The 72,089-nt window shown below is 37.7% G+C and overlaps 2 protein-coding genes, 2 long non-coding RNA genes and 5 other non-coding genes across 9 annotated transcripts in view; 6 read left to right on the forward strand and 3 right to left on the reverse strand.

Moving 5' to 3' along the window:
* Positions 1-20,932: 20,932 nt before the first annotated feature.
* Positions 20,933-34,218, forward strand: LOC149681280 (uncharacterized). The gene is made up of 7 exons (XM_089834457.1): positions 20,933-23,891; positions 23,954-28,656; positions 28,718-28,984; positions 29,422-29,553; positions 29,620-31,080; positions 31,149-31,280; positions 31,332-34,218. Exon 5 carries the CDS (start codon positions 29,842-29,844, stop codon positions 30,457-30,459), a length of 618 nt encoding a protein of 205 aa, XP_089690583.1. The 5' UTR covers positions 20,933-23,891; positions 23,954-28,656; positions 28,718-28,984; positions 29,422-29,553; positions 29,620-29,841; the 3' UTR covers positions 30,460-31,080; positions 31,149-31,280; positions 31,332-34,218.
* A 2,845-nt stretch (positions 34,219-37,063) lies between these two features.
* LOC149681281 (uncharacterized) lies at positions 37,064-40,583 on the forward strand. The gene is made up of 3 exons (XM_089834456.1): positions 37,064-39,557; positions 39,627-39,748; positions 39,808-40,583. Exon 1 carries the CDS (start codon positions 37,218-37,220, stop codon positions 38,121-38,123), a length of 906 nt encoding a protein of 301 aa, XP_089690582.1. The 5' UTR covers positions 37,064-37,217; the 3' UTR covers positions 38,124-39,557; positions 39,627-39,748; positions 39,808-40,583.
* Positions 39,829-39,950, reverse strand: TRNAL-CAA (transfer RNA leucine (anticodon CAA)). The gene is made up of 2 exons: positions 39,913-39,950; positions 39,829-39,874 (listed from the first exon to the last, which is right to left on the reverse strand). It is a non-coding gene; the product is annotated as a tRNA-Leu (tRNA).
* TRNAL-CAA (transfer RNA leucine (anticodon CAA)) lies at positions 40,017-40,138 on the reverse strand. Its single transcript has 2 exons — positions 40,101-40,138; positions 40,017-40,062 (listed from the first exon to the last, which is right to left on the reverse strand). It is a non-coding gene; the product is annotated as a tRNA-Leu (tRNA).
* On the reverse strand, positions 40,205-40,326 carry TRNAL-CAA (transfer RNA leucine (anticodon CAA)). The gene is made up of 2 exons: positions 40,289-40,326; positions 40,205-40,250 (listed from the first exon to the last, which is right to left on the reverse strand). It is a non-coding gene; the product is annotated as a tRNA-Leu (tRNA).
* A 10,285-nt stretch (positions 40,584-50,868) lies between the features above and the next one.
* TRNAV-CAC (transfer RNA valine (anticodon CAC)) lies at positions 50,869-50,941 on the forward strand. Its single transcript has one exon. It is a non-coding gene; the product is annotated as a tRNA-Val (tRNA).
* A 65-nt stretch (positions 50,942-51,006) lies between these two features.
* TRNAV-CAC (transfer RNA valine (anticodon CAC)) lies at positions 51,007-51,079 on the forward strand. Its single transcript has one exon. It is a non-coding gene; the product is annotated as a tRNA-Val (tRNA).
* A 1,488-nt stretch (positions 51,080-52,567) lies between these two features.
* LOC149681287 (uncharacterized) lies at positions 52,568-55,849 on the forward strand. Its single transcript, XR_016365578.1, has 5 exons — positions 52,568-53,124; positions 53,195-53,230; positions 54,107-54,277; positions 55,331-55,396; positions 55,496-55,849. It is a non-coding gene; the product is annotated as an uncharacterized LOC149681287 (long non-coding RNA).
* A 14,725-nt stretch (positions 55,850-70,574) lies between these two features.
* LOC149681288 (uncharacterized) overlaps positions 70,575-72,089 on the forward strand; it is a 2,646-nt gene continuing 1,131 nt past the window's right edge. The window contains exons 1-4 of the long non-coding RNA XR_016365547.1: positions 70,575-71,025; positions 71,177-71,342; positions 71,626-71,744; positions 71,814-72,089. The exon at positions 71,814-72,089 is cut by the window's right edge and continues 1,131 nt beyond it. This is a non-coding gene — a long non-coding RNA (uncharacterized LOC149681288). The remainder of the gene's footprint in view (positions 71,026-71,176; positions 71,343-71,625; positions 71,745-71,813) is intronic.

Genomic DNA, 72,089 nt, shown 5'->3' on the forward strand with positions numbered 1-72,089 from the left:
TTGAGCTGTACGAACGAAACTTTCTATCATATTGTCGCGAAGATGAATACCAAATATCATTGACTGGACTCGTTGAAATCTTCCATCCTCCGGTATGTCACTCCGCTTCTTCGCTATATTTTATTTGCCGGTCACATGCCTAAATCTCGATCTAAAGACTTTAGTTTTGCTCACACCCGGGGAGTGTGACGTCAATAACTACATAAATAAAAAAGTCAACGGTCCGCTGACTTCTCCCGCATACCCAAAGTAAAGCCGAGTTTAGTATCTTAGGTTGGCCGAATAATGGCCGTCCAAAACCTAGCCTCGTTCCCGACTTTTAAGTGCCGTATTAAAATCAGGTGTTTCAGACTTGATTCGCATAGGTTTGCAAACTAAGATGATTTTTTTCCCAAACACTTTACTTTTGAAAGGTGGTTGACCAGTTCTAAAATTAATATATTCTGTGTTTTATTGGATGTGTAAGGTAAGGTTAGGTTAGGTTAGGTTATAGTTTTTTTGTGTTAAGTCAATAGTTTAAGAATAAAGTAAAATAAAGACAATTTGGTTGCTGCTAATTGTATATTAAAGAAAAACGTTGGAACAAGAACGTCAAATGAAGTCAACGCTGTCCTACATAAATTTATCAGCTTAGAAATAAATGTATTTAATTACTTCCAATTATCAATTTAGAATAAGTATGAAGAAACAGTGTCTATATACGCAGTATTTTATTTTTCCCGTGAAGATACAAAAGCCTTCCCCACTTGCGGATGTGGAAGAGAAAGGCGGCTGTTTTCTTCGCTTTCTCATCTTCCTCCCCACCCCATGATTTTATTCAAAATCCAACTAAGACTGTGAGTTATTATGACTCTCTTTAGTTCGCCATATTTCTGTCTCAGCATCTAGCCACGTGATCAGACGCCACCTGATTGGGTAATTGTCTCATTAATCGAAGTTGATGTCGACAACATCAATATTGATCCTCAAATTCGCTGATAACAACGTAAAAACTGTCAATTTCGAAAATTGATACGTGATCGGTCAGCTTTGCATGCGCGTTTTAGCTAAATTCAACAGAGCACTAGGCTATGCGCTTTAAAAACATCGCGCAAACAAGAAAGAATATTACCATCACAAAAAGCCTATCGCTTGCTATTATGAAGGCAGTAAAAGATTTGGATACAAGTTGTAATTTCAGTCGGGAAGCAGTACTTTGGAAGAAGTTTCAGTAGGCTAAGCTGTGAATCAAGGCTGGCCCAATTATTTTATAAAGGCATTTAAACCTCGGCCACAAGGTCGGACAGCTAACAGTCGGCAGACGTATAAAAGGAAAGTCGGTCAATAAAATATTTTGCTTTCATATATGGATTCGGCAAACTAATAGAATTCCCATCGGCCACATGACAGTTAAGAGAAGTTTAAGTTCAGTTTTCGTTCAACAAAATGTAGTTGGCTGACTGACAATATGACGTCGCACCAACTAGCACAAGACTAAATTTATACTAGTCGTTGGAAAGTCGAGCAAATTGGCCGGCCCAACTCTGTTGTGCTACAAGGGATTAGTTACGGGCATGTCAGTTTTAAAATTGGTCAATCTTATGAAAAATGCTCATGTTTTCTGGCGGAAATAGTTTTTACTTCTAAACGAGTCTCCTGTTAACAATAATAATGAAACTAAATTTTAAACATCAAATATATTAATATAAGACAGTTCTGTTAAATATTATTAAAGCTGGAATAAAGATTTTTGTCTTGTGAAAAGGCTCAAGTATGAGACATCACGTATAAGACTTGCCTCGATAGTCGAATCAAGAATTTTTCAAGGCTGGAACTCGTCTCGAAACTGAAAAGTCTAGGCTTGCACACCCCTAGGCCACAAAGCTAACATATTTTTTTTTTTCATTTTAATAGGTTATTTTGACTTTATAGGTGTGGATTTTCATTGCGTTGTTCAATTACACACTTTGGAAACTGATTTTTGCCATTGCCAAACAATTCGTGCCGCAACTACCCCGGGTGTTCCTTGGTGTCTCTTATATTTTGAAGAAAAAATGCGAAACTGTCAAGAACTGTTTATTGGCAATCTATTTTTTGGGTTGTTTCTTTCTGCTAGAAAACTTTAAAGCCAACCTGTCGACCAAACTGACGGTGGACATTGATCGCAACATAAATAACTTAAACGATATCTTTAAATACCCTGACATGCCCATTCTTTTAGATAATATAGACATGGAAGTCTATTGGTTTATCATGGTAAATATTCTCTATTTGTTTTAAACCAATAGGGAAACACTTCTAAGTCTAGTTTAAAGTTGATTATATTATTGTTATGACTACAATTCAAACTCACCTTTTATCAGGGCACTAATGAAAGGCTTTTTGAAGAATACATTCGAAGATTAGAAAAGTTCCAGCTGAAAAGGGAAGATGATTCACGTACAGTTTTTAACAAAGGAAACGCGGTCTATATCGGCTTGCTTCCTAATTTGGAATTTTTTTGTCGTTGGTTCTACACTTCAGGAAAGCCATTACATTACGGAAAAGACGCTTTCACCGTCCTTTAATCATTTTTTGATGTCACCTAACGCAACAACTTTCATCAAAAACGTCATAAACATAAGGTAACGTATTCTGTTAGTTTAATATAGACAATGAGAACGTTTCATTTCGTTGGGCACTCCAAACCTTTCACTGTACTTGAAGCCAAAACGAAAACGAAAATATATTTATTTTTTTAAACTTGAAAGAGCTAGAACAATTGCTGTCATTTTGCATAGTAGTCACACTCTCGAAGGAACCAGGCTGTGGTTCGCCAGCCCCCTCAATTATTTATTATATACGTGTCTTTCCATGTGCCTAATGCATTAATGAGTGTTGGTTTAAATTCTGTTTGCAGAGTGATGAATTATTGGGAAACTGGACATCAAATCCGAAACAGTTACCTAGGGCAAGGGAATGCGTGCTCAAAGTATATGAAGCAAACACAAAGCATGCAATTCTCGAAGACGTCCTTCCATGATGTCAGTATCATGTTCATACTATTCGCGGCTTTGAACATGCTGTCCATATTGATCTTTTTCGTCGAAATCTGGTATGCGCGAAAGAATTCAAGGGTAGAGCAAGCTCTCAGAGATATGGAACTGGATATATACTTCAGTTAAATCACGGCCTTTGATATCCTTGAAACTGCGATGTATTTGTTCATATATTCACGTTAGAATATATTAAAACAGAGAGGCATGTTGATAACCTCTTCTCACACTTTGCATTCCTTACTAAATAGAAACAATGTTGAAGAAAAAGCGTAAATATTTCAAATATACGCGTGGGTAGCTTTTGAAATAAAAACTTTAAACACCGGTTACTGATAAATGACAATACGTTAGCATTATTTTTCAAATTTTAAAAGACTTATTATCTGTGCAATTATTGGGATTGTTTAACCGATTATTTATGATACCAACAAGGTCAAAATCATTAGTTCATTTCTTGATATTTTGACTTGAATGTGATCATTTTCGCGGAATTCATCGTAACTTAAAGAAAAGCATCGAAGCCATAACCCGATTACGATCATACCCTTTAACTTCCGCGAAATTGTTGTCGTCATGACAGTCTGTTCTATTAAAGAACCTAAACCCTTTTCATATCAATGTGGTTTTAACTTTCGGCCAACTCTGAACCGTTAATGTCGGAACTTGACGTCACGAACCAAAAATCGAGATAAAACCACAATAGAAATTTACTAATGAAAAACTAGATTAGTAGGAATATTTAACTGTAAAAAATGAGATGTTATTTTTTGTAACTTGTATATAACAAGCGGTGTAATACAGCGAAGTTTGGATTTTACGAGGAGTTCACGGAGAGAGTTAAGAGTTTATTTTGATTGTAAACTGATCTTGATTTTATTGCACAACGTGCAGTAGAAAAAATTACTGTTATTTTAATGTAAATGACGTCAAAAAAACCTCCGTTATTATGAAGTTGAGTTTAGTTGGTTTTCTTATTCAAGGTTTATTAGTTCGCGACAGTTAATGTCTCTACGTAGTCTTCATAGGGGACACGAAAAACAATATTCAAACTTATTGGTAAAGTCAAGGGTTCAGAGACATGCGAGTATAGATGTTGAATTTGTTGTCTATGCGGCCTAAACAAGACCGGTTGATGGTAGTGTTAGAATCCAATGATCATAGAATGGCATCCCTGTGGAATTCTAGAGTGCCGGTAGGCCCTTCTAGATAAGAACCTACACCCTCCCGTAATGTTAAAAGAAATACATTTCGTATTACTTTCAAATTGAAGTGTTACTATTCAAGGTGTGCCTTTTAAAAGTTTTATCAAAAACAATTAAGTCTAAATATGTTAATAAAATGAAAAATGGAAGTACCTCAAAAGATTTCTCTACAGCAGACGACGCTAATTTGCCATTTCACCGCCTTGAAACTTTAACTTGATATTATTTAATTAATGTAACACTTATTGATTAAAAACTTCACTGGCGGGTCAAATTTTCGTTTATTTAAGAGTATGAGGTTAAATTATTTACTTAAGATACCATTTAAATTTTTTTAGATGTTCGTTTCGACCAAGACTTAATTGCCTTTCTTAGACAAACCATTGAGTTTGTCTATGCCAAGGGCGACTGTAAAAGCAGAGGATTTCTTATTCATATGAGAAATTAGCTACAGAACCTCCAGTTTCATATAGTTAGTTAAACAGAGGCCCGAAATATACGGATTAGGCATAAACCAGGGATGGTGGTTAGGGATGGTGGTTAATATTCTACGACATTTGTCACAGGACGGTATGTTTTTGATTAGTTTTCGTGATAATGACGTTGCAACGGTTTAGGCCTACCGTTGCAGACGACAATGTACCGAAGCTTAAATTTTTAGACCTTTCGTTTAGGCTCAGTCCACATCTAGTTCTTTCCTGTTACCACCCTTCCCCCTTTTGCGGAAGAGAGTTAGCATCCGAAAGGGAGTTTATAAAAGGGGAATTTTCCATTTCTTCAACCAATTCACATTCACACGCAGTGAGAACAACCGCGCGGTTCAGGTCCACCTATGTTATAATTTTATGTTGATAAAAGTTCGATAAGTTTTTCATCTACCATTATCTCTTCTAATTTAAAATAGAGTAAAAGTTAGTTTCCAACCAACGCCTATGAGATAGCGGCACAACCAAAGTAGTAGAGACCACCTAGATACGCATGTATCCAAGATGGCCGCCGCCACCTAGACACGCATGTATCCAAGATGGCCGCCGCCACCTAGACACGCATGTATCCAAGATGGCCGCCGCCACCTAGACACGCATGTATCCAAGATGGCCGCCGCCACGATGGCGGCCATGCCATCAACCACCCAAAATGTTTTACCATTTTATGAAAATTTTACCTACCCTGCCTTTCAGCCTGCTATGTTGTCGTCTATGACTATTAAGGGGTTTGACCCATTTTTAATATCCCCAAACAAGCCCGGACTAGTCCTCGTAGTGAAGGGTGTGGTCCTTTTAATCCTTTAATGAACCCAAACCAGCCCAAACCATCCCGAACTTGTCAGGGTGTTATCCCGTAAGATTCCTGTTTGAATTTCCAGCCACTAAAAATAAACCTCTACATATTTCTAAGAAGAAAATACAAATATACGAATAAAGATTTATTAATAACAGTACCAAATAATATATACAATAAAATAATAAAGAATAAAAAAAATATATAAACAATAAAAAATATTTACATAAAAACAAACCCACCACCATTAAAAAAAGTGTCTGTGTGGCCTTTCTAATCTAATCTCTAACTAAAGATTTATGAAAAGACTAATTTCTAGCGCAACTTTGTAAGTACTGACTAGCGAATAGCATCTGGTGAGTCATTTTGGAAATAAACACAGAAATAATTGATCATTTAAGTGTAAAATGAACCATTAATGCGTTATAAAAATGTTTTGGTAATTTACCGCCGTTATTTACCAGTAAATTGCCGTTGTAAAATTACGGTAAGATATAAAACGGTAATTTACTCGGTATTTGGTAAATTACTGGTAATATACGGACGGCAAATTACCGACTCACATCTCTATGCGTTACACTTACTAGTTGCAATATTTCGATATTATAGTACTTCCATCTGATACGTACTATCTTGTTTAACCTTTTTTATGGTATTGTAGAATATAACTTTGTTTTTGGGTAGAAAAACTGATGGTTCGTCGATCGTGTTTTCATGGAAATTTTGGCATTTTTCTAAGGCGCTCATGCATGGGCTCATAATTACTAGAGATGGGCCGATACCAGTTTAAACCGATAGCGATATGATCCGATACTTGGGAAACCGATACGTACCGATACCGATATTTTACCCGATCCTTCGATTAAACCGATATCAAACCGATACCGATATGGTATCGGTATCGGCCCATCTCTATTGATGATTCTCGATCCAATTTCGGTACTTGAAACTATAAAACTGGCTTATCATACGAAAAACCCATTTTAGACACTAGTTACGTTATCCAAAAGTAGATGAAAAACTGTGCTGTCTCAGAGTTTAGGTCTTATGGCGTCAACTACTCTCAACATAAGTATTTATTTTCTTCAAAAAATATCAGGTAGAAATATCGGTTCATTTTTAACCGATACCGATATATCGGTTAAGGCCAAATATCGGTACCGATACCGATATGGCATCGGTATCGGCCCATCTCTAATAATTACAGCCAAGTTATAATTAAGAGTTATGTGAGTTGGATCGTATTTTAATAAAACCTAGTTATTAACTTGAAAAACTAGCCCTTAAGCTACCCTGCTCCAAATTTAGGTTTAGATTGAGGTTGTGATTAGATTAGCCGTTAATATTAACCCTGATGAGGTTTAGGTTAGAGCTTGCCTAAGATCTGATCACAAAATCTATTCAAACGATAGTATAGATTCTCGATGAACTCATGGGCGCAATGCTACTTTTTTGTCCGAAAAACTAGTGTAATTGCTTAGTCAAGAGGACCGAAATAAACCTAGACTAAAATTACAAGCCTTTAACACGTATAGATAACAGACAGATTAAGTAAAGGGCGAAAATACGTCTGTAAGCTCAAGCTCACTTTATGTAATTGTTGGTAACAGAGATATGATTTCGTATTCGTATCTTTATTACGTCAAGCGAGCTTAAGTTTATAGTGATGATAAATATCACGAATTAATGATCATGTGCGCCCGAACATAAAATTAGGAATCAAGCATCTTGCTTAACCTCTCTCTTTAAAGCATCCCTTTACCAGTATATGTGGCGTTTAAAGTGTAGGTGGAAAAGGGGTGAAACTCCCCAACTAAACGTCAGATCACAGCTTAAGCCAATCGAAAACCTTGCCTTAAGGCTCGTTTACATGTGCGCGAGAAATGAAAAAAGTCGAAGCGTAAAGCTGAGAGATGAGGCGTATGAGAACTTTTCAAGTCGAGCTTGTTGCTCATAGATGAAGCGGGTGTTCCGAATAAGCTCCGATCTGCCGTGGTAGATTTTTCAGCTCATGCTTGCTTGTCGCAAAGAGTCACGTGATTTTCCAAGCCGATAATATCCAAGGACCGAATATCGTTTGATATTTTTGCGTTCATCTCGCGAAATAGGCCTAGGCACCACCATCAAAGAGGGTAGAAAGAGGGGGAGTTGAAGCTAGCTGCTTTGGTAAGGCAATTTGGGTGTTCTCGCTTTTCTTTTTTATTTATTTAATATATTTTCCTCCTAATATCCGGTTCACCGTATTTTAACCTATAAGAGAGCAGAGATAGATGGGCGCGCACACCGGAACCTTAGAGGAAAACTTTCAAAACGAGGACACTCCTGCCAAGCCTTCTAGTCCCCCACTTTATACAACCTTTGCCACCATTGAGAAGATAAAATTTTTGAAATACGTGTAATCACATTGCCTCATCCTTTCAAGCTCGACAATTTAATCAAAATTATTCTCAAGCTCAAGTAGAGAAAATGTACGCATCTTGACAAATTATATCAAGTAACGTTCCAAAAGGCGAAAATAGCCTTCTTTGTTTCTATTTCTCCATATAGGATGTACCCCCCAACGACGTTCCGTTCTAATTTTCTGGTGTTTTTTGTTATAAATGTCGAATAGCAATAGTTTATTTTTAAGCAGAAGTAAACTAACGACAGTCGATGCCATTTTAGTTGTTTACTTCGGACTGAAAGACAACTCTGCAATCTAGGTTCATGCTACCGCCCAGCTCGTATGTAAACGAAGGAGCGGGTGGAGCAGTGGGAACAAATGCTTTTGGCAGACGCGATTTTTTTAGGCGCGAGAAAAAGATTCGACTTTCAACTTCTACTATCCACTTTAAGCCCAGTTCTCGCGCTTTGGTCCCATTGAACCGAATTCCCATTCGACAGAACGGCTTTTTTGTGGTGTCCCATTCGACCGAACGTAGCCAAAAGGTGCGATTTTATTATAGTCCCGTTGGACCGAAATTCTATTGAACTGGAAGAAGACATACTGTATGGTTTTGCATTAAATGTATTTTTAATTAATAGGAAAATCTTTTGGAAAAGGTGGTAGCTAATTAAAAGGAGAATATTTTGGAAAAGGTGTCAACGAATTATTTAAACCTACCCTAACCTAACCTAACGCATCCGAAACCAAAATATTAGAATTTTAATTTAAAACTTAAAGACGTTGATGGAACTACCATTAAGACTGTACTTCATTTTAATCACAATTTTTTTATTAATTCTATATATCTCTTGCCTTGAAAGGAATGAAAGTGAGCGTTTTAATTAGTATCACGAAATATTTACTTTTAATATTATTAACATACCTTACGGAGATTCGAACCAACAACCTATCGCTTCGCAGTCCAACATCGTATCCACTACACCACCGAATCGCTGACGGCTACAGTGTTTCAAGTTATATTCATGTATTTTTAGGGGCATATTCGGACGATTGGGATTTCGGTCCATCGGGAATATAGCCATTGGGCTGGAAATCTAAAATCATTGCGGGATTTTCGGTCGAATGGGATTTCGATCCATTGGGAATTCGGTTGAAAGGAACGATACCATTCTCGCTCACATGTAAACGAGCCTTTACCACTCTCCTACTATGTAAAGCTATATGCTCGGTATCTACCGTGAGAAAGTTCGGGTATTTGGACTAAAATCCGAGATACTCTGTTTCCCACCGTTATAATATGGGATGTAAACATAAAATTCGGCAAGACTACTCGATTTTATAAAATATTACTCTAAGATTCTTAAAGGGTCTCTAAAGAGGTCGGCGGACCGTTGGAAATATTTTTTGAAAACGTCGTTATTGACTTCAGAATCCCGGGGGGAGGGGGTGAGCAAAACGAAAGTCTTTCCTTCTAGCAAACGCAGCGGGGATCTCGGACTCTAGTGGGTCAGAACTGGGGAAACGCCGAAGCAGGGCGGATCACAACCAATAACAAGAGAGGGGAGGATGGGTCGGGTCAGTTTTTTTTTAAAAAAAGAAATTCAACGGTCCGCCGACCTCTTTACAGTCCCTTTAATATTCGTAACGATTCGCGAAATACTTCGGATATTTACATCATACTCTTCATATTGGCAAAATGTACATTCTAGAGGCTGCATAATGGGTGGCGATAAGTTGTTTCTTTTCTTTTGGTGTTAATGTAATGCAATCTTTTATCGTATTTTATACTTTGGTGTGGAAATAATTGGTTGGGTCCCTTTTTATTCCTTTATATGTTTTGATGTCACTGAGTAGTTCGTTTAAGCCTGGTTTGTATTCTTCTTTGTCTAATAGGACAATGCATACGCCTTTATCTGCGCGTGTTAGAATTAGGTCACGGTTGTTCTTCAGTTCTTTAAGGGCTGAAAATTGTTCTCTTGGAAGGTTGAGTTTAGGTTTGTTATTAGTTTTTATTATTTTAATGCACTTTGTGCTAAGCAGGGTTTATCTGTAGTATTAAGTTTATTAAGTCCGGTTTCAATTTCCGTAATGAGGTGTTCTTTATTTAATGTTTTAGGGGCTATAGCGAAATTTAACCCTAGTTCTAAGATTGCATTTTGGTTTTTTGTTAACACATGGGACGATTTGTTAATTATTTTTGTGTGTAAATGCGAACACATAATAACTCCGATGTTGATGTTGAAAGTTGAACGCATCTCCAAGCCTTGTCATACACACGGCTCGGGTTTTTTATCGACATGTTGACTTTTGGCAACTAGGTCGGTGAGGAAATAGACAACGCGGTAGATTATCTTATCAGTTCAAATCAAGACGTCATTATCAGTTCGAATCCTTGCAGAGTCCCTTAATAATTTGATAAGTGTAAAGTGTAACGGAGTGAAATTTGAAAATGTCAATCTCCAACAATGGATGAAACGATTTTTCTTAGTTGAGAAATACAATTTGACTGACAAATGATGGTGTATTTAAAAATATTGGAACACAGGCGGGTCAAATTTGCTGATGATACATACTTTGGTTTAGAATGCAAATACGAGCCTATAATTCAACCAATACTGAAACTTAAACAAGAATTGATACACCACTATCGTCGGGTCACATAAACTCAAAACAATATGGAAAATTTTAAAATGCTTGTTACAAAGGAATAAGTTTCAATAAAAAGTGACGTGAAATGATTAACCATGCAAATACAAGTTACGCATTTCGCATAAAATACACTTGAATAAGAAAAATTGGAATGAAAGTCGTGCTATTTTACTTAAAAACTATGTAAAATGAATAAAAATGTGAGACATATTGACGTTAAGCAGCTAAATGTAGCTTAAAGTTTAATTAATTAACTAAACCCCAATCAAACGTTCCGTCAAAAGACTAAAAAGTCGTTTAAAGTGCTGTTAAAAGACTAATTTTCAATTTAAAGTGACGTGAAAGGGCAAAACATGTAATTAAAAGTTAGGTTTCTTATGGGCCGTTTATTTACCATCCGAGTTTCTCTATTCCCGTTCACCGACCTCATTATTTACATTTCCTATCCTTGAAAATGTGAAATATGTTTATATTTTCAATAAAGAGAAATTGGTGAATATTTAGTTGAAATAATTTCTAAAGTTTAAAATATAATTAGAAGTATTAGGTTGAAATATATTGGCTTGAATTTCATGAATATGACGGCGGCACCGTTATCTTAAATAATTCCGCAACACCTGCTTCAAATTCCGTATCATTAACGTAAGTCGAAACAGAGGTGTTGGAATACACTGTTAGGCTTAAAATATATTATTGGAATACACTATGTTAAGCTTAACATTATTACTTACGTTATTCGACTTAAATATATCTGACATTGTTAATATATAAGTATTATAAAACAGATAATGAAAATAAATGATGAAAAAGTGGTCGGAAGTGTTGTTAATCTACTAAAATACGGATCAAGCTGACGTGAAATGAAATAATTCGATTGAAAGCGAATTAATATGACTAAGACAGTAGATCAAAGTGTTGTTAAGTTACTAAAATGTGTATTAAATCGCATTCAAAGGAACTAAAAGCAGTACGTTCATGAAATGACTAAAGTACAATTGTAAGTATTGGCAAAACAAAAAAATAGGTTTAAGTTCTGTTTAAAGTCTAATAAAAGTCCCACTATTCGACTTAAATGTGTTTGATATTGTTATTATATTACTGAAATAAAACTGATAATGAAGTTGAATGTTCAAAAAGTGGCCGAAAGTGCTGTTAATTTACTAAAATGCGTTTGAAAAACACTGTGAAACGAAAACATTCAATTGAAAGCAAACTAATATGACTAAGAAAGCGGATAAAAGTGTCGTTAGTCTAATCAAAGCTTTTTGAAAACGTTGTCAAATGAATAAATATCAATAAAAATTACTGTGAAATGACTAACATAACGAATAACAGTTACATCATATCTCTAAAATGTACTTGAAAGCGATGGTAAATAACTTAAATGTGATTGAAATAGTTCTTAAGTGACTGAAGCTGAAAATCCTTTCACGATGCTGTTAAGTGGATCCCTAGTTTTAGGAAATGTGACCAGACTGGTTTATATTCCCCGGTGGGATATTTTAAACATGTACCTCGCGGAATAGGGACAGAGCACCTCAATTTACATAGAATTTAACAAAGTTTCGTATATTCTCCCAACCCAAATGGAATATCAAACCATCCGCAAGATTGATGACAAACAATCCATGCAGAGAACGGTGAAAATCCCAGAGTTCTTAGACCTGAGGGGGCGCTTTTTTAAATAGGCGAGTGGTGACCCCAGTAAACTCACGACTTTTGGATAAATTGTCCTGGGCCGATCAAATGTTTTTACATCTCCAAGTGACCATATCGTGACGGAGAGGTATTACACTGGACGTCTCAGGGTGTGTGTGTCTGTAACCGCTTTCGCAGTTCCGAAATCGGAGTTCACAGAAACCAATTTTTCGCTTCCTATTACCATCGTTAGGATTTAGAAATACGAGGCGATCGGCTAGGGTTACAAGAAACGTCTAGCCTCCCAATGGCAGTGCTTCCACTGCAAACAAAACCTAGGGATTTTTTTCGTTTAAAGCATTCTAAAGTATTTCCTGATGCGTGAGCTGAACTAAATTGAATTCGAATTTATATACTTTCCCTTCATATCCAAAGGGATATAATAGAAGTATTTACCCCATCGCTAAATATGATGATGGCAATATAAAGCTTCACGTAATTGCGGGTTTCCTACCAATTTATTGAGAATCAATCGCCTTATATACTCTAAATTTTTAAAAATTGTAATAGAGGTATACGCTTGAATTCAAACGTCAACATTAGCTATGTTTAAAATGATTTTGGGAATGAAATTTGTCAAAACGATTTAACTAGATATAAAATAACGTATATCAATTATATTCATTTAATTATTTAAGAAAAACCCATTAATTGCGTCTCGACTTGCAGAGGTTTATTTTGGTTTCCCAACTTGTTCTAGTCGCGTCGATCGAATATGTATCAACGCTAGTTGTCTTGTATTTTGTTGAACTATGCGTGTCATTCGACGGGAAATGGAGTCAGATAGCGTGCCAGTATCCTTTTACTTAGATTGCTAAATCAGAGCCTTTATAGCGCATAGAGGATATAAAGAAGAGGAATAGTCAATTTAGCCTTTACCAATATAAAAGGGAATATCTCGCCAAATATTTACTATTTAATTCCGATTTTTCTATTTGGGTACAATACCTTCTCTGTACAATACATATCATTAGTGGTTGAAAATGTCACCTACTTAACTGTGTATGTGTGGAGGCGGAGAGTGATATTTAGACAAAAACTTTTACGATAACTGAATACAAAAACTGTCCATTCCTCTTCTTTATATCCTCTAAGATAGCAATCTACATTCTCACGTATTCGTGCGCGCTTGATAATGGTCATTATAATTCTAACGCATTTTGACATTGTGCCTCAATACGCTACAGCATACTGTAGAGTATACACTTGGCCAAAAGTTGGCAAATGTAGACACACCTTAAAATCAAGTAACGATCGACATCGTCATTTCGCGAAACAAACAGACTCCCATGACATTAAACTTTCAGATCTCGTCTCCGTGGAAAATGACAACTCGCACATTTTTGCCAAATTTCGAAGCTAAATAACAAATTGTCTGGGAACATCAAATAACGTAATATAATATATCAATATTACTCAAATAATTTGGCGTTATCGGGTAACGTAATCAACTATATTCAATATGTTATTTTCCAATGTAACCTTGAGAATGGCCCTGGATAAGGTAAGGTTTCAAAATTATCATTTGCAAAAATTGATCGCTTCCAAGACACTAGAGAAAGTGATTTATATAACGACATTTATATTCCAAGGATAGAATTTCTGTTTTCAGGCATTCGTCATGGAAAATACGGGCGAATTCAATTTCAAAGCTGTTTCTAAATATTATTCTGTTGTAGCGGAATTTTTAACCAATTTCAAAACGTAAATGCATGCAGTAATTAAATAAGCTTCCTGATTTTAATTTCGATTAATTACAGTAATAAGCTTCAATTAATTCCTGACGCTGGAAATCTCGTAAGTAAAATTCGAATTTTAATTTCATTTCTTTGTAAGAAAAGAGTTTAAAGAGTTTACGAGTTTTTCACGAAGTATGGAAAAAAAAAAATATTATTTTCTAATATTGAATAATCTTCCGCACATTTCCGACCGATTAAACTCTAGGCGTTTACTTTTTTTCAGAATACCGACTTGAGATATGATTTAACTAACTATTGGTGGGATATCCATAATAATAAAGCATACACTACTGGTTATCAACTGGGACCACCCATCCAATTCACATATTACACGTTTTTGGTCAAATACTTTCGACCGGAAGATGTTAAAGTCACCAGAATGTTTAACAGTACCGCTTATGGGGTATAAAATTTTGATAATGAACCTGACCCTTAAAATTAAACCCGAAAATAATTATCAGGCTTTGCTCATTTTACTCTTGTGGGCTCTACTTGTCAAAATTTTGTATTGGAAACTAGCACAATTGGGAACAATCCTTGGAAAAAAGCAAATAGGCAAGAGTTTGCATTTTACCTAAACGTTTTTGAATAATGTTAGGCTTGAATATATTCTTCTTAATACGAAAGTCATTTCACATTGAGACACGTAGGTTCTCTGGGGATCGCAATCGTGCTATTTGTGTCAATAACAAAAGCCAATGTGTATTCGTACCACGTTTACCAATCATCCCCAAAAATCTATACTCTAGACGACTTAATGAAGGAGCCCAACATGAAGGTCTTCGTCCAAGATGATTTTCACATTAAACGCTACATGAAAGTATGTCAATTTGTCTTTGAAAGAAATATTGATTCCGCTGTTAAATCACAATATTATTGCATCTCTCTACTATTACGTTTTCCCTTTCTACATGATCTCTTCTTTTCCGACGTTTTAATCCCACTAAAAATTCTTAAGACAGGCAAATAATAATAATAATTACGATGCAGATCACCGATCACTTTTGACACTTTCCTTTAGAAAAGGTCGAATCGTAAATATTATGCATTTCCAGAAATATCTCCATGATTTTTACGACGATTATCTAGAAAGGGTTATGAAACTGAAAGAGTCTGGGTTTAATGAAAAGGAAGTATTCAAAGCGAACGAAAATATAGCGTTTATAGCCTATTCTACGGTAATGCGACGTCACTGTTTCTGGTATAAACACCTAGAGGGAGTCAACTACGGCGAGATTTTCATGGAACAACCCTTCTCCTATCTATTTTCGCAAAACGCATCCTTGGAAGGCAGAGAAATATTCGTTCAAAGGTACCAAAACAAGACCCTTATGGTTACATAAAAAATAATTAAGACATACCCTAATTTATGAAAATCTAATTAACTCATTAGCTCTTAAAATAGTTAATTAATTACTGACAGATTGCAAACTTTTCTGGAAACTGGTCATGATATTCGTAGCGAATTCTTATGGTTGACCAATTTTTGCCTTGAGATTGAAAGCAACAAAGATCAAATCATCAAGAATTTGACCTCTAACCTGAAAACTTTGGCTCCGGCTTTCGCCAGTCTAATTGTTCTGTACATGTTGAGTGTGATTGCTCTCTTGGTCGAACGTGACGTAAAGAAGATGAATCCAACTACAGGCCCGGATGATACATACAAGCAGAAATACAAACTCAGACCTAGGAATTTTTTTCGTTTAAAGCATTCCAAAGTAACTCCTGATGCGTGAGCTGAACTAAATTGAATTCGAATTTATATACTTTCCCTTCATATCCAAAGGGATATAATAGAAGTATTTACCCCATCGCTAAATATAATGATGGCAATATAAAGCTTCAAACAGTTGCTAAAATATCTATGAGTTTGCGTTGACATGACTTAAAATTATTAATCGTGGAAGTCCATTAAATTATCGTTGGAAATAACAATTACAATAGCTGATATAGCGTACGTCTCTGCTGGGGTAAGAACTTTTTAAACTCCATGGATGGGGGGTTAGTTTTTCCCCCTTTCCCAGCCCTGTTAGAAATCTCGAGCTCCTCTCTTGGAAGTCTTTCTTCACGAGAGCGGGGCGCGACTTCTTCAGCCCATGAACGCTGGATCTCTAAACGGACCGGAAAACGGGGAAGACCCCTCAATATGGCAAGTTTGCTTTTTAAAAAATAAAAAAGGAACGGCCACTGTCGTTAAATGACTTTTAATAGGTTTATGAAGAATCATAAAAAAAACCGAATTGTCTTGACTTCTCAAATTCACAGCCACCATCCCTTCCCCTGATGCTATGCTAGAGAGCGTTCGGTTTTGGTTTTGCACTAGAATAGGGCGTTTTCCGGTCCCTTTAGAGATACAGCGTTCATTTTCAGCCAGGGTTGTTGATTTTTTGATTTAAATCGGATTTTTTGATTTTAATTGTTTTACTAGATAGTAAATTACCAACATGAAAACTTTTGAGTCATAATTAACCAAAAGCAAAATAATCATGACATTTAAGCAGCTATTGGATATTGTTACTATTCAAATGCTTATATAGAAAGACTAGCTTGACCGCTATTTCATTTCCTAGCGTTTCCAGCAAGACAAACTGTAGTTCTGGGAAAACCTTAAACTGAAATATGCCAAAAACATGATTACTTTTAATTTTAGGTCTTTCCTAGTTAAGTTTCGTCTCGAGTTTCTTAAACTACTACTTGGAATCAGTGATTTAAATCAAACAACCCTGTTTTCAGCCAATATCTATTCCTCTACCAATAGGGCAAATTTTTGGGTACGATTCGCACCTAAACCGGAGAAATAAGAATAGTTTTCGCAAGGTGGCGAATGTGTCGCCTTCCTTCAGCAGGCAGTAGCCAGAAAGGTTACGCAGAGGGGTAGTATCTTTCTGTGAGGTGGCATGGCAAATGCAATTTTTTTATAGAATAATATAAATATCAAAGTTGTCAAACAATAAATATTTACGCAGGTATTTCATTATTGACACATTTAACATTTGAAATTGAAACTTATTCTAAAAAGTTTAGAAAAAATTACATTGTTAATAAACAATTCTAAATCTAAATTTCTGGTCAGATCTTTTTCGTAGGCTAGCGAAATTAAGTTTCACTTTCTTTCATGTGACATAGCTCGTCGTTAAAGTGGAAATACGCGAGTAATGCAGTAAAAGCTTGCCTCGCAACTTCGTAAGTCGGTGTTGAGGCTCAAAATGTTAGTCTGTACCCCGACATTATAATATTTTGGTCCTGGATGACAAAACCAGCGATATATATCAAGGACAACGACATAAAGCTAAAAATTCCAGTGTGTCAGGGATACATATCAAAAGTGAAGTTAAAACATACAAGCGAATCAGGGACATATCAAGTTACAAAATTAAAGTGTATCAGGTAAAGACAATAGTCCAAAATATGTTAATATACATTCTAAATAAATTTAATATTTGTGTACCAAAATGAAAATATTCTTTAGAGGGGAAAGTTAATTTGATAAGGGGGCATTTATGGGCAAACCGAAATATTATTTGAGGGGGCAGGATATATTTTTTGAGGGGGCATTGCCCCCTGGTGCCCCCCGTGGCTACGGGCCCGTCCTTCAGTATTGCTGCACAAGAGACGTTAGTCCCAAACCCCGCTTTTGTTTACTCCCTAGTGTAACGATAAATTTTGAACACCCCTTCGTAGCGAGTATTTATGCACACCCTTATTTAAAACACTTAGTATTTAAACCCCTTAGTAATACAATTTAATATTTCAAGTGACACTTAGAATTTAATATTTCAAGTGTAAGATGTTAAAGATGTTAAAGATTTTAAATTTAATATTTCAAGTGTAATATTTTAGATGTATCAAATTTTAATGGTTCAAGTGTCGATAAATTATATCTCTTCTTATTCGAAAGTGTACTTAAGTGTAAATTTGCATGCTCTAGAAACATCGCCGATGCTAGTATAAAACCGATGCCAATAGGAATAAAAACACACACTGTTTCTCTGGAAGTCTAATAGTTACGAACTAGAAAGGACTAAGAACGTTCTCCAGGCTCTCTCGTCATGAGACCGAGTATAACGCGATATAGAACATCACCAAAGTCCCAGTGCTGGTCGCTGCTTTGAAGTCCCGATATCGTCTCGGAGCCAACTCTCTTGCTGCCTTGTCATGGCTTACTAACGGCCGGAAACCATGCCGTCTCATCACCATAGTAGCAGTCACGCCACGCCACGACGTTCTCGACTCTAAAATCTTCACCAGTCTTCTATCTTCAATCGTCTTCGCTCCTTCCTTCTTCCACCGAGAACAACGTGCACGTGTCCCACAAAGTGATGAGTACTCTACGCTATTACGTTCAATTAAATTAATAGGCCATACTGATCAGTTCGCGAGATATTAAGAGTATGAGTAGTAACAGACCTGGCATCGGTCATAACTTTTAAATTGCATGCTGCATGTAATATTTTGTGGGTTTTAAACTATGACCCACGTTTAACCAAGTTAGGAAGGTTAACACGTTATATAATTATCATATTGTCTAATAGTAGCATTAACACAAATGTTTGGACTAATAATTGTTTCTTAATAACCAAACATTAATTATTACCTGTATATTTTATTTCCATGTATTAAATTTGTTTAATTCCCTGTTAATTGGTGTGCATACATATATAGTTCCTTTAAACTAACTTAAGAGGTCAATAGTCGTAGTAATAATGGCAACGCCTGGCAGTCCTAGACCTGTCTTAGTAAAAATGGCGTTACACTAGGCTAATTTAATGCACTTCTGCTATCGCTAAATTACCATTTTGAACCTAATAAAGTTTTTGTCCGTTGATTTTTTGGGGGAAGGGGCGAATTTTCAGTAGTTTAGAAAAGGTTGACCAAATAGAATAAATAATTAACCGAAAGATACAGATTATAGTTGTCCATCAAATGGGACTCAATTGGAAGGCGTCGGTCCAAGCACGCCTGTGGTCAACGGTGTTTGATTTACTGAACATTCCACAAACAAAATCACCGCAAAAGAGTGAAAAAATGCCAAAGGCCTTCAATAAAAGTATGTACTGTATTAAATTCCCTTCAGTAGAAAATATGCGACATGCTTTTAAACATGAAACGTCTTGGTTTCGCCATAAAGTTTGGGCACTTTGACACAGTTTATTTACACTAAGAAATAAGCCCCCGTGAAATCATACTTGTGTGTACTTCCCAAAATGTCTTTTCTTTCGTTTGCTCATGTATATAACGCGAAATAGTAGTTTGATAAAGAATGGTTCTGACTTGGCCTAAATCACGACTTTTCGCCCGACGTCAAGCGACAACCGAAAAATAAAAACATAGTTAAGCTGGACAGAAATTACGTTGAGTATGACGATATTCGCTTTCTATTTTTTCGGCCGCGTTCAACGTTAAAGGCTCGTTTTCAATCAAGCAAAAATATACGCTTTTTGCTAACGATTGAAAGTAAAAAAAATCGCGTTTTGCATTTCCGCGCTACAGCGAGAGAGAAAAGCAAAAGCGGGAAGGCTAGGTCGTTTTCAAACCCGCCGGGAAAAGATTTTCAATAGCACAGTAACGACATCACGTGTTAGTGATAGGCGTGGAATTCTCTATCTCGCGGGAGAAAATTTCAGAACAAAAATGGCGGTCACTACGAGAAGACGGCGTATTTTAATTCAAAGGCAATTACTTTTAATTCAATTGTATTATCAATTGACGTTAAATGCGAAGAAAAAATATAAACAGAAGAGATGGTGGGTTCCTCCTATTTGGAGAAAACGTAGTAGTGAAGGACACAATAGGACTCTGGTAGTTATATTCTTGTATAATTTTAATCATACTTGGTGAAATCAGTTTAAATAATTCTTTTTATTTTTAGATGAAAACAATGAGGCGAACCGACAACCGGAAATTTTCTAATTTTACTAGAATGGAACCGACTTTATTTGATAAACTTTTGGAATTAGTAAGGCCATACATTGTTAAGAATCCTCCAGGACGAAAACCAATATCTCCCGGAGAAAGACTGGCTCTAACATTACGGTAAGTTATTATTTATTATTAAATACTGTTTATAAATGTTCTTGATTAAAATATATTAATTTAAAGGTTTTTGGCAACTGGAGATTCATTTGATTCCATGGCATACGCCTTTCGCCTCGGTAAAACAAACAACACATAACATTGTTAAAGAGACCTGTCAGGCGCTTTGGGATGTACTTCAGCCTTTGTATTTAACGGTAAAGTCATTCTTCAAAGCATATTGGCCTATTATATTTCTAAGTCGAAATTTTATCTTTAGCAACCTACTGAAAATAATTGGAGTATGGCTGAAGCAGAATATCGAAACCGATGGAATTTTCCTACATGTTGCGGGGCCGTTGATGGCAAACATGTAATGATACAGCAACCATCAAACAGTGAAATGTTGTATTATAATTACAAAGTAACTAATTATTTTGACTATAAATATACTAAATTTGCAAAATTTAATACTTCTGTTTTTGACAGGGTTTCAACTCCAGAGTTTTGATGGCAGTTGTTGATGCAAAATACCGGTTTTTAGTAGTAGACGTGGGGGAATATGGCTCGTATTCTGATGGAGGAATTTTCAAATCCTTTTCATTTGGTAAAGCAGTCGAAAATAACCAAGCCAGATTTCCACCGGCTGTTTTATTGCCAAACACCAACATTGCTTCTCCTCATGTCCTTGTTGGAGACGACACCTTCCAGCTATTGCCTAATTTTATGAAGCCGTATTCTAGAGATGGTCGACTTACAAATTCTCAAATTATTTTTAATTATCGGTTAAGCAGAGCCAGGTAGACCTTTAATTTGCAAAATTTTATTGCCTTGGTTCAAATAATTGTAACCTTTTTGCTTTTTGAACTAAAGTATTTTAGGAGATGTAGCGAAAATGCGTTTGGCATTTTGGCCACACGTTGGAGGGTGTTTCGACGACCTCTTATTTTGAAGCCATCCAATGTCGATAAAGTTATTAAAGCTTGTGTAGTGCTACATAATTTTTTGATGAAAGAGGAAGAGAAGACGAAGCAAAAACGTTATTGCCCAAATGACTTTGCCGATTATGTTGATAAAAACACTGGAAATATTATAAAAGGAAAATGGCACGATAAATTGAGAAATGATCCTGCTAAGGGATTTGAAAAACTGAAACCTACATCGGCTAGAAATTATAGCAGAGAAGTGGCGATAATTAGGGATAACTATGCCAAATATTTCGTAAAAGAAGGCAATGTTGAATGGCAATGGGACTTGAAAGGTGTGAAGAGACCAGACAATTAATCGAACTGAGATCAAATTTATTTGTACAAGTTACATTTATTTATGCATATTCTAAATAAAAATTCATGGAACTCAATCACGGTCTTCAATAAATTTCATTATGGTGTCAATGACCTCTCTTTCACAGCGACGCCGTTTTATGGTATCAACATCTCTCAGAAGACTAGCAGCATAGTCTGCAAAAGCAGTGCCTGAATCATCAGGTTTAGAAATTTCTCTGCAAATATGTTATTAAATCAATAAATTTTTGGTTGAAATGGAGGATGAAATTATGCTTTAAATACTTGTTACAATGTGCCAGAGCTTCAAGCACAGAAGAGGGTAGAATAGAAGAGTTAGATTCCCTCTTGTTCTTCTTGTACATTTTTTAGTGGTTAATTTTCCTTTTGGCGATAGAAACTTTCTCCCTTGAACTCTTCGAGTTTGACGATGTTATTTCTTCGCTTGTTTTTGATGGACCCGGGGATGGGTTATCAAAGTCAGTTACTAAATCATTTCGTTCCTCGCTTATTGCTTCTTCTTCATGGTCGGATATTTCCTCGTTAACGGTATACTCTTTCCCCATGAAATTGCAAGTAAAAGATCCATTTATTTTAGGATCCGCTTCCGATTTGTCCTGGAAATCAGCTGTTGCCACATCTGAGAAATTTGATGTGGTTCTATTTCATAATATAGATAGATATTCTCAGATATTATGCCAAAAATTTTATAATAAAGAATTCATTGAACTCAATCACTTAGTTCAATAAATACAATTGAAATTTGCCATTAAGTTCTGATAAAGGCATTCCTATTTCGGATACCCTTATTTAACTAACGTATGGCTATTGATAGGCTAGGGTCACTAGAAAATAGGAATGTGGCCCAGAAATTTAAACAACTTACTCTCTTCTTTTCAGTATGTCTTTCAAAAATAACAATGACTTAAAAAATGGCCAACTTACACTATCGAATACAGATTCGTCAGTTTCTTGGCCACTTTTGGAAACGGTGACTGTGTGGTAGTGTGTTCGAAACTGTTCAAATAAAGTTTTCCACCTTTTCTTGCACACATCCTCTAATATAAATGTTATAAATTATTAGTAGAAACTCAAAATGACTGTATAGTGGATATTCACTTTTTAAATTCATTTCTTTGGCTATTTCTGTCCAAGATTTTTCATTCGGATCTCTATCTCTGTACGAAGCTAAGCCTCGGTTCCATAAATTTTCATGATTTCTGACTAATGAAATTATTTTATCCTTTTCATCCGCTGCCGCGTTTTTCGTTGCTTTCCTTTCAGACCTTAACATTTCCTGTAGTTCTTTTTTCGATGGCAATTTAATTAGTACTATCATAAAATAAAATACTTTCCGCCGTGATTCTGCGGAAATGTAAAATAACAATGGCCGGTCCTAGGAGCAGAGAGAGAAACGCCACTAGTGGTCAATTTCTATTGGACGCCTTGAAATGACGTCAGACGGCATCATCGCTTCTAGCGCAAAGCTCACGCAAATATCTACCCGGGATAGATATCTGCTTGAACGAAGATTCAAGCAGAAGCGCGCGTATGCAAGCTTAAAGCTTGAGCTCAAGCGGGATTGAAAACGACATAAGTTTTTGCTTTTGCGTTTTGCTTTGATTTTTCAAGCTCAAGCTCACTTTTTTTGTTCAAAAAAAGCTTGATTGAAAACGAGCCTTAACGCTTTGCGCGAGTGAATCAGCAATAAGCTAGAGTCGTGACGTTATTTTCGACCACGCGTATTCGGAAGAGGCCGTCCGCGGTCCGACATGTTTTTATTTGTTTCGTTCCTAATCGAGTCAGTAACTAGTACAAATCCCTGAGAATACCGAAGTTCAGTTCTGGATGGTGTAGAATTATTTAGCGTAAAAAATCAAAGTGTGTAATTAATTATTAAAACTGTAAAAATAAACTAGAATAAAATGTAAAATCTTAACACCATTTAAATATGACACATAATGGCTAACTATTCAAAATGTAATCATATTAAAAGCATTCAATTCGATTGGACTAAACTATAAAATACATTATAATTGTAAAGCATGAAGGGCTTTGACCTAATTTGTAATCGGAAGCGACAAGGAAAAGTTACCCAAAAGCCCATCGAAAGCCTTTCAATACTCAAAAGAAATCGCAACGGTCACGGAGGAGTTCTGGGAAGGATGAAAGGACAAGAGCACCAAAAACCCAAAAAACCTGCGGCGCCATTGACACAAACTGTAGGTTCTTGTTCCTCCATCCCAGTCTCCTAATTGGCTCAAAATAAATCCGATTTCTAGTCGATAAATTTTTATAAATAGAGAAAACCTTTCTTTATATCACTATACTTGCAAAAAAACCTGTATCGAGTAGCCCACTAAGAAGGGACCCATTTAGAAGGTACAACGAAAAATAAAATGGAACTTTTTCACAGCAAAAACTTAGTCGTTATTAAAATTTAAAACTTAGAAGAAAAATATAACTTCTTGTCGACGCAAACTTCGTCAGAAAAATCAACAGTGCGGGATTAACATTTTTTCAGTCGGTGTTATCAGGGCCGGCGGATGCTGTGGGTATGGTGGGTAGGCCTACCCACCCGGGATCTCACGGGAGTTATGGCAGAGAAAAAGCCGAGACTCTGAGTATGCGTTTAATATTAAAAATACACATTTCATGAAATTTTTAAATTTAAGTTTTTTTACAGATGGGTAGTTAGAATAAAATTTCTTAAACCAGTAAGAGCAAATTATCAGCAGCGTATGGCATTTTTATATGATTGTTCTGTAGACTAAACCGTCTCAATGTATTTTCTGCATGGTATTTATGGGGCGCGTCACTACACCGACTTGAAACCTTTTCGATGTAGACAACCCTCTGTATTGGGAAATACTAGGGGTTGATACACTGCCATCTCTTAGCATTCCCATGATTCAAAACGGTTATAGCGCCGGCGTCAAAAAAGTGATACGGAAGGCAAAACTTTAGCGCCTTGCATTTCCCTCTTAATTATATCGAAAGGGTCTATTACTCTTTCTCTATTAACTTTGAGACGAAAATCAAGATTATATTAAATATTAAGTTAATATTATACATTTTCTTCGTTAGTTATTCTCATCATTGTGCGTTACATCGTTTTAAAGAAAATCAATTTTGAGACACTTCTCTAAAAATGTTTTGCCTCACACAAATCGGTAGTATAAAAGGGTTTCGAATCACAGCTTAGAGTATGAAAGGTAGCTATGGAGGAAACCCGCCATATGGAGACTCTATGTTTCTTTTAACCATACCCAGCATCAGAAATCAATCGAGTCGAGCCGACAACAAATCTGATAAATGGGCCCAGTGGAGTTATCTGACTGTCGGTTCACAATACTTCAAGTCCAAGCCATTGAGTAGTCAATGTGTTCTATTAGAAGCAGGCCCGTAGCCAGAAAAGTTACGAAGAGGGGGCAGTATCTTGCTGTGATGGGGCTTGGCAAATTGAATTTTTTTTGTAGAATAACATAAATATCAAAATGTCAGACAATAAGTATTTCCGCAGGTATTTCATTATTGACACTCATTTAACATTTGAAAATCAAACTTTTTTTAAAAAGTTTAAAAAAAATAAATTGTTAATAAACAATTCTAAATCTAAATTTCTAGTCACACCTTTTTCGTAGGGTAGGGAAGTTAAGTTTCCCTTTCTTTCAAGTGACATAGCTCGTCGTTAAAGTGAAAATATGCGAGAAGGGCAAGAAAAGCTTGCCTCGCAACTTCGCATGTCGCTGTTGAGGCGTCAAATGTAAGTCTGTACTCCGAGGGGTCGGTCATTCATGAAATCCTGTACGCTACCCGTGAAATCCAACTTAGGAAATCCGAAATCAAGGCTGATTTTGAAATCAAATAAAAAATCCGAAATCAGCAACGAAATCATTAAAGAAATCATTAAATCAGGAAAAAACACAAAATCAACTAAGAAATCACGAGATCAACATAAAAATCACGAAATCAGAAGCGAAATCACAAAATTGGAAAAAAATCAGTAAAGAAATCGTGAAATCTATTACAAAATTCACGAAATCCGAAATTCTCATGAAATCACAAAATCCGACGAAATCAAGGGGAAAATCTCAAAATCACGTAAAAAATCTCAAAATCCAACGAAATCATGGGAAAAATATCAAAATTCATTGGATTTTATCGAATTCTGAAATCAAACGGAATCCGACGAAATCAAACGGAATCCGAAAAAATCAAATTGGATTTCGGAATCCGAATAAATCAAATTGGATTTCGGAATCCGAATAAATCAAATTGGATTTCGAAATCCTGAACACTTTTTCCAAAACTCCCGACCCCTCGCTGTACCCCGACATAATATTTTGGTCCTGGATGACAAAACCAGCGATATATATCAAGGTTAACGACAAAAAGCTAAAAATTCCAGTGCATCAGGGATACATATCAAAAGTGAATTTAAAACATACAAATGAATCAGGGATATATCAAGTAAAAAAATTCAAGTGTATTATTATTATTATTATTATTAGTGAGTAGGGGGCTCGCGCCCTAGCACCGATGCCAAAGGCATATTGAGCACCCTCGTAATCAGGCCTTGAATAGACCTGTGGCCAAGCATAGCGAAGAATTCGCTCCACCGTAATAGAGGAGTTCCGCGAGGGTTCCAAAGTGTGTGAATCAAAATATTCTAGTCTAAGCGAGGCGAAGCGGTCACACTCGCAAAGTACGTGAGCGGATGTTTCTTTCTTCTCCTGACACGACCTGCAGAGAGGGTCGTCGGAAAAACCCATCAGATGGAGGTACCTATTAAGCCGACAGTGTCCGGTCAGAAGACCGGTAGCCAGCCTAATATCCCATCTGCTGAGCGAAATTAGGTCTCTAGCACGAGACCTGCAGGGACCATTCACTAACAGTTTTGTCTGTCTCTGGCCCTCCATGTTATGCCAGAGCTGGTTTTGTATGACAGTCAACCTGTCATGCAGACACCGTTTAACGTGCCTGTAGGGGATGGGGACGGCCGGCTCCGGTCCCAAGAGCTTGGCCTCCGCACCCCTTCTCGCAAATCTATCGGCTTGTTCATTGCCATAATATCCGCTATGCCCCGGCACCCAGTACAACAGAACCCTGTTTAAGGACGCCAGTCGCGCTAGCAGATCAAGGCAGCTGCGCACCAGATGAGAAGTAATCTGACACTGGTTCAGCGCGTTCAGGGCGGCCTGACTGTCAGAATAGATTCTCACAGTCCGTCCGGTATACCCTTTGTTAATACAGTAACAAGTGTATCAGGAATATACACAGATAAAGACAATAAAGTCTAAAATATGTTGATATACATTCTAAATAGCTTTAATATTTGTGTACCAAAGTGAAAAGTTAATTTGATAAGGGGGCATTGGAAAATTTTGAGGGGGCATTGAGGGGCAAACCGAAATCTTATTTGAGGGGGCAGGATATATTTTTGAGGGGCATTGCCCCCTGGTGCCCCCCGTGGCTACGGGCCTGCTTAGAAGAAACCAGCGACCTTCAAGCCAACGAAATTCTCACTTGTCAAGTTACAGTCGGATTATTGTATAGCATCACTCAACGAACTCAAAACTGACTAATCGAGCAGGAGTTAGAAAAGAAGATGAGCGTCACTGAAAAGACTAAATATTATAAGTCGGTTTAGTGACGGCTTCTCCTTTTATAACTGCTACTCGACTAGTTAGTTTTGAGGTGGTTTAGTGACGCGAGTACAATATTACGGATGTTGGCGATCCGGTGGCAGGCAAAATGGGTGCTGGTTATCCGGTGGCAGGCGAAATGGGTGCTGGCACTGCGGTGACAGGCGAAATGGGTGCTGGCGATCCGATGGCAGGCAAAGGTGTTGGCGGTCCGATGGCAGGCAAACAAGGTGTTGGCGGTCCGATGGCAGGCAAACAAGGTGTTGGCGGTCCGATGGCAGGCGAAATGGGTGCTGGCTATCCGGTGGCAGGCGAAATGGGTGTTGGCAATGCGGTGGCGGCCGAAAAAGATGTTGGCGATGCGGTGGCAGGCGAAATGGGTGCTGGCGATCCGTTGGCAGGCGAAATGGGTGTTGGCGATGCGGTGGCAGGCGAAGAAGATGTTGGCGATGCGATGGTAGGCGAAATGGATGCTGGCGATGCGGTGGCATCAGATAACATTTGATTAGGCGCTGCACCTAGCTGGGGGGCCTTATCAGCGCCCTCCCAAACGTCTATCATCACTGTACCCAAATGGAACCTGCGAAACCACCGTCAAGGCACGCGGGCTACAGCCAGCGGACGCGACAAACGCCCCTTAAGCAGGTGACGTGAGCGCTACAACGACGGCGCCGAGCCCAGCCAGGAGGAGGTCGTTGACAGGGCAGGACTAAGGCAGCAGGAGGCTCGAGGGGACGGGGGATTTCCCTCCGAGCACAGCAGAATATATCCGCGGCCCCCAGAGGGTTGCCAAGAGCTGGAGATGAACCACAGCAACACACGGGCGGGGGCGAAGCGGCCGAGCAAAACGTTCGCGGAACGGGGCAGGGAAAGGTCCGAACCAAGGGCGAACCCAAGAAACCATCCTAACCGGCACACCGAACTCGGGCCCCCTCCGGCACACCGAACTCGGGCCCCCTCCGCCACTACAAGGCCTTTTGCTCTGCTCCAACGACAAGGGGGGCGACGACCCCAAGGGAGCGGGAGGGGGCGATACGGTGGCAGGCGAAATGGGTGCTGGCGATGAGGTGGCAGGCGAAATGGGTGCTGGCGATGCTGTGGCAGTCGAAATGGGTTCTACGTTACCATAGAAACCAAACCTCTTGCCAATACCCTGTAGCTCGCGCCATCTAGTGCCGCGATTTGGAGATATTATGATAAAATAGAAAAAGCTTAGTTTTGGCGGTTTTGGGTTTGGCAAGGTCGTCATCTGTCTTTGATTGAAAGTTTTTCCAACAAATTTTTAACGTCAAAATGGGAAAATATTGTGTGTACAAAAGTTGTAAAAACTACAACACGTCAGAGTCGTCATCTGTCTTTGATTGAAAGTTTTTCCAACAAATTTTTAACGTGAAAATGGGAAAATATTGTGTGTACAAAAGTTGTAAAAACTACAACACGTCAGTTCCAAAACTAAGGAAAAATTATTTCAAATATATGCGGTGGCTTATGGCAATAAACCGTGAGAATATAAGAACTCATAATGATGTTTAGTCACATCATTATGTCTGCTCTATGCATTTTATTGGTGGGAATGGGCCCACAGATGATAATCCTGATCCCTACAATGATAACCTGCAGTTAGGGAATTGTTTTATTCTAAAATTGTAGTACTAAAATTACAATCATAACCATTTATAATAGGCGAACATTACTTTGGAAAGCAGTTCGTATTCAAATTCTCAGCAAACCCAAGGAATAGGTAAGTTTCCTAATAGTTCATTTAGGTTGTGCATATTTTAACAGGGTTCAAATTTTTCAAGTTGTTCGAAATTCAGCTTCAGGTGACCATATCTATGGCCTAGGCCTGCTATCTGTGAAGCATATTGGAACACCGTTAAATATAACTGAGCCAATGGTAGAAAATGAAGAATCTTCTGAAAATAGTACAGTTTGGACTACAACTGCTACATTACCGCTAAGTGGAACAACTACAATTTTAGATCAACCTTCGAATTTCACAAATACAGAAACTGCATCATTTTTGATAAATTACGCGCCTCGGAATCAGAGTGCCTTACACTTGAAATGTAAGTATATTCTCAGAAAAAAACTAGCCCGAGAATATTTAAGTTATCAGATGGAAAACTTAGATACAAGTGATTGGTCCTTGGTAGTGGTCGGCGTTTGGACAAGATAATCCACAGAATTTTGGTTAATCAGTTATTCATGAATAATAATCAGATAATTATTCGTGATTGCATTGCATTAATCATAGACTTCCCTTGGATAATTTCAAATTATGAATAAAGATAAAACAAACAGATCTTATCCTATCCTAATGCCGACCACTAGTCCTTGGAAATTAAGCACGAATCTGAAGCTAATGTACATGGTTTAAAATGCCTAAGATTTAGAAGGAGTGGGAATAGTTTATTTGTAGTTGAATTATCGAAAATTCTTAAACCAAGCATTTTTTTTTTTGCAATACAAAAATTCCTGCCAATCATTTGGTTTTCTCGTCAAGTTCTGTAAAATTCAGCAACTCCATTACGTGTTTCAAAGATCTGCTGGATGTGTTACTTGAAATTGAAAATTGGCAAACTTGCCAAGGCATTGATGGAGAATGGTTTACGTATTTTAAAGACAAAAATCTAAAGTATGCATATGTTTGCATGGTAACCCAACCAATTCGATCCCAAAATTGTGAGAAATTATTTCTTAGCCTATTTTCAAGACTTTGCCGGTCTTGCCGGAAAAAGAAGATTGTTTTAGAGAATCGAAAACGAAGAGTTAAATTCTTTGGAAAACGTGCCAATTTTCGTTACATCACGGGAGAGCAGATGAAAGACAGAGTTAAAATATTAAATAAAAAATAAGGCGATAAAAAAGGAATAATGTATTGGATTTGAAGGTAAAGAAGACCTTTAAAAAGGACGCAATTTTTATGTCTGAAGAGGCAAGTCTTGATTTTGAAGAGATATACGGAAAAAATCCATTTGAGAGCAAATCGGTTTTCCAAAAGTTATTGATGAGCGAACAATTGAAATTACTCCAAACCAAAAAATCCAGGCCAAGAAAATGGCATCACGCAATAATACAGTGGTGTATTTCGATAAAAGCTAGGTCTCCTTGTGCATACGAAGCCGTGCGTCAAGTAATTTCATTGCCTTCTCAGCGAACTCTTTATAAGTACTCTGTCGACCTAACTACAAAAAGTGGATTTAACGATGCCAGTCTCTTGGAATTGAGACGAAATATTGATATAGATAATTTGGACGAACACCAAAAGTATTTCAAGTTAATCCTTGTCGAAGTTCAAATAAAACAGGACCTGGTATTCAACAGCAGTACAGGAGAATTTATTGGAGCTGCAAATCTTAATGAATTCCGAAATAAAGTGATTGAATTAGAAAATAACATTAAAGGAAAGGTTGAAATTGCAAACATAAACTTGGCAAATCAAATTCTTCAGTACATGGTCAGAGGACTGATGACCAATTTTAAGTATCCATTCTCGTTATTTCCTTGTGGAAATCTATACGCAGAAGAGTTATTTCCTTAATTTGGGAGGGAATCGAGAATTTACAAGCAGCGGGATTTCGAATTCTCGCTGTAATATGTGATAAAGCTTCCACGAATATGAAATTAATTAAAATTTGTACGGAGATTGATAGAGAAGTAAATAATCACAGAGTGGGGTATAAAACCAAAAATCCTTTCAATATCGCTGAAACCTTATATTTCGTGTCGGATGTTTGTCACATAAAACATCTAAAAATGGACTAAACAAGAGTGGTAAAATGAAGAAACACAAAGGTGGTTCAGTTAAACCAATCAGACTTTTAAAAAAATGGAAAACATTTGCTATGGCAGCATATAGTTAATGCTTATGAAATTGATTCAAAGTCCTTGCTAAGGTTAGCGCCTGAGTTGACATACAATCATGTGTATCCTAATGCACACAGTTGTATGAGAGTAAAGCTTTCAACCCAAATCCTGAGCAGTACTACCGCCAACGCTGTCGAGCAATTGGTTGGGAGATAAAGCGGAAGAGGCTGTCAAGTTTTTAAGACTTTTTGACGCTTTTTTTGACATCTTGAATATTTCTAACACCTACGCATTCTTCACAAAGAAGAAACCTGAATTAGAACCATTGATGAACTTAACTGACTGGCGTTTTAAGGTATTAAAGTACAAAAACTAACAAAATGTATAATTCCAGAAATTTTAAGAACTTTAAATTATTTCTAGTGGCTAGAGGATAATTTTCTCGGTTACTTAGACGAATGGGAATCTGAAGTAAGCAAATTGAAGTTGAAGAAGATTTCGACAACAATAAAATGCTACTTGGTAGGGAAACTCTTGAAGGCATAAGAATAACAGGTAAAATAAACTAGAATAATCCCAAATTCTAACTCTCTTTAATTCTTTTAGTTTATTCAACTATAGAGATTGTAAAATTTTTGATAGAAAAAGGAGCACCCTACATATTAACAGCGAAATTAAATCAGGATTTGGTTGAAAACTATTTTGGACGTCAGAGAGGATCTTGTGGTTCTAGGGAAAATCCCACTGTCAGTCAATATGGGCAAGGGGCTAAAAGACTTAAACTCATGAAATCCTTAATACCCAAAGTTAAAAATGGAAATTGCACGCCAACCCAGAAAAACGGTGTAACCGAAAAACAATTGCTCGTAAGGAACTCCAAGAAGAGCCACAAGATGTTGCACAAACCCATCATAAATCAGGAAATTTATTGGAGAAATAAATAAATAAATACAACTATCAATCAATCAAGTTTGCTTTACTCTTAGTGAAAGGCTTATTTAAATTTCTATGGGTTGGAGCTTTAAGCTCTTTCCGTATACCGCTGCTAGTTAAACTGTCCTTTTTACCTCTCCGTGTGACGTAGTCCAGGAGAGGTTCTGTAACGGCCGTGTCTGTGTGTGTGTCTGTCTGTCTGTGTGTCTGTCTGTCCGTTGTTACACCCACGTGACCGCGTTCGCAGTTTGCGTATCGGAGCAAACGTGTTTGCCATCTCCGAACTGCTTTCACAGTCACGGAAATGGCTCCTCTATTTGAGTTCTCACACCACCATCTTCTGGTCTTTGTCCATACCACACGGACACTAGTCTGTTCTTACTGGCTTCTAATCACCACTATCTTCTGTTCTTTGTCAATCCCACATTGACACCAGTCTGCACTTACACTGGCTTCTAACCCCACCATCCACTGGTCTTCCGTCTATTCCACATAGACACCAATCTGTACCATTGGCTTCTACTCCATTTTCATCGTTTGGTTTTAGGATATACGCGGCGATCAGCTAGGGTTACGAGAAACGTCTAGCCTCCCTAAGGTAGGATCGCTACCAAAGGTTTTCGCATTTGCGGTTTTCCCTTACTATTATAATGGAAACGAATCGTATATATATACCCCAAAATTTGAAGAAAGCGGGAAGAGGGGTACCCTTCACTTTAAACGTCAATATTAGCAAAGTTTGAGAAGATAATAGGTATAACTTTATTTTAAACGATTTAACTATTATTAATGTTAATTATTGAAGATTAAAATAATTAAAAATAATTATATTTATTTAAATATTAAAGATAAACCTCTCGTGCAAAGAGAGAGATTATCATTGCCTCCTATATCTACCAAGGCCCGTGCATGCGATATATTTCATTCATTGCCTCCTATATCTATAGAGGCCCGTGCATAGCGATATATTTTTCAAAACAACAACAAAAATGGGAAACCCCAACTCAGAAACATAATAACGTTTTCATTGGATACTTGAGTTTATATAATCTTCTTGACACGGAGAGGTAATATTTTGGTTTTCCCAACTTATTTGCATTCTGGTATACATTTTTTATGCTTCTCGTTAATCCCTTCAAGTGCCAGTTAATAAGAATTCTAAAAAAAATTTTCCTGGCAGATTTCAAATTTTCCTTCTCATCCCCCATAGTTTTTCCCAATTTTCCATTATAAATATATCTTCCTCTAAAATATCAATGATCTTAGCATTTCTATTTTCATTGTCTCTTAAAGGTGCATCAGACTGCACAAAAGGAACTATCTTATCACAGGTATATTTAAAAAAATCATATGCTAGTTTTGACAAATACAACAAGCCTCCTCTATCTTGAGTTGCAGTCCACTGGTGATATGCTTCGGTTGCTTCACTCTTCTTAACTAAGCAGTTTCTTGAAAAAATTGTGCTTCCGTAGAGGCCAATTAATTGGTTCACTGTGTACCAGCGAATTTTTCTTTTTCCAAATAATTAGAATATAAAGTTCATTGAAAAGACGTTGAGCAAAAACTGAAGTCAATACACCCTGATCCTTTGGTCCAAGCATCCTAAATGGCTCCATATGTAAAAAAGACCTTTTTAACTCGTCGGAAAATTCTCCGTTTGTAAAAAGCCCGTGTCTTTTAGTGTAAAATTTTCTTTATCTAAAAGCCCCGGTTTGTCATCCATAAAAACTGATAAAAAGTCGAATCCTTCTTCTGAAAGCCCTGTAATTTTACTTTTCTTGATTTCTTCTAAAGCGTCCTAACACGAGAGATATTATTTTTAATTGGGAGCTAACATTATAACATGACACTAAGAACTTACAATTGGCTTCGGCCTCCCAACAAAAGTCACCTTTTGTAAATCTGAAGAACTACAAAGAATCGCCCCTAGATTTTCTTTTAAGTACTTTTCGTCAAATTTAATACCTGAAAAAATAATAAAATATTATATTAGCACACGCTTTATACAAATTTGTCAATAGATAGTTGGGTACTGGCAAGCTGGCTCCCAAGTTTTGTAAATATTCACTTACCTTCTTCAATCTTTTTTCGTTGGGCCTTTGTGGGTTTCTTTGAATTGTATTTTTTGATATAATTATGATCTACTGAAATATCCATAATTACGCTTTTATTCTTGATTTTATTAAAGAGAAATCGGGTCTACATCTCCAATGGTAAGGAAAATGCACTTGTCAAGGTCTCCTTGACAGACGAAGGGCCAAAATCGAACATTTTCCAACTGGGTTTAACATGTTTTTTATTATTATTTTTCTGGGGCGAGATGGCGCGAAACAGTGTATCCAATGAATGACGTCATAATTTTACAAGGATATTCCTCCGTTTTCGAGCCCCCTCATAGCAATTACGGATAGGGAGAAGGAAAGGCTTTACAAAACGACTCCGTACCCAGGGACAGGCTCCAACGATCCCCGTTGACTTCCAGCAGCCCCTTTTATCGGAATTGTATAATATAATTGTAAAATTTAACCTTTAAGCAATAAATGAATTTTTATACCACGGACTCGTTTTCCGTTCCATTGTACAGATTGGCCGTACCGACATCCTCTAGCACGGCCGATACCACGGCCTCGGGGTGGTATGATATCCCCACGGTCTTGGGGTGGCATGATACCGCTTCCGATACCACGGCCTCGGGGCCTTCCAGGTGGAGGGATCGGCCCAGGGCCTTGGGGCCTTTCAGGTGGAGGTATCGGCACAGGGCCTTGGGGCCTTTCAGGTGGAGGTATCGGCCCAGGGCCTTGGGGCCTTTCAGGTGGAGGTATCGGCCCAGGGCCTTGGGGCCATTCAGGTGGAGGTATCGGCCCAGGGCCTTGGGGCCTTCCAGGTCGTCGACCTATCGCAGCCCCACGGCCTCCGGCGGGTCGCCCTATGGCCCTATTAGGACCTCGGCGGCCCCTAGCGCGCCCTCTTGAGCGAATAGCTTCATCCCCATAAAACACTTGAACGGTTACCGTTGTATTTTCGGTAAACAAAAATTGGCGATGCATATTGGAAACTAGATTTTGAAATAAAGACATTTATTATTATGGTACTAACCTATGTTTTACTCAAGGACTATTTTCGCTTAAATGGAAGCTTATTTTAATAGTAAAAAATATCAAAGGGACTCAAAAACAGGCTGAAGAAAAGGGGTGCATTAATTTCTTGAATTAATCGAACTTAGTTTCTTGAAACCCTGGTTATCTTAATTACCGGCCTGTACCGTACTTTTCATAATTTTTCCCGACCAGCGAACCGTTCCTCCTTTTACTTCCCTTAAGCTCTAGCTACAGCCTTGAAACTTGAAAGAATCAAAGAAAGCAGCTCACATTAACCGAGGCTTAAGTTCTATATTTTGAAAAAACGTTATAAAAAGATTTCAAAGTGAAAATATAAGCTGTTAGTTCTTTAACGCTACTAAAAAGTAATTAAGCGCAAAATAAAATCCTATCAATCCTTCGCAATTGGCAGGCTAGTGGTAACTTGATTCACCATTGGCAGGCGAGTGGTATCGTAATTAACCATTGGTAGGCGGATGGTAGCTTAGTTTACCATTGGTAGGCGTGTAGCAGCTTAATTCACGATCGGTTGGCGCATAGTAACTTAATTCACCCTCGAGAATAGGATTTTTTCCTTTATGATTTATAAAATACCTTTAAAAATAAATACCGAGCTTGCTAGGACTTGAACCTAGAATCTCCTACTCCGTTGCGACAAAAACCCGTCTCATGGTGAGCAAAATTTTACATTAGGAATATCATAAATTGGAGCTACCAGTCAACCGCTATGTTAAGACTTATGAGTACGAACTTCCTAGAAATATTGTCGAGATGTTAAATGATGATATTAGAAAACATCCGTATTTAAAAAACCAAATTACTTTTTAATTTAGTTAATAAATATAAAGACGGGGCGCGTGTAGATAATCAGTTATAACCCGTGTTCCCTTTCCCACCATCACCAAGAAAGCCTACTCCATCAAAAACAAGTCCTACCACCGGCTAAGCCCGACCTAATACCACCATAAAAACCGGTCCATTAGGCTGAAATAATTCTCAGAGTTCAAAAAATCAAACAAACAATCTCGTAGCTTTATTTCGGGGAATATTAACCGCTAAATTCATACAACAAAACATAAACTTGAGCAGCGCAAACAACGTGTTTGGGACGACTAAAGAAAATTTCAATATGGTCAGGAGATCAAGATATTGTCAAGGAGGGTCAACAAAAAAGTGATGAAAAACCAGTATAACACTTGCTTCGAAAATAGCTACATTGTATTCCTGGAAGAACTTTCAGAGTATAGGTACAATATTTTCTATCCTCACTTTGCCTACACAGAAAAGGTAGATGTAGGGAAAATTCTTTAAGAGTTCCTTTCAAAGCGCTTGTAAACCTTAAGTTTAAGGTTGCCTTATGTGAAGTCGAATGCGTTCTGCCAGCCATTGTAAATGTTTGAAGTCCGCTAACTGGCTTCTCAAACTAATCATTTATTGTTCAGAAGTTCAGACAAGTGCTGCCTCTAATGTGCATCTAGTGAGTTCCGGTGGCATAGTGTTGATATTTTTTATAAAGTTTAATGCGCTTTTATTAAGGTCATACGTGCCAATTTAAAAGTTCACCTGTCATGGAAGTTGAATGAATTTGCTGAAGCTTTCTGAGTATAGTTTATATTCACGGTCATGAAAGTAAGTTAAGGTTACAAATAGAACTTGTGTTAGTCGTGTCAAAAAAAGATACACCAGTACGCTGCTAAGTAGGGGTCTCCGATAATTAATATGTCGTTAGTTAATGATTTCAGCCTACACATGTTGCTAAATATCTTGGCATCTCTAACCTTTAAAACTCTTATGTACTTCAGTTTATCTTCTTCTAATTTTAAGCAACTAAAACTATAATTTCCTACACTTTCTTAGTAAAATCCTGTGTGCTTTGGATGGCATTACTACCTGGGAGGTAAATGGTCAAAGTTGAGACTTCGTGTCGGGTGACAACAATGCACCCTCTCCCGCAAAAAGGGTTGTAAAGTGTGTCTGGCGCCACGATGGCGAAAAAGAGCGACTCTATCTTGGTTTTAGTGGTGCCATTCGTGTCCCTTTTGCTACTTCCAGGTAGGGATTAAATCCTTAGCATACAGAAAAATTCACTGTCTGTAAAAACTCTTGAAATGTAAGGAGCTAAAAACTGCGCTCCTGCCCTTAGACCAGAAACCAAGGTCTAATAAAATAAAATCGTTACGGAAGCAAAATCAGTCTTCTTATTTAAAACTTAAAATTAAAAATAGATGTAAAGGATTTTTCAGTCGGTTCTCTGCACTAAAACAAAAACTAGCTCTCCCAAAGCTACGGAAAAGATTACAAACAAAACAAAGTCTTTTCATGGTGATCGAAACCCGGGATCAACCATAGGAAACAATAAAACCCGAAAGGTATGCAAAAAAGCAAGTGCCTGATCCTCAACTGAATTAGTCAAAATCAGCTTTAATCACAAAAAACACTAAAACTGAATCGTGCATGAACAATGGCCGATCCGATGGATTCCACCGGCGTGACTACAAGACGTCAAGCTACAAGAGCTCCAGATTATCATCTCCAATTAGCAAAAGGATCTCAGAGAGGAGTGAGAAATGCGTGCTCCAGGAGATTCAAGGACATTAAAAAGTTGTTAAAACAAACTCTGCCACCAGACGTAGACGACTTAGAAAATGGGTTGGCCATCCTTGTACAAAAAGAAGAGGAGCTAATCAAAGCAGACACAAAAGTTGAATCGCTAATAGAAGACCTGGCAGAAATGGAAGCGGAGACGGAGGGAGCGAGCCAGTGGAGAGAAAAACTCGTAGAACTCAAAACGAAACTAAACAGGTTCATCAACAAAGTACGGGGACCCTCATATGCATACATCTTGTCAACTATCATCGCCCATCCTGGGGTGCCGACAGGTTCTAACGGCATAGATAATCTCGCCAACTACGCCGAAAATCAACAAAAGGCGGAGGCCCGGCTTCCAGCTATAACAATTGGAAAATACTACGGTGATCATCGCCTATGGAAACAATTTCGGAGCCGATTCAAAGCAACTGTGCATGACAACTCTAGGTTAACAAAGGTAGAAAAACTTATTTACCTAAACTCATTTTTAGAAGGAGAGGCCTATCAAACAATTGACGGTTTAGTAGACTCAGATGAGTCTTATGATGAAGCTATAGAGCTATTAAGAAATAGATTTGATAATGATGAGTTAGCTGATAACTTCCACATCAGAAACTTACAGGAAATTCAGCCTGTCACAGATTCAAAAAATATCGTAGCCCTTAGAAAATTACTAAATACTTGTGAAACTAACTTGAGAATCTTAAAAGCCCTCAAGTTTAATACAAATGAAAAAGGCGTCAGTTCTATGCCCTGCCCTGTTGAGAAGCCTCCCTAACGACATTAGGACAGAATTTTGTATCCATCACATGCCGAAAGAAGGAAACTGGAACGCGGAGTTTTTAGTTAAATTCATTAAGACTCAAGTAGAGAGCAGGAAAATGTCAGTAATGTTGGGGGGAGGATCTGGTGCTATGGGAAGTAAAAGCGAAAGCGCAAGTTACGAAAAACACAAGTTTGATAAACAACCTGTCATGCAGACACCCTTTGACGTGCCTGTAGGGGATGGGGACGGCCGGCTCCGGCCCCAAGAGCTTGGCCTCCGCACCCCTTTTCGCAAATCTATTGGCTTGCTCATTGCCGTGATATCCGCTATGCCCTGGCACCCAGTACAACAGAACCCGGTTGCAGGATGCCAGTCGCGCTAGCAGATCAAGGCAGCTGCGCACCAGTTGAGAGGTAATCTGACACTGGTTCAGCGCGTTCAGGGCGGCCTGACTGTCAGAATAAATTCTCACAGACCGTCCGGTATACCCTGCGCAATAACAGATCGCGGCAATTTCCGCCTGGAACACACTAGCAAAGGTGCCCAGGCAAGAAGAAAAGCCGACCCTTGTGGTTTGGCAGTAATAGCCGGCGCCAGCGCCGGAATCAGTCTTGGAACCATTGGTGAACCAAATAGTTTCACCCTCAGTACCAAGAGGCTGGGGAAGTGGATGCTGAATGGCTTAGTGAAATCAAAACTGGTAACGGTTTTGTCAGAGCACATCGTAAGCGACGGCTCAAGTGCGGCGTACTCCCGAAAGAGCTTCGTATGGCTGTAATCCCAAAGTCTTGGAACCCAGCAGCCACTAATGTAGATGCGGCTTCCATGTGAGTCTGCAATCAAAGGTCACCCCCAGGTATTTCACCTCGGAGGACTTTGTCAGGACCTGGCCAAAGAAAGAGATATCATTGAACAGATCCTTAGTATTTTTCCTCGTAAAAGGAACAAGGACAGTTTTATCAGGATTAACGGTGAGGTTAACCGCCTGACACCATTGCTCCACGCTAGAGAGAGCAGATCTCATAAGCGCGGTAACAGTATCCGGGAACTTCCCGGTAAAGACTATCGCTACATCGTCCGCATACTCGAAGCAGCTACAGCCCCCAGCACCCCCGAGCCTCCCCAAGAGTTCGTCCACCACCAGGCTCCACAACAGGGGGGAGAGCACTCCACCCTGATGGCAGCCCCTGCTGGTAGTCACCCCTAGAGAGTCCCCAAGAGGGACGCCGACACCTCGCGGTCGGTAAGCATGGACTTGATCCAGCGGACAAGAGTGTCGCTGATGCCAAATCTCTTAACTGCTTCAGTAATAACCGAGCTAGAGACCTTGTCAAAGGCTCCCTCAATATCGAGAAAGACGGCCAGTGAAATTTCCTGAAACTCGAATGCCCTATCCAGGCAATTCGTAAGGCCGTGAAGGGCCGTCTCAGTGGATTTGCCTTTTTGGTAAGCAAATTGTGAAGAAGTGAGAGGAGTTACCGAAAGTACCTCGTCTCTAATGTACCTGTCCACCAGCTTCTCCAGAATTTTGAGGAAGAAGGAGGTCAGGCATATGGGCCTAAATGCCTTCGCCTCGAGATAGGAAGCCTTCCCGGGCTTGGGAATAAAGATGACCCTAGAGCGTTTCCAGTCACGAGGTATGTGACCGAGAGCAATGCAGAGTAATTTGAAAGTTTTAAAATTACATCTCTTCCAGTTATTTTCATAAAAAGTATCGTGTCAGAAGTGGGATTCGAACCCACGCCTTCAAACGAGGACCAGAATTTACAGATTCACATCGTGAACGAAGGAAGCTAAGCCCCTTGAGTCTGGCGCCTTAGACCGCTCGGCCATCCTGACGTCGTTTTATGCAATTTGGACTGTTTAAAATGACACCTCATCCAGTTATTGTCATAAAACATATCGTGTCAGAAGTGGGATTCGAACCCACGCCCTAAAACGAGGACCAGAATACACAGATTCACATCGTGAACGAAGGCAGCTAAGCCCCTTGAGTCTGGCGCCTTAGACCACTCGGCCATCCTGACGTCGTTTTATGAAATTTGGACTGTTTTAAATGACACCTCATCCAGTTATTTTCATAAAACGTATAGTGTCAGAAGTGGGATTCGAACCCACGCCTTCAAACGAGGACCAGAATACACAGATTCACATCGTGAACGAAGGAAGCTAAGCCCCTTGAGTCTGGCGCCTTAGACCGCTCGGCCATCCTGACGTGGTGTTGTGGTAATTTGGACCTTTTAAAATTACACCTCTTTCAGTTATTTTCATGAAACATTTCGTGTCAGAAGTGATTAATCAAAAATGTCTTGATTAGAATCAAGACCTAAAAAATATCGATAAGACTGAGCTTATCACTTGTCTGAAGGATCAGATATTAATTTTTGTTTTTAATTGAAACTTAAATGCATGCTTAAGAAAAAACAACGTTCCATTACCGTTTTCCGTTCAAATAAATAATTTTACTGGTAATCAATTTCAAAAATTTACTTATCTCGGCTTTTCGACCACAATTCCACAAGCACTATATAACCCTTTCGAGACTAACAGGACCTGAGCAAACTAAAGCTTAACCTGCTACTAGTACGACCAGGGAGAATTGATGTAAACTGGAGTTGAAATTTCATCATGTGCGACCAGCGGCCCTGAAACTCTCCCATAGTCCTAGTGTGTGTAGAACATAATTTTTTCGCTATTATCTGCCAAAATCAATCTTTCTTGGTAGTGCCACGGCCTCACTTGAATTTTTCATGATATATTAAAGTTTGAACGAACGAAATTCTAGATTACTATTTTCACTACCATGTCCCTCTGCTAACTTGAAGCAAACTTTCCTCTCTTTTTGCTGCTCATTACCGGTGCCATTCCCTTGACTTTCTGTTCGTTATGACTACTCTCATGAGTTTATTAATTTATTTAATATAAAAAAATGGATTCTTTTTCCTTTTGTGCTACTTAGAATTTGCAAATGTATATAACGTTGTGCCGTGCCATATCAAATTATATAAAAACGTCTTGGTTTGGACCAAGGCCGAAAAAACAAACGATATGTGTGAGGTTTATCAATTGACTGAACTTCAGATATTGAAATTTTTTTCTAGTTATTTTTATCCACTCAATCCTTAATCAATATTTAATTCAATCAACTGATTTTACTGTTAATCGATCTAGTCCCTCTAAATTTATTGAAAAAATTACATATCTACGCTTTTTCAAGAACAATTACATTTTCCGAAAACATTTTATAATGAAATTAATTATTTTGAATGGAGTACGTGTTGAGGATACAGTATTGAATATTTGAAATGTTCTACTGGATGTCTAAAAAGAGCAAGCCAACTTTGGCATAATTCGAATGGAAAATGTAAATATTTAATCGTGGATGCGAAACAAGGGTGTTATGCGAATTTATACATTTAATTTCGTATATCGAAATGCTATACAGGCTGTATCTGAAATGGACGTAGGAGCGGAAGTATTTGGGTTCCTGGGGCCAATATAAGGCGAAACTGTGGTATGACATTTAGTCGTACGCCAACCCATTTGGAAGTTACTTGAACCTCACACTTGCTAGTTTGCATAAATCACAGCATGTTGACTTCGTCTAAAACAGTAGGAATTAAGTTCAAGATAGGATGATTATTGCAAATTAGTGGTTGCCAGCTAAAACAAAAAAAGCCTCATAGCCATAGAGCGTTGCCTACGTTAATCAAGGCCTGTGCGGGGCGCCGATTTTTATTTTTATTTTGGCAATTTAAGTTGCCAAATTTTCCCACCTGAGGCGCTATTAGCTGGACCTATATAATGTGAAATGTTCATTTTCTCGCGCTTGGAATTTGAAATGTTGATTTTCTCGCACTTGGAATTTGAAATGTTCATTTTCTCGCGCTTGGAATTTGAAATACTCATTTTCGCGCGCGTTTTGCACCAGCTATCAATGAAACCTCGCGGTAAAATAAGGAGAAAATACGAAGTCGCGTTTCTTAAAAGTCCCCCCTTCGAAACTACCGTGCACAGGCCTTGATTAATGTAGGCAACGCATAGAGTAAATTTTTAAGGAGTAGAAAGTTGTACAGTCAGTGACTCATAAAGAACATCAATGTAAAATAACATGTTACGATTCAGTGTGATGAAACAACTGACCGATACTAACGGTAAACTGACAGCGATAAGTAGCGCAAACTAATAAAGAACACCGATATTTTGCTACATTCTTCAAACAATCGAAAGGTTGCATTTAATTTAAAGATTAGATTAATGTTGCAACTTATCGAAATCGGTATTCGTGAATAAATGTTTGGGATGGGATGTTGGGCAACGCCTGTTAAAAGTGAGCAGTAAAATGCATAATTTGTAAAAGTAGGCCAAACTAATAAGGAACACCGACATTTTGCTTCATTCTTCAATCAATCGAAAGGTTGCAAAAGCGTTAATTTTGGTTTGTGTACAAGACTACATACCCGGCGACGTCTTGTTTCCATTAAATTAGCAAATTATTTTTTACATGCTTTAAAACACTTTTAACCTTTAAAAGAAGAACCTTTTTTACCGTTTTTATTGGCAATTTTCATAGAATAATTCTAAGGAGTAAGAATGTACATTTCCTTAAGGGTACATTACATTGCATCTCGCATTGCACGTAGGTCTCCTGTCGTTCTCAACGCTGGCAGACTGCTACCAGTTAGTAAACGTCATTAGCCTAAAGTTTAGGGTGATCTGCAAATCACTATAAAACGTTCGCATGCTACGATACTTCAATCATTTTGTTGAATTGTTATATTATCGTTACCAATAATCATAGCCGACTTTGCATTAAATTAGTTTATTTATAAAGTTAATATAAATGATTATCTCTAATTAGTACATAATTGTCGCGGTTATTTAATACGTTATTCCTCAGTATAATAGTTATTATATATATCTTTCATTTCATTAACACACGAACCGGCCTCAACACAGGTTTTCTTTCTAGTAACCTGCTTAACCATCTGTAGCAGCCGACAGAAGAATAATAGGCCTCCTTATCACTTCACGTGTTACAAGTATAGATTAGATAAACAAGAATTGATGCCTACTGATAAGAATAGATAAGGAAATACTTTAGAATATTGACCTATTATAACATGCTCCCTTATTTTCTTACTATTCTGATTCGTACATGTTTTCTATGTTTTCTGATTACACAATTTCTATTGCTCTCATTTTCCCCACCCATTCAATAGTAAACACAATTCTTAATAGTACAATTGTATACTCTTACAAAATTCTTTAAATTTTCTAGCTGCAATAGCCTTTGTGAACATATCCGCTATGTTACTATTTGTTCTAACAAAAGCCAATGCTATAGTATTTTTCTCTACACAATCTCGAATGTAGTGATATATCAGATCTATATGTTTAGTACGTTTATTTTCGATGTTACTTCGTGATAAGGCTATGGCTGCTTGGTTGTCACAATATATCTCTGGACACGGTACTGTTTCTTGCAAGTTCAATTTTCTAACGAGTTCATTGACTACACGATGTAACCAGATGACTTCCTTGGATGTTTCGGCTAAAGCTATGTATTCAGCCTCCGTGCTAGATTGAGCAACGCACTCTTGTTTAGCTGATCTCCACATCACTGGATTTGTTCCGATGTTGATTATCAGTCCCGATGTAGATTTTCCGTCGTCTCGATCCATGCCATATGACGCGTCTGTATACGCTTCGATTGTGATGTACGTTAAATCGTGATAATGCAATCCATATGTACTTGTGTCGAATACATATTTTAATATACGCAATAACATATCCCAATGGACTTTCGCTGGATTTGATGAATATTTTGATAAAGTTGTGACGGAGTACATAATGTCCGGTCTAGTGCGCTGTGCTAAGAATAATAATATCCCTATGAGTTTCCGATATGGGACTTCTAGAGGGGACTCTTCGGGTGGACATTGGTCTTTCGTAAAGGCGGTTCCAACTGGTATTGGTATATCATATATCCTTTGCGTTTCGATTGTCCATTCTTGTTTTAATTTTTCGATGTATCCATGTTGATGTATGAAAGCTCTTCCTTTGGATATATCGAATTCAATTCCCAAGAAGTATTTAACTCCGCCCAGATCATTCACCTCGAATTTTGATCGAATTCTTGTTATGACGTCTTGCAAGGCCCTTTGCTTTTTGGCCATTACTATGATATCGTCAACGTAGATGAGTATAACTGCACTCGCATCCATGGTATATATACAATTACTTCCATTTATTCTCGTACAGCCTATTTCTTGCAACACCGCATCAATTTCTCGATACCACTGACGTCCGCTTTGTTTCAACCCATATAAGGCTCGTTTTAACTCCCAAACGTGATTTTCTTTTCCTCGTTCTACAAATCCTTTTGGTTGTTTTACATGGATTACTTCATTCAAAGAACCATAGAGATATGCGTTTTTAACGTCTAGTTGTGTATGCGCCCATCCAAAACATACTATAAACAACAGGATGCATGTTCTCACCAGTGAAAAATTGATTACTGGTGCATATGTTTCCGTATAGTCTATTTGATATTCCTGTGAAAAACCTTGGGCGACCAATCTTGCTTTATGTCTTATGACCTCTCCGTTGGCGTTGCTCTTTATGGCGTATACCCATTTCGATCCTATGATCTTCTGATTAGGCTTCTTTTCGACCAGGTCATAGACATCTCGATCTTTTATGGTTCGTATTTCTGTGTCCATAGCTTCATGCCATTTCTCTCCATCTTTACTGTTCATCGCTTCTTCGAATGTCTTCGGTACTGTTATGCAATGACCTTCAATATTACCGAGATAAGCTTTTGTTTCTTTTTGTTTTGCCAATGGTGTAAAATCGAAATATTTGATGTCATGCTTAATTTTCCGTTGTTCTAGGCACGCTACAACTTCCTTCATGGATCTTAGTCTATTCTTGTCATCCGTATAGTAGTACACGTCAATCCTTCCTGATTTACGCTCTACTTCTTTCCTTGTCCATCCTTTTGGCAAATTTGGAGTTTCGTTCGTTTGGAGTTCCAATGGTTTTCTTAAGGTGACGAAATCGCCCTCGTCTTTGTCGCCTTCGTCTTTTAATTCTTGCCCATTCTTCCTTTCTCTGCTGAAGGTTACATAGTCATCATCAGTGAGAGCTTCTTTGTAGTCTTCATCATTGTCGTCTTCATCTGTTGTTATTTGTTCTTTTCGTCTTTTATTTCCCGTCTCTTCCTGTTTCTTTGGTTTACTTCCTTCCTCTTGTTCATTGTTGTCTTCTTCTTCTTCTTCTTCTTCAGCAAACCTTACTTTCTTGGTCCTTTGTTCTGCTTCTGGTACATGTACGTATATATTGTCTTCTAATTCTTGAAATTTGCTTATTCCTAATACATCCTCATCAAAGCGAACATGTTTAGTCTCTATTATCTTGTCCTCTATCGGCAACCATATTCTGTATCCTTTCGTCTTCACTGCGTAACCAACCATTATACCTTCCCTCGCTCTGTTTTGGAATTTATTTCGATGAGGTTTCGGCAAATACGCATAGGCTAGACATCCGTACCTCCTCAAATGTCTTACACTTGGTTTTCTTTGTGACCATTCCTCCATTGGCACTTTATGCGGTAACTTTGAATGTGGCAGTCTGTTTGACAAATAGGTGAACGCTAACGCTGCTTCCGCCCATAATTGTTGGGGTAATTGAGAGTCTTCCAATATTGTTCTTATTCCGTCTAATAATGTCCTGTTAAATCTTTCGCTTACGCCGTTCATTTCAGGTGTATGAGTATTAGTTCGTTGTACTTGTATTCCAAGATCTTTACAATACGTTTCGAACTTCTGGGAGCAATACTCCATACCATTATCGGTTCTTAAGTTTTTGATTTTCTTTCCCGTCTGCCTTTCTGTGAATGCTTTGTATTCCTTAAATTTCTCATAGGCTTGGTCCTTAGATGTCATCAAATATATCGTAGCTCGTCTTGTATAGTAGTCTATAAAAGTAATGATGTACCTCGCACCATTTCTTGATATTGTTGGTGCCGGTCCCCAGACGTCACTATGCACCACTTCCAATACCTGTGTGGTACCTCGTTCAGCTATTTGTGTAGATGGCGCTCTCGTCGCCTTGGATACTCTACATGAATGACACGTTCCCAATTCACCCTGTAGCTGTGGTAAGCCTTCGACCATCTGATAGGCCTGCAAGTCGTTCATTCTTTTCTCGGATGGGTGCCCTAATCTTTGGTGCCATCTTGTGATGTTGGCCATAGTTGTAGTATAGGTTTTAGCTTGTCTAATATAACGTGTTTCATGTCCTTGCTTGTAGTCTCTGTGTACCTTGGCAGCCGCAATATATAGGTTTTCGTCCGTTAACTTTGCACTCATGAATAATTTATTTTCGGTGTCGTATATTGTCATGAGGCCATGCTGGACTATCGTTTTATACCCTTGATTATCGAATTTCCGAACTGATATTAAATTCCTATTATATCCTGGTATGTAGATGACATCCGTTAACGTGATTATTTCAGCACCATTTCCAATAGATAACGCTATTGTTCCGACACCTTGTGCCTTCGCCCCACCTTCCGCGATTTCTACTTCAGACTCCATTTCTCTATAGCTTTCGAACCAAGCTTTATTATTACAAAAGTGGTGGGTTGCCCCGGTGTCGAGGACCCAATCTTCTGTACTCTTGACTGCAATTAGTGTTGAGGCAAAAAACTGCTTTCCTTCCGTCCCTTCTACTTTCCCTCATCTCAGTTCGTTTATATTGCCTCGTATTCCGACAATCTCTAGCGTAATGCCCCTCTTCATTACAATTGTAACATCGTCTAGGAGTTTGTTGTCTTCTAGATCTAGATGTACTTCTATGCCTACTCTGATTACGCCCTCTGGATTTGTTTCTTGCCAAAGAAGAAAAACCTGCCTGTGTTTGCTCCTTGAACTCTGCTACTTCTAATTGCTTTTGTCTATCATGTTCCGCTATTAATAATGCCTTCACATTGTCAGGGGTAAAGTCAGAGTCCTTCCAATGATACGCTAACGATGATACTTGATTATATTCAGGAGGTAATTTATACAACATTTGAAATGCAATTTCTTCATTTGTGAGTGATAGGCCTGCGTCAATAAGTTCTTCTGCAATACTGGTGATTTTCGCCAAATGTGTTGCCATTGATTCCTTATTAGAATATCGGCATTCTAGAAACGCCTCTCGCAACTCTGCCTTCCTCGCCTTTGATTTGGGTTCATAAATTTTAGCAAGCTCGTCCCACGCCCCTTTTGCTGTCTTTTGTTTCGCTATCAGCCTTTTATTTGAATCGCTAATGGCTAGGGTTATTTTCGACAACGCTCTTTCATTTCGTCTCTGATATGATTCCTTTTCCGTTGCCGTGGCTGTGTTTGCTGGCTCTACTACCGTACCATCTACTATGCCCCATAATCCAAAATCTAGCAAAGCTGCTCGGATATTCACTTTCCATGAGTCGTAATTGCCATCTCGTAATTTACGAAATGAAAATGAATTATTCGAAGCACCATACTCCTCTTCGTCGTCAGACATCTTAACTGATTACTAATCTCCTATGTTATATTGTTTTATATATATTGTCTTATACTCGGACCATACTACTATTATTCTTATTGTAACGCATAGTTATTGTCATTGTTCAAAAGTCTCTTTTCACAATCTTATTCCTCCAGTCAATGTCCCTCCTAGGTCACGTGTATCATCCTTGTTGCACGCTTTTGGTTATGTCCGTTCCTGATTTGATCATGTCCAAGGCCCGATTTTGTCTTGTTTATCGCACACGGATACTATCGCCTCAATGTTCCCGACACATGCTGGTTTGCTATTTGGCTACCGTAGATGAACTCCGCGACATTATAAATTCTAACTCACTACTAGATTATAGGTAACCACGCTCTGCTACCATGTTGAATTGTTATATTATCGTTACCAATAATCATAGCCGACTTTGCATTAAATTAGTTTATTTATAAAGTTAATATAAATGATTATCTCTAATTAGTACATAATTGTCGCGGTTATTTAATACGTTATTCCTCAGTATAATAGTTATTATATATATCTTTCATTTCATTAACACACGAACCGGCCTCAACACAGGTTTTCTTTCTAGTAACCTGCTTAACCATCTGTAGCAGCCGACAGAAGAATAATAGGCCTCCTTATCACTTCACGTGTTACAAGTATAGATTAGATAAACAAGAATTGATGCCTACTGATAAGAATAGATAAGGAAATACTTTAGAATATTGACCTATTATAACACATTTCTCTCACAGTTTCTTGTTCAACCATACGTATTTAATTTGTTTTGACTATGGCTAGGTATACTATGAGTGAGTATACAGATATGTTGTTAGCACTAGGATTTGCGCAAGGTAATGCAGCATAAGCCGTCTGTGTGTACGCCGAACGATTTCCAAACAGATTGCGCCAACCGGACTACCGCGTTATACTTGGGGCTGAAAGAGACTTCGTGAAAGAGGACAGTTCGCTGTTCTAGGGATTGACCGAGGACGGGAACCGCATCGGGCTCGAGTTGTGAGAGAGGAGCGCATTTTGGATGCAATTGCTGATGATCCAACTACTAGTACGTGGCAATTAGGAGACAGGCTGGAGTGTCCCATATGACGGTTTGGCGAACTCTGCATGCTGACGATCTGCATCCCTACCACTATCTGCGGGTACAGCAATTGAGACCGGAAGATTTCCCCCGTCGTTTTGAATTTAGCCAATGGCTTCTTGCGCAGACCGTGGAAGATGACCAGTTTTTAAACCACATTTTATGGTCAGATGAGGCTCAATTTTTAAGACGAGGTGTAATAAACATTCACAACCTTCACATGTGGGAACAAGAAAACCCTCATGTAATTCGTAACGCGTCTTACCAAAGCCTTAGTGTACGCGACAGAAGTTCCGGATGTAGACACATTACATCAACGAATCTTGGTGGCCTTTAACCAAGTTAGACATTCGCCGCATCAAATCGCAGCAACCCAGCGCTCTCTTATTCGCCGCGCTGAACTATGCATTCAAAATGGTGGTGGACAGTTTCAGCAATTTCTTTAAACGAGATTTGAAGAAATGTTCCATAAGAATGTCACTGGCTACAGAAAGTTAATCATTTAGGGACGTAGCTAAAACGTCGTAGATTCACATGGTGAGGCTTCTCCTAAAGCTTAGTAGGGTCTAAACAGGGAAATTGTCTGCAAAGTCGCATGTAATGAATTCTCGCGTCGTTCTCGTACTAGCTCTCAGTTAAGTTTTCGCATTATGACGTAAGAAAGTGTCACACTTATGGAACATATGCTCGTACTTACACCAACAAATACGTTTCTGTCATTACCTGCACACATTAACGAAATTCTCTTACTATCCTATCCTAACATTATTTGATTTTCACCAATAAACATTTCGTCTGAACATCTTGAAACATGCACTTACATTTAGTTCCTTACGTTAGTTAAGTTAGTGTGTCACGCTCACTTCCGGCTTTAGACTTATGCTATACCAGGGAGAAGATGTGCCACCTTCAATCTAGGCCTTCAAATTGCAAATTGGGTAAATAACGTTCCAAGAACGTACTTGTGGGTGGAGAAACTCCGTTTTCGGAAAACCAAATCAACAAGCAATGTCCGGTGTTGTCGTAACCTTTAACTCTTTATTCTTATTCTCTTAGTTAACCGACTGAAAAATTTACTAAGGTATAATCGTTTATTAATTTATTTGCGAAGTTTTTTTCTTTGTTTTAAGTTAACCCTCCACTTTTGGTTTTACTCAAATTTTCTTTATTTTTATTTGCGGTCATCCGCTTGGTTCCGAGGTTAAGAACGAAAATTTCTTCTTAAAATTTTTCTCTGCTATTGCTTTTGGTGGTACCTCGTGATCAGTGTAGGCCAATCACGAGCCATCCAACCCTTTCTCGAACAAGATAGTAGTGTGTGACCTTGAGAAGGAATGCTAGGTTTCATGAAGACCACTCCTAAGTACGCTATTCAACATAGCGTACCTAATTTGTTACGGGTGAAGTTTCGGGTGGGGCCCAAAGAAAAACGCCATTACTCCCTCACTGTAATTTTTTGGAGAAAGAAATGTTCCCTTTTTTGGTCACTGTGAACCATAACAAATTTTATTTCATTTTAGCATTTAGGTTTCTTCATTATTTGTTGATTTTTATAAGGATTAAATTTTACATTTTACTGCTCAGTTTTAACAGGCGTTTCCCAACATCCCATCCCAAACATTCGCCCACTAACATTTTTTCACGAACACCGATTTCGTTAATTTGCAACATTAACCTAATCTTTAAACTAAATGCAACCTTTCGGTTGTTTGAAGAATGAACCAAAATGTCGGCGTTCCTTATTAGTTTGCGCTACTTATCGCTGTCAGTTTACCGTTAGTATTCTACAGGGCCGGTAGGCCCTTGTAGATATGACTTGATACCGTTTTGTAACGTTAAAGTAATATTCACCCGCTTTTGCTAATTTCCTATGGAGATTAACATGGGTTTTTCGTGATTTTTCCACACCGATAACTTAAAAACTACAGCGAAGATACTTTTCGGAATTATCTTAAATTAACAATTAAGTATTCAGGGTGTGCTATCGGCCAGCTTGATCAAAACAATTAAGTCTAAGTATGTTAATTTTACTTAATTACAGAAGTACGGCTTTGACCATCGTGATTGGACATAATAATTATCTAGTTCTCTTGGAAAACTCAGTGTCACTACGTATCTGTAGTGTGGTGGTTATCACGTCCGCTTCACACGCGGAAGGTCCCAGGTTCGAGCCCTGGTAGATACATGTATTGACCATCGTGATTGGACATAAGAATTAGCTAGATCTCTTGGAAAACTCAGTGCTACCACGTATTTATGGTGCAGTGGTTATCACGTCCGCTTCACACGCGGAAGGTCCCAGGTTCAAGCCCTGGTAGATACATGTTTTGACCATCGTGATTGGGCAAAAGAATTAGCTAGATCTCTTGGAAAGCTCAGTATTACCACGTATCTATGGTGTAGTGGTTATCACGTCCGCTTCACACGCGGAAAGTCCCAGGTTCGAGCCCAGGACATGTTATAACCATATTGATGGGACATAATAATTAGTTAGATCTCTTGGAAAACTTAGACTTACCACGTGTCTGTGGTGTAGTGGTTATAATATATATTTAACAATTATTTCACTTCACTTGGTTTAATAAGGTGACATAGGTAGCGTACTTTTTCCCTACTTTTAAAACCAGTAATATTAGAAGTTCAATAGATTGTCTAAAAAAGATGTTAAAAGCCACTGTAAATGGTGCATAAATGCTTAATATTTCCTTAATACTTGCAAATAATAATAGTAAATGGCGTGAATTGATCATAGAAATCGGGTTAAAGTACACCCTAAATGATGTCTTTTATGGCAATGGAAAAAACAGCATATATGGTGTTTGAATGCACCATTATATTTTAGAGTGCTAATGTATGACGGTAAAGCAAACATAATTATTCAAAATTTATTTACATTAAGACTGAAGTGACAGATATTATATAAAAACGTCTTGGTTTGGACCAAGGCCGAAACAACAAACGATATGTGTGAGGTTTATCAATTGACTGAAGTTTCAGATATTGAAAATTTTTTCTAGTTCTTTTTATCCACTCAATCCTTAATCAATATTTAATTCAATCAACTGATTTTACTGTTAATCGATCTAGTCCCTCTAAATTAATTAAAAAGTTACATTTTTCTTTGGCTTCGAATGACGGTAAAAACAATTAAACACGGATAGATACACTCAAAAAATACTATAGGAACGGTGACGCAATAATTAAGGAATGACGACACAAAAATAATTAAGGAATGACGAAACAAATTTAAGAAAACAATTAAAGAATAGTGTCTTGAGAGGCACTAGGTTAGTGTCCAGAAATATACAAGGTTAGTGTCCTGAGAGACACAAAGTTTGTGTCCAGAGAGGTTCAAGAAAGACACAAGGTGTGTGAAAAGGAAATTCGATATACATTGCCATCTAAAGCCACGGGAATTTACCTTCTTATATAAATTCTCCTTATCTTGTTACGATCAGAACGACAAGATCGTCTAAACCCATATTAAAGCCAAGTCAATTAATTAAAACAAGTGGCCGTGAGCAAGCGGTTTTTAGATGAATGATAACAATTGATGGCTCTAGAATGTCCGAGCACCCAATAGGCTTGTAAAGCTGTCTTGGACTCTTTTTTCTTCAAGAGATTTAAAACACTGCTCGACGCTTTCGCAATTTGGATCAATATGCCCAATGTCTACGAAAAATAAGTACCTTCGGTATACCGTTGCATGCATGCGTGCATTGACGATACGGTGTCGGCATCTGATGAACATTTTCCAAATCACAAATTATTGATCGTGTATTGAATGTTTAAACGATGAACCCTTAAAGTTAACATGCGAGACTGAAAGACAATGCTAATTTCATTAAGGTGTCGTAAAGCACTCCAATCATAACTTGAAAACGGTGGAACCTTAGAGCAAAATGTCATAGAACTTGAAGTTGCATCGCCCCAGGAACATCCCCATTAATTTGTGCCATAGCTTTCAGAAACACCCTGTATATTTTTTTCAAAACCTCGTGTTATGATATCACGTTTCGTTTCGAGCTATTGGAAAAATATGCTATACCTATACTCGAAGAATCAACCATTTGTTGATGGAACTGAAAAACAAAAATGCTATATTTTTAGAGTCGGATTTGCCATCGATTCGATATGATGTGCTATGAGTCGTATTCTCCGGTTCATCGAGGAGACCCGGCTCTACGCACTCTTAACAAGTTTTGGGGTCCACGCCGCCCCACAATATACGTAGGGGAGTACTCTCAACCTAGGTAAACGGTGCTCGGTGCGGCATCGCACCACCCCTCTAAAGAATGCAATGATACCAAGGATTTGGTTTAAATACTAGGTACGCAGTATTTATCAATTTCCTGTCTGAAAGTAAAGGTAACCACTAACTTGTACATATCAAAATTTACTTACGTAACGATTGTAAAAACTTTGTTTTATTTTGCAGACTAGTGGTTTTGACCCTAGCTTAACTGAACCGCAGGTATAGAATTTTTAACTAAAACAGTATTAAACACTAGTGAAAATATATTTTTATATGGAGATTCAGTTGGGAATGGGGAGATAAAAACGACTAGATTATTATAGAAACTAATGCCCAGAAACAAACTGTAAATTTTAAGAAGTAATTAATTGCTATTAATGTTTGTTCTTCACGTTACTATCGGTATTGTTAAAGGGCTAGTATATGGATAATAAAATTTTACTAAGACTTCGTTACCTGACACTCTTCTGTTGGAACCGTGGAAATGATCCGTAGCCAACGGCACGTTCTATGAAGCCTCAGACTAATAATAGACCATTCCATTAATTCCAAAAGAGAAGCAAACACTACAGAGGCGGGACCGCCCTCCCCCTGGCGCCAAGGAGTACCGCTAAAGGCAGTACGTATTAGATAGCCTCTCGCGTGCAGTGAATTCGGGCTCCGTCTGGCGGTGAGTCTTGGAAATCATCCTAGAGGGCGTTCCAGCCCCTGCAAGTTGTTTTCACCGCAAGTAATTAATGGAATGGTCTATAACAAGCCGGTGTTAATCGATAAGAGTATCTTGAAAAAAATTCCTATAGTCCAAGGCTTCAAAAAAAGTATAGTTAATATAAATACTACTCCAAAGTGAACAATCACTTTAGAAATTTTCAGACTTCAGAAATAATTTTAAAAGGCTTACACTTAATTATGCACTTGGAAATAAATATTAAATTGATACAGTTTGGTCTTTATCTATTCACAATTAAACCTTTTAGTTGCGTAAATGAGAAAAACATAAATGAACATTTTAAGAGCCACAAAGCAAATATAACATTTACAATGAGCTCATTTCATTTTCATTTCAATTTTCATTTCATTTCATATGTATTTCAGGCACGTACCTTCTAGTGGACAAAAACGTGTACATTTACTTCGATACCATTACACCTGGCAAAAGAGAACGCTGAATTTAACGAACCAAATACCAAGCAGAGGAGAAATATACTTCAATCGTGGCACATCACTGAGAATGGAAAGCATAGAAACATGTTTTGGTTAGAAAAGGTAAGCTACCATTTTCAAAAGTACTGACTTCAAAAGAACATTTCATTAGTTCCAACAGAGAAGCAAAGACCACCTCGCGCCAAGAAGCATCACTTGAGGAAGCGCTAATCCGCTAGCCTCCTCCAAAGTATAGTGAACTCTGGCTCCGTCTGGCGTTGCCCATTGGCGCGACGGTGTATTGGTTTCTCTGCTTGTAATTAATGTAATGGTCTTATCTCCATATAAATATGTAATTACGTACCTGTTAATTAAGAAACAAGATGAAACTATATCGGTAAGAAGGCGATAAATTATAAAGAAATTTAATTATCAAAACATTAAAGTGAAACTTGAATAAATTATTCAATCTAAAAATCATCTTAGTGTGATTATGAAATACTGTATAAATAGGATACGCAGCACACCAAACAAAAGTGTTGGCTGCTATTTGTCATTGTCGAATTATTTCCACAAAAGACGTTACCATCATTTTTAATTGCTTTAAAGTAGAGTGCGTTACAATAAATGCTAAATAATTTTACAATAGTATAACCATTAGTTGACTTGGTTCAACGTTAAACATTGGCGGGTTCTCATTGTTAATGTTGGGGTGAACAATGACATTCAAATACTACAGAGTGGCATAGCAAACGATAGATTCATGATTATACACGCAATTGATTTTCCTCAAATAGCTAAGCCACTCTCTAGTGTTTGAGTGCCATGGTTCATCCCAATATTAACAATGAAAATCCGTCAATGTTTAGGGTTGAAGCAAGTTGACCATTGGTTACATCATTGTTAAATTATTTTGGGTTGCCTCCAACTTCTCTCTTCTTAAAGATATTTGTATTCGGTGCTTAGTCACCCTATTTTTATTGGAGCTCATTTTCGCAGGGAGAGAGCTAATAGTTAGGGACCAGGTTTTTTTCTCTAATTTTCTATGGTGTGCTGGTTTTTTCGGTGAAGAAGGTTATTGGTCTTTAAGGCTCGATAAGATAGAAGTTGAGTGTTTACATATTACGCTTTAAAATTACAACAATAGTTTAGAATAATATTTTTCTCGTCGAAAAGGTATGATATTAATCCAGGCTTTGTCTATGAAGGGATTTCCACACTAAGCCTGTGGCTTGTTTACAGGTAGGTCCCTATACAATGCATAGAGGTGTGGTGGCTAGCCCCTATGCCACAGATAACCTACAGCGCCCTATACTAACTATTACCGTTAACCTCTGCAAGTTTTGATAGAATGGAGAAACCGGGTTAGACCGCGGACGAAAACTTCTTTTAACGAGCGGGGAGAGAACTTGCAAACCCTACACAGAAGGATTTGTTCCCAGATTTTCACCCGGTGCCACAGTCCGGGATCGAACCCGGGATCTTCTTGCTGCGAGGCGAAAGCGCTAACCGCTACGCCACCCCACTCTTATTATAAAGAGATGAAAGTTCGTGACAATTATTTCTAGGGCTAGGATTATTTTTTTATACATTTTTAAAGTTTATAGTGTTTAGTGCTCTGTTCCCTAGCTATTTTTATTTATTTATTTATTTTACTTTTTGTATCTACAAGCTGATTTTAATTGACATTTTGAAACGGGCCAAAGAAGTTGCTCATCTACTTGTCAGAAAAATCAGAGGGTATAATAGTAATTAGTGATCTTTATAACAATAAATTTCGGGACGAGAATTTATCGAAGCTACTGGCTAATGCCTCTGTTATTGTCAATGATTTCTAGGGATAGGATTATTTTGTTATTAAATATTTTTAATATATTTTTTAAAGTTTAAAGTGTTTAGTGTTCAGTTTCTTAGCACTGTGGCCGGTTATCAATATTCCGAGGCATAACCTTATTTTTCAGTCTCAATTATATATTTCATGGGTTGTCTTTTAATTTTTTTGTTAATTCTTAGGTAGCCACTTTTAATCACAAATTTCTAAGCCATAATGTGCTCTGCACAGTTGCATTAAGTATCATGAAAATGTTTCCTCAGTATATTTGTTATGATCTATTTTATATTTGAAGATTTTCTTTAATTCTAGTCTACAAACTGATTTTAATTCACATTTTGATATAAGTTACTCATCTACTTGTCAGAAAATCAGCGGGTGTAATTAGTGATACTTATAACAATAACTTGCGAGACGAGAAATTATCGAGAATCCTGCCTCTGTTAATCCTATCTCCATTTAGATATTATTTAAAAACTCTTTTCATAAGTTATTTTCCACTTCTATCTAGTGGATTTAGCTTGAATGTTTTTTATATTTGAATTATTTTGGGGGGTTTTTTGAGGTTTTTTCTTGAAATTACTTTTTACGGTTCTTAACACATCGTTCCAATTTTAAATAGGCGTTAATTTATATGCTCTTACGAGTAAAAAAAACTGGAACCTTTCGTTAATCTATATACAAGGGGGTTTGAAGTATTTCTTACGTAATTAAGGGACCCGGGGTCTTCTTTTTCTTACGAGGGTTTTTCTAAATCAGAAGGTTTACGCAATACGTAATTTGTGAGCGGCCCCAACATTCTTAAATGAGTAAAATTAAGATATGTTTTATTATTATGTTTTGATTTAGTGTAATTATACGTATCATTTCAATCCCTACCATAATATACAAAAATTAGTTAAATCTCTTTTCAATCACATACGTAATTTTATTAGTTTTGTTTGTTGAATGACCAGCATGGCCAAGTATTTTTCTTCTCAAAACTAGTGCATACGATATTTGCGTGACGACTTGAACGAGTGAATGGGTTCAGTCACCCAAACATAATTTCCTGCAAACTCTTCCTCCATTTTTTGCCAAAAACTTTCTTCCTCCATTTTTTGCCCAAAACTTTCTTCCTGGCATGAGAACGACGACGATTATCTTTGAAATGTCCAGTAATTATTTCCGCTACGAGTGCCACTGTCGCTACTGCCAGTCCTACAAAGTATAGCTTTGATGCTTCAAAAATGATTTGTATGCCAAGTGGGCTCCAAGTGTCAGTTTGCGCTGGTTGCTCAAACACTTTACTTCGTTTAAAATCCCCTTCACGTAGTACACGGGTTTCCTGACTAGTTTCGTGGAAGAGAAGAGCTCTGAAATACAAAATTGTTTGCGTTTAGCTGAAGAAAACAGTTACCACCATTTTAGCTTTGCACGAAACTTGAAAAAGCTTGTATAAAGACACATTCTGGCTGACTGGTTGTTATGACCTAAGATAGTAGGCATCCTACTGAATATAAAGGATTAATGTCGGAAATTAACGATAGTTTTTCACAACGATGACGTCATTATGGAAACCAAGCCTGAATGTTTACTTGGTAGATATTGCTACTAATCGAAGTTGTATAATACTTGAATCACGAAATGTAGAGTAAACCATTGCACAAAAACTGCAATTTTTGCCTAACAGCTTCGTTCAAGTGCAACGTTTTATTGAAAAAATAAAATGTGTTTTGGGCGCAATTGAAATTGATAAAATTGAATCGGGAATTTTTTTATATTACCACACGGTGATTACTTGTTACTTATTGTATAATTTATGTTTATGTACCTAAGCTTTTCGACAAAAATAGCATAGCCTGAATGAAATAAATATTAACTTACACTGTATTGAATTTTTCTTTCAAATGAGAATTTGCTCCACGTTTGAGCATAATTCCAAGTGGTATGTCGTTTGAAGGCTCTCCAATACGAAAGTAATAATTTTTTTTATTCGCCAAAAGCTGGTCCTTTATTTTATCAAGTAACGACACGATATTTGAGTGGTATGCCACAAGAATCATTTGATCATCCATGAAATTTTTAATAAACATTTGAAAATCTTCAGGATTTGCGTAGAATTCTTCTTTCAAGAAAATCATCTCCATATTTTCAAAAAATTTGCACTCCCCGATGGGCTAAAAAGTCATGGAATTAGTGAAATAGGTTGTAATGGGGGAAAGGGTGTAAAAGTGGGGTTAGTAAATTTTCAATATAAATTAATTTGAGTCTTTACTAAAGACTCAAATTTCGCGTCTTTATTAAAGTTATCAATTTAGCCGCAAGAGGGCCGTAGCTACCAGTAATTCTTGGGCTTTAAGCGGCATCACGAGTCAGCGGTTATGTACATGACTTCTTAACAAATTATTGAACATTTTGACTCAGGTGTTGTTTTAAACAATATTATCCTATTTTTACTTATCAAATATGGGTAAATTTCTATCTAGGTGCATGAATTTAGTACCTACATATTGGTGTTCACATTTGCTTCAGTAGCATCTTTATCTTTGCTGTTAAAACTTAAATTAACTTAAAACAATTTAAGGCATAAATGTACACTAGATCCAAGCATTTTCTTAATTATTATTTTAAAACTAAGGATTATAAGAACAAAATAGTAATAAATCAGCAAAACATGACATAATAAAACCAATTGCTAATATTGGTTTATTAATATATGTTATAATCATCATGAAAATACTTTTAGCCAGCCGTTTTAATATACTTGAAGTGTATAACCGCTCCAGAGAGGAAGAGACGTCCCCCTTACCAAACCTAACCTGGTTTTGAACCCATGCCCATATAGTCAAGTCCAATTTTCACTTTTACCAGGAGTTCATAATAACCCCCATTCGGGGGGGAAGTACGAAACTGGTTAAAAAGCCCGTAACAACAAAGTTTCGCCGTAAAGCTCAGCGGATTTATACACCGCTTAATTCCCAAAGAAATAGTTACCCCAATGTTTAGAGCCCACGCGCATTAATTTCCCATATTCCGGGTTAGCACTATTTTTATCTTGTGATTTTGGGAGCGAAAAGTCGCGTCTGTCGGCGCGGCGCGCGGGCAGCCGCGGACCCGCGGTGTACATTAAGCCTTGGCTAAGAAGTTGGCTTTGCGATGGTTTCTAGTTTTCTACAAAACATTTAAACGATAGTCATTATTGTTTTCTTGTGATATGTGTGAAAATTCCGTGGTTAAATTAAAACGGTATGGACAAATTGATTCCCAGTATCTTTAATATAAGAATTCCATCGTGTTTCTACGTCCACATACTCGCCATTTTTCTTTTAACGACGGAGATCCCTGCCAAGTTTTTGAACGAAAACCAAGGAGTATAGATACTACTACAATCTACTGTAAAGTTGTATATCCATCAACAGGCTAGTCCTTTATATGCGCAACGACAAAATCTTGTTGTTCGCGATTTTTACCATTAGCTCTATGGCAAGTTTCGTACTTCCCCCCCGAAGGGGGGTTATTATGAACTCCTGCTTTTACTGTATACTATTATATTATGTATTTAGAACACATGGTGTTGAAAACTTCCCGAGGTCGTTTTTTATTATCATCTTGTGCATAGTCGTCAAATAGTGGCGTTTCCAAGGCAGTAAAAATGTATTTAAAACGCTTTCATTAAAAAACGACATTAGAAATTAAACTACATAGCATTTTTAGGGTTGCTTAATTCGACAAATAGCGTCGTTTGAATTGTAAATACCAAACCAGCGGTTGGGCTAAATTCATTAAAAACATTGGCGGGATTAGGTCTAATGGAATTCTGCGCTATGGGAATATTCCTTCACATTTGGGTCCAGTGTTCAATATTTAGGGTCAGGGTGTTTACATTTACCAGCGATTGTTCTTAGTTGGGGTCCTCTAAGGAGTTTTGGATATAGGATATGGTGCAAACTTTAAAAGAGTTAAAAAGCTGAAAAAATAGTGAATTGTGTCTGAAGAATCATATTTCATATCATGAAAGTTTCAGATGTCAAACGTTAGCGCCACGGAAGTTATTCAAAGATTTGTAAGAAGTGTTCACAATTACCAGTACCAACCCTTATACATATATTAATTTCTTATGATTGCCCGCTTACATATCTAGGAACACGATAAATTGCATGCATACATATCTTGGAACATGATAAATTGCATGGTAATATAACTCTAGCGGGGTCAATATCTCAAGCAAGCATAATATATTTTTAATTTACATCAATGCCTTTTCGTCCTAAATAACAAGTTGCTCCCAGGCCATCGTACTTCCAAAGTAGAAGTTTAGAATTTGGGTAAGATTTCAGGTCCGAAATGCCGTTGATCAAGTGCTTATTTGCGGGCAAGAAGTTGGTTTTAACACCACAGCAGAAAATAGCTGACAAAAAGAAGCAAGACCAACAAATATACTGCATTGTGAAACGAGTGGATATTTCGAGCTCAGTAGTGCCGCATTCAGGAACATCTAAATCGGAATAAACGTAAAGATTAATTATATGTTGATGATCTTTTACAAGACTCTAGGGTTTAAAAGTCAATTTGTTGATGCAGTCCAACAATTATATTAAGGGACCGATGTTAAAACTCTTCTTAATTGTGTGGTTGGTCAATACTAAGACCATTAACAACCCCCGGGACTCGCAACACAATAAGATCCTCGTATTGAAATTTCGTACGGCTGTTTTCGCAACAAGGGTGCCACCAAGCGGCAACGGATAGAAACTTATAGGGATATCGCTTAAAAAAAGAAATAAGATCGTCTTCTTCTAAATTCGGAGGCCGAGGCCGCCAGGGTTGGCAAAAACCCGGACAAAACTAGTTTTTGCCGGGACACGTGGAAAAAACTAAATTCATAAAGTGGTAAACTAGCGAGTTTTAAGTGCATTTTCGTGATGTTTGTTAATGTTATGTTAGAAAAATAACAATAGTATTTTTAATTTTTAAATTTGAGATCGTTATTGCTGTATTAAATTTTTAGTATTCAAATTTGCCAGGCGCCTTTCTATGAGCATATGTCAGCAAAACAAAAGTAGAAGCGGTTTCATTCTTTAACCTATTTCAAAGTTTTTCATTAATAAAAGACAGAGTAGAAAACATTCTATCGAAGCTGAGCTATAACATGTCCCTATATTTGGTTGGTTCCATGGCCAATAAGAAGCGTGTGGAAAAAGACCTGAGTTTTCTAACGCTATAGAGTAGTGGCACTTGTACCCAATGCTAGTAAATTAAAGGCATAATGATAACTGATATTAATTAATTTATATTAATTTAGCTTCAAGTTGTTTGCGAATAATTAGTCAAATACTTTTGCTTAGAATTCAGGAAAAAAACCTTAAAAAGTGGAAAAACCGCGGAAAAAATAGGTTTTTGCCACCGGTTTCAACCTGGTTTAAACCGCGGAAAAATTTGTTTTTGCCACCCCTGTCATTTTGGAAGTAAACACAGAAATGATTGATCATTTAAGTGTTAAATGAACATTTAATGCGTAGTAAAAATGTTTGGTAATTTACGACGGTAATTTACCGCCGTAATTTACTAGTAAATTACCATTGTAAAATTACGGTAAGATATAAAACGGTAATTATCGTAATTTACACGGTATTTGGTAAATTACCGATAATTTACGGACGGTAAATTACCGACTCACATCTCTAGTCAGGTAGAAGGATTTAATTGAAAATTATTTTAATCGATACAGCTCAAAATTGTCTTTCGAATGACATATTGGGCAAAAAATTAGGTATTGAATTGAAAGAGCTGGTCTCGAATAACTACATCTAAAACTTCACCCACGGGAAAAATATTCTGACTTAAATATTGAGTTAAAAATAATAAAAACGGTTTTAATCGCTAGGACAGGGTTTAAACTATAAGTGAGTAAAATTTTATCCGTATGGGGTTATTATTTTGAACACTTGGCTCGATATAAAACTAGCCATTTTGCTTTGTCTTCAGTGGTCTTCCCCTTAAATGAAAACGGTCCAGGTGAACATCCCCTCAGGTTCAGGAGAGAGTAAGGATAGCCTTATAACCCAGGTTTTACCCCCCTTCCTTCCCCCCTTTAGGGGGGGGGTAAAACCTGGGTTATAAGGCTATCCCGGGGGTTGGGGGGGGGAGGAGATGGGGGGAATTGATGACGTCACGTGATGGTGTTGGCGGGGGGGGGGGGGGTTGAAGGAACTGGTGACGTCACGTGATGGTGTTGGCGGGAAATTTGAATTGTTGAGTCACCTGGTGGTGGTTTTCTTGATGACGTCACGGCAAATTTTTTTGATAACGTCACGTGGCTGGTACCTGTAGGGATAGGCTTATGCTATTGTAGGCTTACGCTAATGTAGATCCTGAATGATAGGCTTATGCTAGGTAATTCTAGGCTTATTATTGTTACGAATCGGGTTTTTAGTCAAAAATATTTAATGAACACAATCAATTCCAATTAATTCGCGAATGTACGCGTCGTTATTTAAGCAAATGTAGAATAAATTATATAATTGTAGCTTACGCGTCAATTTTTTTGTCACGAACCAAGTTACAAAAATCTTCGAAAATGCTCGAAGGAACCATACACGCTGCTAGGAAATTTTTTACACGGTCGTAATCATTGTGAGACATAGTACCGCGACTTACATAATATTTTTGATATATATCATTCATGCGCTTTACAATAGCTTCGTACATGCATTTAATAACTTCGGCTTGATCATTTAAAAGCTTGAAGTGAAATCTCATAAAACTAAATTTCTCGTTCAGTTTCCCTGCTTCGGCCTTTGTTAGAGTGAAAACGCTGCCATCGTCGAGTACTATATTCCCCTCCATAACGGTTATTTTTATTTTCAAGTTTAGGTAACGATAATTACCCCAGTCGCCAGTTTCCATAGCTGAATATATCTCCGTCCACTCCTCCATAAATTCCTTCAAAACGTCTTCCGAGATTGTAACAATAGTCCCGTCATTCTTTGTCAAAAGCAGGCTTGGCTCGCATCCCTTCACCCCAAACACCGCCGAGCATTCAGCCCCGAGTCTAACACGGGCGTTCACGCGGTAATCTAAAACACGACCTCCTACTTTGGTGGACATTCTTACGGCAGGTCTTTACGGTTTAAAAGCTGAGGACTGAATGATCTTTATTGCGAGATTTTCTTCAGAGTACGGGTTGATAATTAGCTTGAGGGTATATTGAATGGTGCTTTTTTATTGCCCTTTATTGGCTACATACACGATGGTTTAGGACCTTAAAAGGGGGCGTAGCTAAACCATTTGTATTGTTATCAATGGAATCTGAGTGATTTATGACTCACACAAACGTGTTAAGACATTCCATCGGCTTTTTATTTATACGTAACATCGTTCAGACTGGTCTATGGCCATAAAAAGTGACAGAACTTGAACAAAAGAATTTATCCCCATCCGTTTTTATTTTTACTATAAAGACGTGTTTTAATGGGTTTAGGGCTATGGTCGAATCAGTTGAATTGTTATGAATGGAATCTATTTTCGGATTTATTGCTTTGTTAGTTGGTGACTCTTCCTACCACGAAACATTTAATTGTTTCCAGGTGTTTGCCCCGAAGGCATTATCCTGACAAGTCTCAACATGTTATGTCTTTGTCGCGTTACCCGAAATTAAAGTAATGTTTTTAAAATACCAAAATGCAAATTCAACTAAAAATACAGTTACGAGGATGAAAGTAACGGCCACTATTTTCCCTGGCTTTGAAAGAGCTTCGCGAATTAACGTCTGCTTAGTAACAGCGTCCATTTTAATCTAACCTTTCATCCCCTTATTTGGGGTATAAATAGCGTCTGATTTGGTACGGACCTCATTTGATTGTTAGACACCGCCAGGATAAGATGAATCGAGAAATTACCCGTCTAGAAACGTTTGGTGCATTTGCAAGTAAGTTTGTAAAACCGTCAGAACTAGCCCGTCATGGGTTTTACTATTTAAGTTCGGGGACAGACGCTGTTAAATGCCATTTTTGTGACTTAACGCTACGAGGATGAGAACCTAACGACAATGTTTTCGAAGAGCATCAGAAATTCAAGGCAGACTGTCCATTACTTCAAGGATTACCAACAAATAACATGCCTATATTCATCCAAAACCCATTGACTAAAGACATGCCACCAAACAGAAAGTACAGAGATGTCCCTCAAGAAGAGTGGGAGAAAGAAAAAGTCATTCCGCCAACTCAACCCATACCAACAACACTTGCTCCGAATGACGATATTGTACTAAGAATTAAACGCGTTAATCTCGAGAAAGCTATAATTGAAATGTTTATTCAAGAACTTTTGCGACAGGAAAGTTATATCCTATTATTGTAATATATTCCATACCTTATTACGTTTCTAAATTATAAAAGAACCAATCAAAAAACTTGAAATGTAACTCGAAATAAATATATTTTTTTCCTTAATTTGTTCTTTGTAATACTATTATACCTACTACAGTCTTGACAAAACCTTTTCAGTGGTTATAGTGTATGATGTTAATTAGCTTTTATCAACACATTTCGTGTTAAAAGTTAAACGTTTTTGAACATTTACATTGCCAAAGACCAAAGCGAAACGCGTCATTTAAAATTTCTAAAATCCCATAGGAATACATGGGGAATTGAATAATCCACCGACACGAAATCAGTCGTATACATTACATTTTAACAACACGAAACGCGTCAGTTGAAAAAAAACATTTCAAATGTTTAAAGCGTTGAAATAAATTCTAACTAAATTATTCAATTCATTCCTATTTTCAGTCTTGAGAGTTCCTCAAAATTATTTATGGCTTTTGGGATGGGGTGCATGACCTCGGGCTCCTTAGATGCATAGGAATTTATTTTTCTTTAATTCAAACACCCCACCAGTCGGTTTATGACCTTGAAAAGGGGGGCTGAACTTGAGCAAAAGCATCTATTCCCTTTGTCCTTTTGGGGCATTCCAAGACTTCTATGGCCATAAAAGAGGGCTGAACTTGAACAAAAGAATTTATTTTGTCAATTCTTTAATTGGACCACCCACCAGATGGTTTAGTACCTTAAAAGGGGGCGTAGCTAAACCAGTTGTATTGTTATCAATGGAATTTATATTTAGAGTGTTTTATGACTAGCCCAAACGTGTTAAGACATGTTTATGACATTAAGGGGGATCTATATTTTTTTCTAATTGTATCACGAAAGTATAAAAGGGCGGATCACTCTAGGCTACTCATCAGTTTACTTCTGACCGCTGTTGATGCAAGCCCAAGAAATCTTCTGCTCCCAACAACAAGTAGTTTCGGAATTAGACAATGAAATGAATGTTATTTTAGCTCGTAAAGATTTAGACGAAGCTTCAAAATGGCGCTTATACGAACAGACTGTGCAGAGATATAATAATTTACATAATATCGCTAGGCAACCTATACCCACGGTCCCCCAACCAACATCCAACTATTTTAACTTGGCTTGGTTAGACGATATCCCCCTTAAATATATAGGGCATGTACATAGTATCGTTGATCAGATTTCAACTAACTCTGAAAAGCTTAGGTGGACAGATAGTGGGGAAGTTATAGTTAATGATTCATTAATACCCGGCTCGAATATTAGAGATATTGCTTTAGAATTTGTCAAGCCTTCCTCTAACAAAGACCCAAAACCTAGAGGTTTTTACGCATTTACAAACCTACTTTCTAGTTTTTCCCCTCTAGCCTCGTATAAAATACCCCAACAAATTAAAATCAAAAGAACTAGAGCTCCCAAAGTTAGTGTCAAAAAACTTAAATCTGAGAATAGCCTTTAGGCAGCAGCTAAAAAACTTAAATCTGAGAATAGTCTTGAGGCAGCAGCTAAAAAACTTAAATCTGAGAATAGTCTTGAGGCAGCAGCTAAAAAACTTAAATCTGAGTCTCCGAGATGGGCAGCGTACGTAAAATCTCCAAAATTTTAGAAGGTATCTACTTTAACCCTTCCCACCCGGCCAGTTTCGGGGGTGCTGAAAAATTATATTTAGCAGTGAAATTAAAGGGTATTAGTAAGAAACAAGTACTAGATTGGCAGTAGCGTCGCTAGGGTTTGAAATTTGGGGGGCTATATTTAGGCAAACTAGTTATTATAAGAACTTAATAAAAAAATTGCATAATAATGGGTTCATTGGATAATGTGTAGACCTTTAAAACTACGTAATTTTGTGTCAACGTGAAATTATTCGTATTTTAAAGATATACAGCCTTTTATTGATAAAAACGGAACCGATTATGAAGGATTTTCACTCGTCTTAAGTTTATTTTTAGTTTTGGTTAGCTTTTAGTCCACACTATTGGGACTCCCTTCAAAAGAACATGAAACATTTTACTTGTCTCCATCTGTTCTTTTCTTCAAAATTGTACTGTTTGATATTGAAATTCATCTCTGCAGAGATGAAACTTAACGAATCTATCATAATTTTTTTATATATTGCTAAAGAGTTTTAGGATGCTAACAGCAATTTTTTGGTAGGGTTTACGGATTATTTTGGGGGGGGGGCTAACTTTGGAATTTGGGGGGCTATAGCCCCCCCAAAAAAGACCTAGCGACGCCACTGTAGATTGGTTAAAGGGAAAAGACGCGTACACTCTTCATAAGAGAGTTTTTAGAAAGTTTAAAAGAAACAAGGTGGTTGTAACTAACATAGGAGATCAATATCAGGCAGATTTGAACGATATGCGTTCTTTGAGTCAGTACAACGACGGGTACAAATACATATTAACCGTAATAGATTGCTTTAGCAGAAGAGCCTGGGCCGTACCTTTAAAATCCAAAAGCGGTGTTGAAACGGTTGAGGCTTTTAAGTCTGTCTTTAGAGAGAGGGTTCCTAGGAAACTACAAACGGCAGGTTTTTAAAAATGTTTACGGAAAGTACTTTAGCGAAAAGAAAGTTAACGGGAAAAAATTAAAGGTGGGCGAATACGTCCGAGTAAGTAGAAATAAGATGATTTTTGAAAAAGGGTACGAGCGAACTTTCACAATAGAAGTTTCTAAAATAGTGGGGAAAATAGAGAGACGCCCTCCGGTATTCAAACTAGAAGATTTAAACGGGGAACCAATAAAGGGGGTGTTTTACGGGATGGAACTTCAGTCGGTAGCTAGACCCGAGACGTACAAGATCGAGAAAGTCATTCGTAAGCGGACTAGGAGAGGACAAAAGGAGCTCTTTGTAAAGTGGCTAGGCTATCCCCTTCTATGAATTCTTGGATTCCGGCTAAAGATGCAGTCTCCCTTTTACCTAACGCTCCCCAGCAACGCTAGCATGAAAATTTATGACAACAACAAGACGTCTTCGTACACTACCAAGTTGCCCCAGGCTATAGAGCTGATCGGGGATGACTGGGAGGTTGCTCTAGTAGATGTTTTGTACCCAATGTCCTTTTTTAACATACCCAGTGAGGAAGGTCACGTGCAGGTGGTCTCGCATGAAAATAAAAAGGTCGGGACGGAAAATCACAGCCTATTGTTAAAGCCGAGGCATTTATAGTTCCCGGGGGTTATTACAAATCATTAGAAGCCCTCCTTAAACAAATAGCTTCCGGATTAAACGGCTTTCAATACGGTTCAAAGTTTAAATTTGATTCGGATCCCCTCTCTGATTACATTTCTTTAACTATTCAACCTAACGGTATCTTGGCTCTTTCTCCCACTTTGAAAAGGATATTAGGATTTAAAACCCCAAAAGGCCAAAGTACGTCTTTCTCTTGCCCTTCAGATAAAACCAGCCAATCGTATAGAAGCTCTGTTCCCGCTAATTTAAATTATTATATTATTATATTCCCGACCAATTGTTTATTTATTCCGATATAGTAGCTAAAGAATTTATAGGCGATACGGTGGCCCCGCTACTTCGTATAGTAGGCGTAGACAGCGAAAAGCCTCACGGTTCAACTATAACTAAATCATTTAACTCTCCCCATTACGTTAAAGTTGCTAAACGTTACTTTGATACTATAGACATTGATATAAGGAATAGTTTAGGCCAAGCCGCGTCATTCGAGTTTGGAACGTCGACCTGTAAACTACACTTTAGACCATGCCAAAACCCCAAACATTAGAGTCTCGTTGCGAGTATAGGAGGTATTATGTAGATCAGGTAGGGGGTGGAGGGGTGTCAAAAGTATTTGTCGGGACACCCCACCAAAAAGGTCACGGGATTGGGAGCGCCCTGAAAGGGTTATTTAGATGGGCACGCCCCTTATTAATTAGAGGTGTAAAGTATCTGGCACCTAGAGCCATTAGTACGGGATAAAAGATTCTTGGTGACGTAATGCAAGGTCAGAATGTGAAAAGTGCCGCGAAAAAGAGATTGCAGGAAACTTATGAGAACATGACTGCTGCTCAGCAAGGTTCAGGATTAAAGATAAAGAGACGCAAAGTTAAACGCCTATCAGTTTATCACCGTCATTCAAAGCAGACGCCACGCGATATATTTAGCTCCTGAAAAAATCATGTTTTCTCTCCAAGCTCTTAAGAGTGAATTGGACATTTTTGCCCCTGTGACGATTCAAACTAGTGTCGAACATGCTCAAGGTGTATGGGCCAAACTCTTGGCGGCCATTGGTGATAGCTCTACCCTCGAATACCTCATCTTGGCAATGGAGATAGCTACATCGATGTAGCCCACACCATGCATTACAACAAAGTCAAAATCACCAACGAAGATGGAAGTGATCTTCCGGATGCCGCCGTGGTAGCTTTAGTGAACAACGCTGGCCATGCATTGTGGAGAACTTGCGATGTTTTATTGAACAATACCCGAGTTTCTTCAGCCGCTCAAAACTACGCCTTCACTTCTTTTATCGAAACTGTCTCAAATTACGGACCCGCGGCCAAAAAATCTCACCTCATGATGGCCGGATGGGAAAAGGACGAAGCCGGAAAGTTCGACGATTTTTCAAATAAAGGTTTCGTCGCTCGAATGGCTAAAACTGCTAAATCGGCCGTGATTGAATTTTTTACACCCGTGTTTAGTGACGTGTTTAATATTCCCGAATATCTCTTAAACGGGGTGGACCTTAAAGTCGTGTTTACTCGCAACAAGGACGAGTTTGCCTTAATGTGTGAAGAAACAGCCACTCTCAAAAACTGTAAAGTCAAGATACTAGACGCTGCACTCGCGGTACGTAAAGTTAAACTCAGTCCTAAAATATTGTTAGCGCATGAAGCAGCGCTTAATAACGGTACTGCCAAATATAATTTTACGCGCACCGAACTTTAAACTAAAACTATCTCTACCGGAAGTAGCACCGAGAGTATTAACAATATATATCTAGGCCCTCAGCCTAATCGCGTCATTATTGGAATAGTTTCCAACGCGGCGTTCAAGGGCAGTTACGCTCTGAATTCCTTTAACTTTAAAACTTGGGATTTAAATTTTTTGTCACTGTGCCTCGATAACGAACAAATACCCTCGAAACCGTTGACTCCTGATTTCGGTAAAAACTTGTATATACAAGCTTATCAAACATTGTTCGCGGGCACGGGTATTCATTATAAAGACGACGGTAACGATATTACTCCCAACGAGTTTGCCAACGGGTTAACCCTCTACGCTTTTGATCTGACACCGCACCTATCTGCTAGCGAAACAAACCACTGGAACCCCGTTAAGCAAGGACAATTAAGATTGGACATGGGATTCGCTAAACCTTTGTCGGAAGCCGCAGTCTGCATTGTATACGCCGAATTTCAAAGCATGATTCAAATCGATAAAAATAGAAACGTAATTGTAGATTATTAAAATGTCAGCAACCACCACCGTAGACTTGATTCTCGCTTTATCAGATACGCCCAACTTTTTGGGTGTTTTCGCATGAAATAGGTTACCTAAGGTTACCAGATATCCCGCATCGTTAATTATAAATTTAGATCAGCACTATGAAAAGGGGTCTCACTGGGTATCGGCCTTCATAGATGGAGCTCGTGTAGGGTATTATTTCGATAGCTACGGTTTGCCACCATTTCTGCCAAGTATAAGAAGATTTTTATCTTTAAACTGCAGAAAATGGACTTTTGGTAAACGACAACTTCAGAGGTTAGAAAGTAGCAGTATAGCGCCCTCTATCTTATTCATAGAAGTAAGAAAAGAAGTACGAAAGCCTTCCTAAAAGCTTTTATCGCAAATGGAAAAATTAACGATATGAAAATTGCTAAACAATTTCAAAATCATATACGGCGACTAAAAAAGTGTAAAAGGAGCTTATTAACAAACCGTGTGGTTGCCTGGTGGTAATGCGTCCAGCTCTGTGTTGTTTCAACAACATTAGAGTTTCCATTCCAGGGTTCGACTTCCTACCAACGGCGCTTTATTAGTCCGGTATAGGAAAAAAACATCTTCAGATATGGCTTGAATCAAGTTAAGGAGGTTTTTTTTAAATATTTAACCAATTTATTATTAATTCAACTTAATTATGTATGTTATTATCACGCTAATTCTACAGGGCCGGTAGGCCCTTGTAGATATGACATGACACCCTTCCGTAATGTTAAAAGAAAATTCACAGTTTTTAGGGTTAGCGTCCCATAGAAAAAGCATTAAAAATTTTTCGGTTTTTTAAGGCAATTGTGGCAGGCCATACGGAAAAAGTATAGCGAAGTTAGTTTTCGGAATACTTCTAAATTAACAAGCATTTCTTAAATGGGAAACTTACGTGTTTCGATTTTTAATTAATGAATTCTAATTTTTGTAATTTAACTAATTAAGATAGTACGTCAAAAAATTACTTTTGGGTCAGAAGTCAGCCTAACCTTATAGCGCGCTTAAACCTATTTCTTCATTTCGTTCTCGTTGACAACTAGAAGGGCCTAGGTTTGTGGGTGCTAACAAGTTACGTTGACAAATTTCAAATGTTGGGTTTCTTGCTGATTTTCCTAATTTCTTAGCAGTAGACCCTAACCAATTACTTTGGTATTTCATCCGAGCTTGAGCACCTTTATATGTATTTTCTAATTAACTGTAGCACCCTTAATAGGAAATACGTCGTTATCAGGTCGAATTTTCGTCTAGAAAAGTAATTCAGGTAAATAATTACAGTTAATAGAGGTTTTTATATCATTTAAAGTAAGCTTTTCGACGTTCTTTACGGCCAAGGCTTAAGTTTTAGTTTGTCTATGTAATATAGTGTTTATAGTGTCTTTCCTTTTAAAGATTATAAGAAAGCTTATTTCCAGCACTGTTTTGGATTGGAAATTTGGAATTACAAAAATACGCAGTCTGCTTCGATTCATGCTACAAATCCTAACCCTAGGGCCTAGGTTACCGTTTTACGCTACGTAACTTAATACTGTATTCATCATGACTGTTTGTTGGCGCTTCAACATTCTCATTTGAGGACAGGTATACTCGGTTTCATTATTTGTTAATCTCACTAAAATGCTACTAATTGTGAAGGTGTGTGATATAATTCCTGAAACTAAACCAATGTAGAGGACCAGATTATTCGTTAAAACAATTTTGATCCTATTGAATCAGTCATACTGTGATGTTAGTCATGTTACGTTATCATTTTATAAACTATTTGTTACCAACAGTGGATTGTTTAATTCATAAGTAACAGTGGTACTGGTTAATCCAGGAGGATAGTGTCGTTATATAATTTAATTAGTGAAATAATTTTCAGGTTTACAACACAGATTCTCTCAACGTAACCACGTTAGAAACGGAGGGTTACGTTGTTTGCTATTTCCACAGTCCACATTGCCGTTTCTTTATTGGTTTAAATTGCTATGAATTGTATAGGTATTTGATTTAATTACTGGTATTCAAGCTAAACTATAGAATAACATCATTCATTAACATATTGTATAGATAATCTTTACCACAAACCTAGCACAGGATAAAAATTGAACGCAATGTGTTGGAAATAATCAAAAACTCCTCTAAACATTAGAATTAAGGTGAATTAATTGTTGAAAGTCATTTTATAAGCTTAATGAGCACTGACGACAAGTTAATTTCAACGTAATTAAGTATAATTAACGTGAAATTAAACCCCAAATATACATTTTTTGGATGAAAACTCCGATAACTCTTAAATGATGTTCTTGATTAAGATTGTATCTACCCAAGCCGTTGGTAAAGCCC

Source organism: Phalangium opilio, unplaced genomic scaffold (genome assembly GCF_054372755.1).
Source record: "Phalangium opilio isolate 3A_F unplaced genomic scaffold, DU_Popi_V2 ptg000039l_1, whole genome shotgun sequence".
In the NCBI taxonomy this organism is placed as follows: domain Eukaryota; kingdom Metazoa; phylum Arthropoda; class Arachnida; order Opiliones; family Phalangiidae; genus Phalangium; species Phalangium opilio.

Excerpts from the sequence above, each read along its gene's own strand:
- LOC149681281 (XM_089834456.1), top strand. The coding sequence starts at position 37,218 with ATGGCCGATCCGATGGATTCCACCGGCGTGACTACAAGACGTCAAGCT.
- LOC149681280 (XM_089834457.1), top strand. The coding sequence starts at position 29,842 with ATGTCTGAAGAGGCAAGTCTTGATTTTGAAGAGATATACGGAAAAAAT.